This window comes from Panthera onca, chromosome A3, assembly GCF_046562875.1.
Source record: "Panthera onca isolate mPanOnc1 chromosome A3, mPanOnc1 haplotype 2, whole genome shotgun sequence".
Lineage (NCBI taxonomy): Eukaryota > Metazoa > Chordata > Mammalia > Carnivora > Felidae > Panthera > Panthera onca.
The window spans coordinates 62,492,880-62,564,968 of record NC_138341.1 but is presented as its reverse complement, the minus strand read 5'-3'; the positions used below and the strand labels follow the sequence as shown (position 1 = coordinate 62,564,968).

Here is a 72,089-nt window from a genome sequence, read left to right as displayed (position 1 = left end):
AAGTTCTTAACATATAAAAATCTGACATAAAATGGTACTTTTATTTTTTTCCAGTCATTTCAAGGACCTCACGACACTTTAATTCTATTTCCCAGTCTCATATCTTATAAGTTGCTATTGTTGTATATTTTCATTCTGTGTGTGTGTGTGTAAAACCCTAAAACATATTATGCATTTTATTTTTATAGTCAATATTCATTTAGATGTACCTTTTTGCACTTTCATCCCTTTTCTTCATATATTAAATTATGTTACTTCCTTCTGAAAAATACCCTTTGCAATTTCTTTTAGTGTGTTACTGTTATAGGTAAACTTTTTTAAAACTATTTTTTCTGAAAATGTCTTTATTTCAGAAGGATAATTTCCATAGTTATAAAACTGTAGTTTAACCTTTTTGTCTTTCAGTACTTTGCAGGTATCATTTCAATGTTTTCTGGCTTCCATTGTTTCTGTTGTAAGATCTGCTGTCAGGCCGTGGCTCCTTTGAAAGTAATGTGTCTTTTTGCTCAATTGCTTTTGAGATCTTATTCTTTGTCCTTAGTTTTCAGTAGTTTTATCACAGTAGGTGTAATTTTCTCTTAATTTGTTTTACTTGAAACTCCTGGGGAATCATTGGTAATTTGTTTTTATATTTCAGATATTGTCTCTTCGAATATTGTTCCTTTTCAAACTCTCTTTAATCTTCTCCTGGATATATCTTAACATATATGTTAGAACCTCTCTTTTTATGTATTTTTATCTCTTATATTTTCCTTCAATTTGTTTCTCTGTTCTGTATTTATGACTTTTTTCATCTGACCTATGTACGAGTTTCCTACTTTTGTTTTCAACTGTACCTAATATGCTATTAAATTGTACAATGAGCTTTCAACTGTGGTAACAATACTGTTCAATTCTAACATTTTTTGAAAGTTCTAAAGTAGTTATTTTTAGCTTCTAGTTATTTCTCATTGTTTGTTTTTGTCCCAGCTCAGTGAATCAAGTAACAGTAAATTTACTAGAACCAAAGTGGCCCTAGACACCAGGCTTACCTCTCTGTATTTCTGACTTCTCTTATGTTTTGGTCTGATAAGTTCTCAATGTCTTACCAGAACTCCAGTGCCTTCAAGCATTAAAAAAATATTTTATCTACATCATTCAGGGCTTTTTCCAACAGGATAGCTGGTTATACTAACTGTTCATCATTACCAAGACTGGAAATACAGAGTTGACTGACTTGCAATGTCCTCCTATGGTTATACGGTCAAGAATACACACACACACACACACACACACACACACACACACACAGACACATGCACACATTAAAATTTCCATATAAATAGAATAATTATTGCCTTAACTATGCTCATGGTATTCTCTTGCTATTACTTAAATAACCTTCACATCTGTAATTATATCCCTTTTCACAAATCAAATGTTAATGTAGTATTTTCTTCTTAATCAGACTTACCAAATTATGATATATAGATTACACAGATCTACATAGGTATTTTTATAGAAATAGTTATTAATATCATTGATAAATTCTACTGTTACTTTGTTTTGTACTACCTTGTCTGGTTTGGGTATCAGGCTGAGACTAGCTTATAAAATGAGCTGAGAAATGTTTCCTCCTCTTCTGCTTTCCAGAAGATATTGTGTAGAACATTTGATGATTCTTTTTTTTTTAATGTCTATTTGTTTTTGAGAGAGAGACAGAGTGCAAGTGGGGGAGGGGTAGAGAGAGAGGGAGACACACAATCCAAAGTAGGCTTCAGGCTCTGAACTGTCAGCACAGAGCCTGATGTGAGGCTTGAACCCACTAACTATGAGATCACGACCTAAGCTGATTGGACACTTAAATGACTGAGTCACCCAGGCACCCCAACATTTGATGACTATTATTTAAAGATTTAGTAGTGTCCTTCAGTGAAGCCATCTGGGCTTGGAGAAGGCTTTTTCAGAAGATTTTAAATAACAGACTCAATTTCCTCAATAGTTATAGGACTTTTCAAATTATCTACTGCATGTTGAATGACTTGTAGTAATTTGTACTCTTTGAGAAATTTATCTACTTTATCCAAATGGTCAAATTTATGTTATGTAGAGTTGCCCATATTATTCCCTTATTATCCTTTTAAATTTTATAGAGTCTGTTGTATCCTGTTTTCATCATTGATATTGGTAAATCGTGTCTTCATTCTTTTTTCCTGTTAGTATTGTTAAAGGGTTGCCAGTCTTATTGATCTTTTCCAAGAACCCAACTCTTTCATTTTGTCCACTGTTTTAGTATTTTCAGTTTATCTGATCTCTGTTCTTTTATTATTTCCTTCTTGCTTTCCATTTATTTTGATCTTTATTATTTTCTGTTTTCTTGAAGGTGGAAGCTTAGATTATTGATGTGAGCCTTTTTCTATTTTCTAATATAAAATCATTTTCTGCTATTTTAGTAAGGGACCATCTGATAGAAAGAAAGAGGAAAGCACTGTCTCCCATTCCCTTACTGCTAAGGATACTTAGTAGTCCCAAGATGTGTTAAGTCTCTATGCACCACCACTAACTCTTCTGGGTTAGTACTTCCTTGAGTGTCAGAGAAGTTCCTATTACTGTCCCATGTGAAGGCAATATTTAGGGATTCTATGGATCCAAACGAGGTACATGAGTGAAGCTGGTCATCTTAGCAGTGGCTGGAACAATAGTTGTGCACAAGAGATGTTCAACCTTGCCTCAGTATCTCAGATTTCTTCCATCTTTCTTTCCTCCACCTTGAGCACACAGCTCCGATTCCCTGTGGCTTCTTGTGGTCAGAAAGTCTGTACACTGATAGAAACAAGGAGCAGAAAGGGAGGCTGGGTCATGCAGTTTTTTATCTGGGAACATTACCACATCCAACAAAGCAGGGGATGTATTTATAAGGGAGAAAAAATGAAACCAGAAATTTCTGTCACAACTCTTAAGGAATGTGAAGTGGGAACAGGGTATCTTTGTGCCTTTAGCCTTCCTTTTTGAATGTTAAAATGTTCAATCTATGGTCATATCCCCCCAAGGCAGTTTTATTTCTTGCCTTCTAGTTTCCCATTCCCTCTCTTTTGTCCCTAGACCCTCAAATTCCTTTTTCTAAAAATACCTCAGAATTGATAACCTCCCAATGAATCATCCCTAGATGATTTTGCATTTTTTTTTTAAATTTATTTATTTATTTTTTTTTCTTTTTTTTCTTTTTTTATTTTTTAATATATGAAATTTACTGTCAAATTGGTTTCCATACAACACCCAGTGCTCATCCCAAAAGGTGCCCTCCTCAATACCCATCACCCACCCTGCCCTCCCTCCCACCCTGCCCTCCCTCCCACCCCCCATGGGGGAGGGGAAGGGAAAAAAAAAAAAAAAAAAAAAAAAAAGAGGCTAGAGTGGGAGAGAGCCAAAGCATAAGAGACTGTTAAAAACTGAGAACAAACTGAGGGTTGATGGGGGGTGATTTTGCATTTTTGCCAAAAATAAGACTTCAAGAGGGTATGAAGCTCTCAAGGTGGAAAATCAGGCCTTCATCAATGTTTAAACAGAGAAGATATACAGAAAGAATAGACAAGGTGATTCAACACTAAATGTTGTCTATTCTTTCTGTGTTAAGACTAGAGCTGCATTTTGATGGAGGCACAAAGCTATTATCTTATCCTAAACACTGTTTTGTGTTTCTGTTAACTCCTGTATAACATATTTCCAAATCTTTATGTCAGCTTCTAAGAAGAGGCCAACTATGCTCATTTGGATCCCAATTTCATTTTTTAATGAAATATCTTCAAACAAATAAAAAAGAAGTATACACTTCTTGTACTCTTAGAAGGTACAGAGCAGGATATTAAGTCCTTTTATTCCCACCGTCTCTGCTCTGAGTTCTTCTGTCTGCTCACTGAAAATGGACATGGGCAAAAGACAGGCAGTATACAAATAAAGAAGAATCGAAAGGCCTGAAGAAAGACTCATGGACCCCTGTCTCTTAGACCAGGAATGGTCAACATCTGTCTCAAGACTGTTGACCAGTCTGGTTCCTCCTTCCATCTTACCAAATGACATGTATTTTAATAACAAGTTAAACTCATTATGTGAATTGCACAATTCTATCAGAATATTGTTATCCCATGTAAATGCCATTAGTTCCACAAATGAACTACTCTATGTGAAATTGCTTAGAAAACTATAAAGCACTTTACAAATGGAAGAAAAATTCTAATGTCCAAGAGAGAAAAACATTATACTAAACTGAAACCATAAAATGCTAAAGTACTCACTGACACAGCTCCAATTCACAACTTCACCCTTTTTGTGTGAAAAGGTAAAGGGAAGCAAAGTGTTTTCTTTGTAAGTCCCATTTCCATGACTAACACGTAATTTTCTTTTTTCTCATTTCTTCTTTTTTGAATTGTTTTCCTATCTTACTTGACATTTTTTAATATCCTTTCTGTCTTCTTGGAAGTGCCATTTTGTTGAAGGGGGAGGTGGGGTTTTTTTGGGGGGAGGGGAGTTTTAAAATATGCTGTTAATGAATGAATGGACAACTAATTACTTACTAAATGCATTAATTCAAATCTGGATCTGAAAATGCTTCAGAATTAGTTTGGGATATATGTGCACATCCGTGCTTATATTTGCAGGGGGCACAATACATGATACACGGATTCCATTTGTTTATAAGAAAGTTTTTTTTTCCCTTTTTTATATAAACCTGTCCAAAAAAAACCCAAACAGACCCAAATAATCAAACAAAAAACAACAACATAAAATCTCATTGCAGGCTTATCTTACTTTACAAACTATATTATTAAAAAAGATAAATTTCTTAGTTATGCTACTCATACATTGATTTCATTCTCTTTCACTTGTCCTCCCTCACTCTCTCCCATCTCTCTCTCTCTCTCTCTCTCCCTCTCTCTCTCCCCCAAATGTGTTCTATGTACGTAGGTAGGAGGATTATAAATGAACTGTACATCAAGTGAACAAACACACAGCTTCCAGTCAATGTATCACAATAGTAATTATTCCCCAGACCTAGTTGACTTCTAAAAATGCTTTTATTTCTGTTTTCTCCAACCTCATTTCTTCTCATTAAAGAGGAAGCCTACCAGAGTATTTTTCTCTCAGTATGGAGACTGTATTTTTCACTTAGTTCAAATAAGAGCTCTGGTATAAACTGCCTTTTAATAGCAATGATAATTTTAGGGGTCCAATGATAGATATTTTGAATATATAACAGTTTCCTCTGATGTAAATTAGTCAGTCACAGGGTTCCATTAGCATTCATATTTGCAGATAAGTATTACATTCTCCTAGACATTTTTAAAAACTTTGTACTCAGATGATGGCACTGTCTAAAATATGGCCTCTCCCACTAAGGTTCTCCTCTTTGGGGAGACCTTCCAAGAACTTAACATCAGTCTTTCTGCTAAACAGAATTCCCAGTTTGTAATAGTCCCGTATCTTTTACCTGTTTGCTAGATCAGTGCTTCAGTGGCATTATGAGTCAAAACCACATCTTAATTGTCCTTAACCATTACACTGCAAATATTCCATATATTTGTTTCAGGTAGGTGCGCCCTTCCTGATTTACACATGCCCTCTAAGATTTAGGGGGAAAAAAATTGAACTCAAACACCATTCTTCAGCAGGACTCATTTCCTTAGTGAAACCTAGATTAGTCCATGTTATGGACTGAGTTGTGTCCCCTCAAAATCCTTATGTTAACACCACAATCCCCAATGGTACTATATTTGGAGATAAGGCATTTAAAGGGAGAATTAAGGTTAAATGAAGTCATAAGGATGAGACTTAAATCTAATATGGCTGAGGTTCCTAAAAAAAGAGAGAGACATTAGGGGTGTGTGCACACAATGGAAAGACCTTGGGAAGATGTAGTGAGAAGTAGGCCATTTGGAAGCCAAGAAGAGAGGCCTCAGGAGAAACCAACCCTGATGGTATCTTGATCTTGGACTTCCAGCCTCCAGAACTATAACAGAGTAAATTTCTGTGTTTCAGCCACCTCATCTGTGGTGTTTTGTTATGGAAGCCTTAGCAGACTAATGCAGTCCATTTCAAGATTTTGTAACTAGGTTGCAGGTTGTAAAAACTAAAACTAAAACAAAACAAAACAAACAAAAACAAAAACCACCAAGATCTTCACTCTCATAAGGAATGCAGGGACACTGTTGTCTAATGACTGGCCCACTCTTCCTTCCATAGGATTCATAATTTGTCCAACATCCTTTTCTCCTAGTGTGATAACATATCAGCCGCCTGGCCACGCGAGTAACATGGGATCCAGAATAAGCAAATTACAGCACCCTTTACCTTGGCAGGTGATCGTTCTGGGAATAAGCTGACACTGAACAGATCAGAGCCTCTCTCTGTTTTATATTTTTCCTAAAACTGAGCTAAAAAAAAAAAAAAACAAACTTTCTCATATGGGCATGAGGGTGTGAAGATGTAAGCCTACAATGTGGACAAAAAGCCCCTCCACAGTAGGAAAGAAGAAACCCAGAAGGCAAAAAGAAACACACATTAGAAATGGGGAAGGGGCAGAGGAGAGCAAGAGAAATAAAGAGATACCAGCACTAAAGTCTCAGGATCAAGGCATCCATGAGATTATCCTTCCCTTTCCACTCTTTGTTTATGGAAATAAATACGTTCTTTTTTTGTGCTTAATTTATTTTGTTTCTCTGTCATTAGAAGTCAAAGAGTCCTTCTAGTTTACAATTACAAAGAATATGAAAATTATTCTTCCTTATCTTTTTTTCCCATTTATGATCTGCTTCCTGACCTCCCATCCATTTGCTAATTCACCACTCTTCGGGGGCTTGGCCAGGAAAGCAGAGAGAACAAAATGGGGGAAATCAAAGAGAATAAAATAAAAAGAGAAAAAAGCAGAGAACTAAATGATATTTCCTCTTATAGTTTACAGCTCTGAAGTCATTTCAGTCCATTCAGAAGTGGGAAACAATAATTAAAAATCAAAGAACTAGGGCATCATGCCTAGACAGTCAATTCATAGTTCCTGAGTTCAGGCTCTATAGATATTTCCTCAGGGCCTCCCTCCATAGCATTTCAACCTAAGAGATTTATTAATATTCCTTCTTAGCATCCTCCCTGTAGTCATTCAGTTCCTGGTATCCACACAGCTGCCGAGGGGTCCACAGGCCCCTGTAAAGTTACTGTACTTGTTTCAAGCAGCTCGCTGCCTACCAAATCTTTACCCTTCCTGTTAACCCCCTTGCACCACAAACTTTGGAACTTTGTCTTTTTATATCCTTCTTGATTCTCCCCCAAATAAAACATATCAGTTTTGTAGCCTATTCCCTTAGGGGTCCACTCAGTGACCAACTGGTACTAATTTGGTCAAGTACAGTGAAGATGTTAGTGGTTGATGATGGATTGATATTTTATTCTTCCAGAGAACGTTTACATTTTTATGGCGGCCTCAAGCAAAAGATGTTAACCGCATGGGGATTTCTGACGTAGGTGTGCAACGAATATGTGGGAGCTGGTGGTATTTTAGCACCCCTCCATTCACATCATGGACACATTGGCATGTCTACACATCTGGTCAGTCCTGCCCTTGGGGTGATTTCACATGTACCAACAAAGAGCTTTCTTTTCTGTAGGAACCATTTGCCTTCCTCTCCCCCAAACGACCTTCTCTTTCCTCCCTCTGGCTGATACCATTGTTCACCTTCCTTTGCTCTATTATTGCCTTTGCCAGTGTCTATAGTTTTATTAACTCAGTAAATTTAGATTCTCTTAAAGAGCATATCAAAAGTTCAAGCCATGCCACACAGCCCTAGAAACAGTTCTTGAAACAGAAATGATGACTCCAAAGTTATTTCAGGTAAGAACTAGCAAATGTCATCAGAATGTTCCTGGTCATTTTATTGGCTTTAATTGAATAGTTCCCCTAGAAATCTATGGTTTACTGGGACCAAAGATAATATGGGAATGTTAAACGGCAGGAACGGGGCTCACAAGAAATGCAATGTGGGCAATTACATTAAAATTTTGGTGCTGCAATTTAAGCAGAGCCTTGAAAAATAAAAGGGCGTTTTTAGAAGGTGCTGAAAAGAGGTAAGGCAACCACGCTCCATGAGCCCTAGAGGAATGGCAGGGTAGAAGGCGGATGGAGACACGGAAGCTGTTCTCAAGTTCTGAGGGTATATTATCTAAAAGGCAGAGCAGAGTGATTCCGGACTGCTTCACAGGACAAAAGTACAATCAGTGGGGAATTACATTACAAAGAGGAAGATTTTTTTTTCTCATTTTAAGGGAGGCCCTCCAACAAACAGTGTTGTCCAGCAGTGGAATTGCGCTGCCCTCCAAAGTCATTACTGATAATATCTGAAAAGGGTCTAAACGGCATCACAGAACAGCTTCCTGCGCTTTTAGGCTAGACAACTTCTTAGAGTCCTGAACCACTTGATTCCACCAACTTGGAAAACCGTCAGCACTGGCTTAGCTGGCTCACCTACACGGGGCGGGGGGGGGGGGGGGGGGGGGGGGGGCTGGTTTTTGCGTGAGTTCTGGCAACAGGAAGAGGAGGTGAGAAACAGCACGAAGAGTCAGGAGAGGCAGAACTGCCGACTGTCACCTGTTGGCAGTTTTAGTCTTTTGACTGGCTTCAGCCTGTTGGCTACTCACCTGCCCATCTATTCTCTAAATGAAGTATTCCAGCAATTGAGTTCAATTCAACAAGCATGGATGCTGTGCTGCTATAAATCATCAGTCCCTTCCTCCCTGAGCCCTTCAGTGGAAGGAGTAATTGGTTAATTGCCAGAGTTGTTAACAAGAATTAAGAATGCAAGGGAATTGGCTAGGAATGCAGATCCGTTGCAATATGGTTAGAACAAACGTGTTTGTAAAGCGGCAGTCATTTAGAAATACGCACACCTAAGTCAAAACCAATGAGTCTCAAAGTCCTTTATAAAAGTGCCGAAAATCCCTGGGTCAGTGTTCCCTTCCTCAAGGGGCTAGCACTTCCTCCCTCGGTCCTTTCCATGTACCTTCCAGCTGCAGACTCTGCAGCAGTTTCCACGGTCCTCTCCCTCTGTACTCTCTTCTGACAGAGTCGTCTCCCCTACTCTACTTCTCTTTAGAGACAATCATCCCATCTTACGTATTTCAATTTTCTCTATCAAATGAATGGATGAAGAAGAATTTTCATAAAGGATGAGACAAGATGTAACATACCACTGCCCATAAGGTCCACATCCACAGATATGTGCCTTCTAGGGATACTCAGTCTGCCTTAGTTAAGTGGAGGTAATATACCAGTTCTGTGCTGACTGGGACTCCTGAGCATTGCTGGGTATCCTGCAGGTAATCTATGGGTATTTTTAAGAAGCAATAAATCTAATGCCACCCTTCCTTATGTTTGTACAGCATTTTATGTTTTTCAAAGTATTTCCTTTGTCTTATTTGCTTTGATAACAGTATAAAGTACAAAGAACAAGTGTTATGAGTCCTATTTCCAAGATGAGAAAGTTGGGACAGAGAGTGGTTAAGTTACAAAGCCAGTACTTAATCTCCAGATTTTCTATCTCCCACATCCTATCATACTTTCCATATCCTACCTTCACTAATGGGTTAACCTCTCTGCTCCAAATATCTGTAGCACCCATTGTTTTGTTACCATGAATTCTCTTCAGAATCGTGCACAGAGTAGGGAGTGTGTGTGTATGTGTGTGTGTGTGTGTGTTGGAGGAATTGTGGAGCATAGTGTTTGGGGCCAATCTGGAGCTAGTCCAGTGTATGCTTCTAGAGTAGATATGGAAACAAGTCCAAGAGAAGCAAAGGTCAAACACATGTTAGTGGATTTACAAAGAGGGTGGTTTCCATCTTCCCAAACGGTCAGAGGTGGGAGCCATATGTTGGAGTCATCATAAAACCAAGGCATCTTATCTAGAAAGGAGTTTTGAAGATGATCTGATAAAAGGGAAGTAATGTATCACCAAAGCTGTTGAAATGCAAATGAGTTGAAGCACATGCAAGGGTCATACCAGTGAAAACTGAGATGCCATGGCCCGTGCAAGCAGCAGGCCAGGAACAGAAAACAGTCACAGGAGAGATTATCATTACGTAATATAATTAAGTTGCAGGGTTCTCATAAATTGTCATATAGATCCCATATGTTATATAACATACAGGGGTGAAAACTCCCACAGAATGAACTGATTAATAAGAGAATTCCAAGTAGAGGTGACTAAGACAATGGTTTTCTCAGCTGCTGAAGATCATTACCATTGTTTAGACTGAAGCAGACATAATCATATGTCCAGATTTTCTAAGACTGTCCTGATTTGGTGTCATTTTTTAAAAAAGTTATTTGCTAAACAGAAAACTGATTGTGAAACATTTTACAGCTATGTTTCTTAGTCTGTTCCTTCCACTGTAACAAAATACCATAGACTAGATGGCTTAATCGACAGAAATGTATTTTCCACAGTGCTGGAGGCATTGAGGGTTCTGGCAAGAACCCTCTTCCTGCTTTGCAGATGGCCATCTTCTTGCCATGTCCTCACATGGCCAAGAGAGAGAAACAGGAAGCAAGCTCTTTAGTGTCTTTCCTTATAAGGGTGCTAATCCCATCATGACAGCTTCACCCTCTGGACCCAGTTAACTCCCAAAGGCCCCATCTCCAAATGCCATCACCACTTTGGGGACTGGGGTTTCACCATATGCATTCTGGGGAACCACAAATACTTAGTCCACAACACTATGTACGTCTTTTCAGATAATAACTTTTCCAATTAGAATGAAAAAAAAATCTTTGATCAGGCTTCATATCCTAATTTTAGAAAAGAATATTTTAATCTAAATAAGGAGACTAGTGGATCTCTTTTAAAAATGTCCAAGATCTGGAGTTAAGGAGACTTTCTGGAAGAAATGAGGGATCTATGTCCCCAGCAAGATTCAGTAAGAGAGAAGGACAACGTGGCACTGAGTATATAAGGTCTGAGCTGAGCAAGACGCATCAGGTTATACAGGGGAACACAGGTTCTGACACACAGCATGTCTAAGGTAGGAAGGCCCAGCCTGGAACTGGGTTGTCTGTGCCTTGGGTGTGGTGGCTCTGTGTCCCAGCCTAGCCTCCATGATACCTGTCTCTTAGTTTTGTGGAGAGCTCAGAGGATATAACTTATTACTGTAGAAGCCTTTTAGCGAAATACTCCTGAAGTCTTTGGACACAGACAACACTGACTGAAGCCCCTATTATAGTGGAAGGAACCAATGGAGAGGGAGGCCATCTTGGCCACTTCTTCAAAGATAAGCCTGGGGGCCCTCTGGGCTCCAGGGTCTCCCTCACTTCAGTGAGAAAAAGAACTCAAAGGCACAGCAATATCCAGGCAAAGTCCAGGTTGCAGCAAGAGATGTAGGCAGTAGCAACCCCCAGTAGAAATGGACTTCTTGATGGAAACTCCTACAAGTACTGGTAGTATGTGGGGCGGTATGCTTCCTGGGAGGCAGAGAGCCTGTGTACTGGAGTGAGAGAAATTGTGATGCTACATAGAGGCTCATGAGAAAAGGGGAAATTTAGAATATAACATGCAGGCCCAATAAAAGTTAGTGATTTAACTGATTCATTGATAGACTACTTCACATAATTTCAGCACTAAATATTGAAAAAAGCCATTAAAAGGAAGAAAGTAATAAATATGCACCCTTACGTTCATTGCAGCATTATTTACCATGGCCAAGATATGGAAGCAACCCAGGTGTACATCCATAGATGAATGGATAAAGAAGATGTGGTATACATACACAGTGGAATACGACTCAGCCATTAAAAAGAATGAAATCTTGCCATTTGCAACAACATGGATGGATCTACAGGTTATAATGCTAAGTGAAGTAAGTCAGTCAGAGAAAGACATACCATATGATCTCACTCATGTGGAATTTAAGGGAGAAATAAAAAAAGAGACAAACAAAAAAAGGCTCTTTTTAGAAAAAGATTTATTTTGAGAGACAGAGACAGAGACAGAGAGAGACACAGAGAGAGAATGAGCAGGGGAGGGGCAGAGGGAGAGGGAGACACAGAATCCGAAGTAGGCTCCAGGCTGTGAGCTGTCAGCACAGAGCCCGATGTGGGGCTCAAACCCATGAACTGTGAGATCATGACCTGAGCTGAAGTTGGGCGCTTAAATGACTGAGCCACCCAGGCACCCCAAAGATTCTTAAATATTGGTAGCAAACTGGTGGTTGCCAGAGGGGAAGTGGGCAGGGGGAGGGGTGAAAGAGATAAAGAGGATTAAGAGTGCACTTATTGTGATGAGCACTGGGAAATGTATACAATTGTGGGACACACCTGGAACTAATATAACACTGCATGTAAAAAAGATACTGGCGTTTGTATCAGTTTATCTAAAAAGAACTTTGAGAAATAGATCCCATGGTTAGAGATCTACCTCTGGCATACTGATCAGGACTGTTCTATATCAAGAAAATACTCAAATGTCCACTGGAAGGGAAGGAGAGGCATGAACAATAAACCATTTAAACGTGAGAAACATCGGAGAAGAAAACATTCATTTCAGAACCTCTCACTTTACTGGTTAGTAGTTAGTGGCCTGTTCTTGACGAAACTTCATGTATCAATTTGAGTTTTGTGTTTCTAAGAACCCCAGGTGCTGCTTGTCATTTCTTTGTAGCCTCTTTCTGCTGGAAGACCATGTTTGACTGAAGGATGCTTAGGGACTGACTGCATGCTACGTGCTGGGTCACCCTATTTACCATCTTCTCCCCCATAGTTATCCTGCTCCATCTAACAGAATAAGGTCACAGATCCCAGTCCCAGTAGGGTTTATACCCACTCTCTGTGTGTTCCTGAATTTGTGATCTCTTGATGCCTTGAAATTTCTTTTTTTTTTTTTTTAAGTCTCAAAGTTTCTAAAGGAATATTGTGTTACTTTCTAACTCCCATTCCTAGGTTCAAGCAGTTAGACTGGAAGCTATCTGGAGAGGGTGGGAGGGAAGGCGTCACTAAATTGGCTCTATTCCAGGTATTTCATCATGTCCAAGGACGTGCTTGGTCAGTGCCATTAGTAAGTCGCTGCTACGTCATGAAGTGAAAAATACATACTGTCACTATAGGAACGGCTATGCTAGCAATACAGAGTTTCTGTGGGCTAGACACGGGGCCAGCATCAATGCAAGAGCATCGCAGACTAAAGACTGGTTGCAGAAAGAGAGTTTCCATCACACTTTGTTGAGTTTCCATTCTCGCTCTGTAAGTAAAGAACCAAGTTTGCTCCCAGTGCTCAGATTCTTGGCCTCCCACATGGAAACGGAATCACAAAGACATGTGTGTGTGTATGCATGTAGACGTATGCTTGTATTCCAAACTCAAGAGAAAGAAAAAAACTTCCCCAGATTTTTCAATTCCTGTAAGGATTGTAGTTTACTATTTCTGGATTTGGATCATTGAGTTCCCTGGATTATTAAACATAGCAAAAAGCCATCTGCAATGAATCGGGCTTGCTCCTCTAATTGAGTCATGCTGTGAAGCCCTTTACTGTTTCCCTCACTTCATTGCCGAATATTTTTTTCAAGAATGATAGGAAATACATTTTTTACTACTAATGCCACCTGCAGGTTAAAGAGAAACTGTTGCGAGATACTTGAAATCCTCACAGCACACTGTAATGTGTACCTCCACAAGTCCGCAAACCTTGCCAATCAGCAGGAACACAGTCTCATTTCATTGACGACGTTCTTTATCAAAGATATGCCTTTGCAATCACCATTGCAGCCACGCTTCTCTCTTCACTCAACACTCAGGTGAGCTGATACTTACATCTAGGAACATGTATAGAGTCATTTCCTAGGAAATAATTGCTCTGGGCTACTTCATGCAACAGCATCCCAGTGCCGTTGTAATGTGTCTCATGTCACAGGTAAAGGTGCTATGAGAGTTATCCTCAATCAATTAGTTTCCATGTGAATTATTTCCTGGGTCAATCGATCATTCCATGCAATTGCTGTTACTTGCGTTCACTGTGCTAAGTGAATTAGCACACGCTGTGCCATCTACATGTCTTATTTTCTAAGCTAGGTGAGGATTCTTAAGCAGAGATATTGTTTCCCACTCTAATTAGCTCCTTCTTATTATGACTGACATTACCGTTACTACATTATGATTATTAGTCATAGTAGATAAACTTTGCTATCAGTTTATTATAAATTACGCTTCAGTTTCTGGCCCTAGTGATGGTATATTCCCAATTATCTGAGAAGCACAAATCTAAGAGGAAGGGAAGAATATACGCATCAACATTTTTACACATATTTTTGGCTAGTCAATGTTGCCAAACAGGATAGTAGCTCCCCGTTTTGTCACCAGCAGATGGAGGCAACTTCCAATGTGTGCACTTGTGGCGTGACGTCATACGGAATATGATGACGACATAACGTGGTGACAGGGACAGCAGGAGTAAGGTGGGGAAATACTTCTTGACCAGACAGGCAGCTGGGGAGAGCTCCGGTATCTACTCTGCTTCTTAATGAGATTATTATACCTGAGCGCAGAGATGAAGAAATAGAGCCGATTACCTTAGTGTCTCTGACAGGCCACCTTAAATGGACACTCAGATCCCAATTGTGGAGCCACTTTTATCCTGAGGAATAATAATATGAGGACATAGAAGAGATGGCTGAAAAAATCCCATCCTTTCTAGAAGGACTTGCATAATGTTAACGGGAAAATCTCCCCACACCTCTACCTCTACCTCTACCTCTGGTAGCACCTCTGGGTGCTACCAGATGACCACACGCTAAAGTGTGATTCAGACTTCACTGGGAGGAGGAAAAAGGTGTAAGATATACCAGAGAGTTTGACATTTACTGAAAGTTTCACCTTGCTCCTTCCTAGGAAATAATCGTCTCTCTAGATCTACTGACGCTATTGAGATTTGGGACTGGACAAGTCTTTGTTGTGGGCCACGGGCAGGGAAGCTGTCCTGTACACTGTAGTGTATTTAAACAGCACCTTCAGCCTCTACCCACCCTCCCCAGATGCCAGTAACATTCCCCTAGTTCGGACAACTAAAAATATCTCCAGACATTGCCATCTAAGGGTGGAGTCAAAATCCACCTCCCCCCACCACTTCATCTGAGAAACTCTACTATACCCTCTTTGAGCTCTTTGGACAGAGGGAGCATATCTGATTCATCTTTATAACCCAGCCTGGCACAGGGAAAATGCCGGACAAAGAGTAAATGTTCAATGAAGTTTGACCGCAATTATGTAAGAGAAGAAGTGAACATGACAAATGTTGGAAGTGACTTCTTTCACTCTTCACCTGAAAGAAGCAAAGGATGCCTTTCTCTTCAACCATTCTGGCCACTTTCACAGAGAGACCGACATGAAAGATCTCTCCTGTTTATTTAAATTAAAACACCACTGTCACTGTCACTGTCCCTGAAAAGTCAGCTCAATATAGACAGAGCAGGGGAGGGGGGTGCTTGGACAGAAGGAAGAAAAAGAAAGCACATAGACAATTTAATTGTGAGGAAGTTAAAAAAGTCTTTGCCAAGTAATGAAATTATTAATTGCAATTCATGTCAGTTTTTGCGACAGCCATGTGAATGGATGGACAGGCTGTTCAGCGGTATTTCTGGAAGAAATCGTACATTTTAAAAACGAGGCATTGCTGGAGGAATACTGTGTGTGTGAGGACTGGCAGAAGGGTACACCCCTATAACTTCACAGGGCAGTAACAGAGAGGCTGCTGTACCTTCCGACCAGATGTCACTTAGGGATCAAAAGGGCATCACATTCACCCAAGTCGTTGTCCTCTGCGAGATCAAACTCTCCTTCTGTGCCTGATGCAGGATCTTCTATTGGAGGCAGTTTACATATTTCTCTGTTTAAAAATATAGGCAGCTACTTCCTTCTTCCTACAAATGCTCTTATCGGTTTTGAATTACAGAGATCTATTTTGAGATGAACACATTGAACAAAACCTTCATCCGCGTGTGCGTGTCTGTGTGTGTGTGTTTTTATTTCCCAACATGGCGGTAGAAGCTTATGCCTGCTATCTGCATAAGTCTTTTGTGTATTGCTAATGGAGTGCTGGAATTGTAGCAGCCCTGAGCAGGGAATACATGTGAGCAACAATATGCTGAGAGACCCCTCGGTGGAATCTAATCTGTTCCAGCTCATGCACTCCTCAGAAACTATTTAACTTTCATTAAACTGTGTTTGATATCAGCTAAATAGGATGCATACGGCTCCAATATAGCTCATATGGTCGCATTCATTCGATCACAGCAGTGCTTTTTTCTTATATTTCCCCCCACTTGTGTCAGTACCCAGTATAGCTGGGTAAATAGGAGACCTTTGAAGATGTAGTTAGTACTCAGATTTCTTTATTCTTTTGTGCTGGTTTCTTAGTGTTGAAACAGTGATTCATGTATGTCGCAGACAGCCTCCATTAATTTCATGTAATGTAGCTTTTATCTCGTAGCTGGGACAACTATCTTCAGCATTCTGTCGCTTGAGCATCCCCGGCTCTGTCCCAAGTCCTCTCTGTGTTTCCCGTCTCCCTCCAGGTCCCCGATACTCTCCATGGCTCCTCTTTCTTCATGGAAAATTATATTCATTTAGAGCCACTGTTTGTTTGTTTTTTGTTTTTTGTTTTTTCCTGGTTGTTGTAGCATAAGGACAAGTGAATAAACAGGTTAAAATAAGTAGGAAAAAGGAATGCGGGGTGAGATGTTCAGTCTGGGTAACCTTTTCTGTCTGAAGGGAAGAAAGAAAAGCTACTGGAATGAAAACATCCATCCAAGCAGGAGAGCAGTTTATGCCCCCATCCCCGGCTACACACACACACACACACACACACTCTCTCTCTCTCTCTCTCTCTCTCTCTCTCTTTCTATTCAAAGGACACTAATTTGTTTATGAATACAGCACAGTAGGAGTACACAGTTTCCCAGTTTCTGGGAAGGAAAGGGCCAGAGGATTTACTAACTGGAGCTGTTGAAAAGTTTTAATGATCAAGTATACATAACACACACACACACACACACACACACACACACACACACAGGGGGCGGGGGAATTGGATATTTTATCAATATGCTATTGGCCACGTACACATCATCTTTTACTTGCACAACATATTTTCTCCTTAATAATGAGAAAGTGTTAAGCATTTCACCTTTAAAAATATTAAGGGGATACGGATATCTCTGTGTTATCCTCACTGATATTTTTTCAATTATGTTTTATTAAGTCCAAAGGAATAATCACAATTTTTTTAGATCACTTAAGAGAAACTACATGGGGTCTTTGGTACGGGGAACCCAATTATTTAGGATATTATTTTGTGAACCTTTTTCATTTTATTAGTATACCAGAGGGTTTTCACATTCTCAAGGAGAATCCAGCTATTATTGCTTTTTTGGAAGAAATGTCTCACTGGGGCAATTAATTCTATACATTAACACCAGTCACAGTTGTGCTGTATATTATTAAAATTATAAAGGCAAAACCCCACATTTTATCATTCAGTTCAGAAAGCGGTCATTTATGTGTGTGTGTGTGTGTGTGTGTGTGTGTGTGTGTGTGTGTGTGTGTGTTAGCACATAAGCTACTCCACATGTAGCCCTCACTGTGTAAGAACTTTGCAAAGCCCTGTGCTAATTTGGGTATGTTCTTTCTGCACATGCTGACCGTTCACAGCAAGTAAAAGGGGGGTAAACAAGGTGAATAGGCAGGCGGCTTTGGAGCCCGCCTCTGTCTGTCTCTGCCACAGTTGAGGGATGTTATCCACTTAACTTTGTTGATGAGCACATGTAATTAAGATGCTGTGCCTTAATGTTTGATGCTGAGACTTGAAAGGGTGATTTAAAAAATTTATTTAGATAAGCATATTGACGTTTTTAGTATATATTATTAATCTTATTAATAGTATTAACAAAGGCTAATTGAAAATGCATCATCTATAATTATATTAGTCTTCATTTTAGTACATTTTTGTCAGAGTAAACTAGAAAGGAGTAATTAATGTGCCACTGTTATTTACCCCTGTTTGTATTAAAGCTGGTGTTACACAATGTTAGAGATGAATATAGCCTGATTTCACTGAATGCCACGGAGCACACCATTCAGGAGTAGTAAAATAAGCAGCTGTGTTTTTCCTGTCCTCGGACCTAAAAATAAAATCAACTTCAGGATTGCAGGATAGGTGTGCGGGAGAGGGAGACAGGGAGTCTCCAGACTACACTCGCCCATGCTGTTACTCTAGGCTGCCCTTTTCCTCCCCTCAGTGGTAGGCTCAGGGATCCATGACTGCTCAGAATCTAGAGTCCTTGCACCTTATCAGTTGAAGAAATAAACACAGAAAAGCATGCCTCAATGCTTCTGATCCCAGGGGTCATCGATGCCGGTTCCATTGGGATAGGGCAAAGAAATGATTTTACATTCATCAAGGATAAATCCAGGACTAAAGTTGAACCATCATAATACACTGGCTCAGTCTTGACTATGAAAAGAGAAAACTATAACGATGGTCTAAAGAATATCATCCTTAAAAAATCAAATTCCCAAAGGTAGACTTGACACTTCCAAGCTCTGTACCCTGACCCCACTCCCCTCCCTGCACACATTCACACAACACAAACACACACAGAAGTTTCCCAACTTACACAAGAAAACAGCCCCTTCTGGCTACCGTGTGCAAAAAACAAATGAAAAACCCTAAAAGAAAGCAAGCAGGGGAGACTTAAGTTAATGTGGAATTAACCACTTTAAAATGTTCTCCCACCCTGACTTTTATGCTTGTCTCTCTGAGGTCAGCCATTTCCTGAGGCAGGCAGGGAGGGCACAGCACGGGAGGGGTGGAGCGGGTGTGTGAGATGGAGGTGCACAGGGATGGCGATGAATGGCACATATTTTAATCAGGTAGAGCCAAGACTGCGATGGCTGGGATTCCAAAGCTGGGCTCTGGGCTTTCTCCTGAGCTCTAATAAAAAGCGTGGCATATTGGTTGCAGTGGCTGCCAAGTGCTATGTCCGTGCCCTCTCCACAGTGGCCAACCACAAACATGCTAGCTAGAAGCTCTCAGGGGGCCCCGTGTGTGCTGTTCCTACACAGCTAACATATGTATCGACACCTGAAAGCTACAGCCTGCCACGTCGCCAGGACCCCACTTGCCTACCTTTGCTCCTTGGTCACCAAGGGTTAATTTTCTAATGGCTGCCTTGCTGCTGAAGCTGGCCAAGTTTTTCATCGCCTGCAGAGCACCACAAGCTGTGATTTGGAGCCAGAAAACACCATTAATTTTCTAAATAGGAAGGATCACATATGTAAACTGTCTGGTTCTGTAACGAGTCGGGCAGGTAGAAGATGAAGGAGGAGGAAGTGAATTTTTCCAGGCACATAGGCCAAATGGCCAGGCCAACGGGCAGCACCGTGCACAGGACATTGGGGGCCACGATGGGGTGAGCGGTGGGGGGGGCGGGGGGACAAGGAATTTCCCTCTCATCTTTAAATCGGTTTCACCACCAACCTTCAGTGTTTCTACAAAAGGTCAGGCTGGTGATTTACTGGGCAGTGTCGGGAGTTTTTACATTAGACTTCACAAGAAACTTATTTGTAAATGGAAGGAAAGATTAAGCAAAGTGCACCAGCTCAGAGACCACAGAGGGGCTCATGAGCACAAACTAGTGTGGTTAACACGTCCTAGGTCTTCAGAGGACAGAGAATAAAAAATTCCCCTGATGGTAATTATTTAGGTAGCAATTTACCTGGATGTTGTAGACATTTGAAAAATGCATTTTTTGCAGATTTTGCAAATCTACAAAAAAAATGCAAAATCCTCCATTTGGGATTTAACATGTATGCCTCTGTGTGTGTGTGTGTGTGTGTGTGTGTTTATGTCTTTGAGAGACAGAGAGAGAGAAAGAAAAGAGGGAGAGAGAGAAAGGGGATAAGCATAAAAAAGGCATGATAAAAATGCCTTCCTGAGTTTTAACAATCATTTTATTTGCCATAAATATACCTCTTTCCAGAGTAACTATTAGTGTTATCTGAGATACCAGAATAGTTCCAGACCTGAAACTACGTGGTGGGCCTGAATAGGACATAAGAATGTATTTCTGCCTCATGCTCTCCATAATACCAACACTGAACTGCCCTCTTTCTGGAACCTTCTCCCCAGACTTCTGGTCAAAGAAGAACCTCTTCTCTAACCTCTAACATTCTGGTCCCATTCCACAACTCTTTAAACAAACAAACAAAAGGCCCTCCCACTGCCGTTAATTTCTTCATTCTCTATCTTTTATTGCTCTTTGGGCTAAAATGAAAATTTGGGGATGTCAATAAATCTGGGGCAGCTTTTTTTGCTGCCTCATAGACTCCGAGCTGAATGCTGCCCCTTCATTCATGTCCCAGGAGAGCTCCTCACACAGCAATGACTCAGAAGAGTAGGGTGTTCCCTAAGAAAAGTAAAAGGAGACAGACAAAGAAATCAGGGTAGGTTTCTGGAGTCCCAAAGTGTAAGCGAAAGCTCAGGTTTGGAGAAGAGCGACTTAAAGGCCAGGTGAAGGAGACATGGCATAAAGGGCTATGTGATCTCATATTTATTTGTCTGAAAAGCAAGTAAGATATTTCAAAGTTTTCAGAGAAAAATGACCCTAAGGAAGACACGTTCACCTCCAGGGTATTCTTAGTTTGCTAAGACTGCCACACTAAAGTACCACAAACTGGTTGGCTTAGCCAACAGAAATTTACTGTCCTACACAGTTTTAGAGGCTACAAATTGGGTATCAAGGTGTCTGCAGGTCTGGTTCTTCCAGACGGTTCTGAGGGCGGGGTCTGCTCCAGGCCCCTGTCCTTGGCTTAGAGATGGCAGTCTTCTCCCTGTCTTTCCACATGCTCTTCCCTCTATGCCTATCTGTCTCTGTGCCCAAACTTCCCCTTTTTGTAAAGACACCAGTCATACTGGATTAGAAACACCCCCCCTCCACCTTAACTAATTACATCTGAAGTTGCCTCTTTCCAAGTAAGGTCACATTCTGAGGTTCTGGGGGTTGGGACTGCAACATATGAATGGACGGGGTGGGGAGGGGGGGAATAATTTACCCTGAGACAGAGGGTGAGAGAGAGAACTTCCTCAGGAGTTAACCAAAATTCCCATAATGTTTATCTAAGGCATATACAAAGCAATGATAATTTGTATTCGCTTACCCCTTTACAGACTCCTGAATATTTTTGTTTCCAATAATTTACTCCAGATAATTCTATCTTGATCTTGCTCAGGTTCTGCATTATTCTCCCTCTCCTTAGTGGGGAAACTAAGACTTTGAGAAGTTGAGTGGTCACTAAACTGTTATCAGGTTAAACTGTCACCCAGTTGCAGAGCTGAGGCTCAACTTCAAGGCTGCTGTTTCCTACTGCAGTGTTTTCCCACTAGTCTACACTGCCTGCTTTGTCTTAACACACTTCACCACCAACGATGTAGATGGAGTCCTACCACTAAATCACCAAAGCAAGTGCTCAGCTTAATTCTACAGTCTCTCTACCTTATTTCCTCCAAGCAGTTGGGGGAGGGGAGATTTATTTCCCTGTATTATTTTTTTATTCCACTGTTCCATTCTGTGAAGGACAAAAATAGGCCTGAATCCACAAAACTCCATCTTACAGTTTTACTTACAGATACACATGTCCCACTTTGGGAGCCACGCAGACACCAGGGCCAAGCAAATGACTCTAGAATTGGCCCAAAGTAGACCCAAGCTGGGCGTTGATGTTGGCAATAGCCAAGCTGGGTGTAGAACAGCCATCATTTTGCAGCTAATTTTCTTTTTGCCTCCTCCCCTGCTCCAGGTAGAACATTGTTCATTACGAGCGCTGCAGAGCTCAGTAGAGCTCATTCTCGCCGAGATCGTCTCTCTGATCTTCTGAAGCCTTTAAAAGGGAATGAGCCTTGGCCTCCTTTTTATGGGCTACATTATGACCTGGCTTCAAAGTGTGAAAAGAGGTTCCAAGATTCCCTTTGTGCGGTGGAGTCTCTTAATTGCACTTTTAAACACAGTGTAATTTTTGTAATTAACATTATGGTTTCAGAGGGCAGAGAAGCCTGCACCATGCTAATTACAAACCCGCGTCTTCAGAGTGGTGGAATTTCCAAGGCCTCTGATATTGGGGTGGAATACAGTTTTTATGAAGGATTTCAAAGATCCTCTGTGGGCTGTGTTCTGAGTCATCATTAGCATTTGATAACATAAAGAAATTTTACAACATGTGACAGATTTTCTATGTGAAGATTTTACCTGGTAACTGGAAAATTTGCATAAAGAGCTTCATTAGGTCTCCTCTCACATTACTGAGAGAGTAAGAAGTATAGTGCACTCTTTCCCTAAGATTGTTCTTAGGAGCCAAGGGATTGGTGCTTTATAATAAAATTTACAGTATATTATGAAGGGAAGTTGTAATAATCTTCAATGATGTTGAAAATCAGCATACGTGCCTTTTAAGGAGAGGGAGAGAATATGTATCAGAATTACCGTGTAACTGAAAACCTTGCAGTAAAGGTATATTGTACTGTTCTTTGCCATATAAAAGATCTAGTCCTGCTAGGCTGCCGAGTCAAGGCAAGAGCTTCACATATATAACACCCTGCAACAATAATGTGTAATTTTTTCACTCCGTGAAGTCTGTTCACTGAGAAAAAATTATTGTCCTCTTATTGCAGGGGCAAGTTTATCTTACCTTTATTTTTCAGCCCCAAGCTATCAATGGAACTGTGTGCGTACATGTTTGTGTAAAGATACGCGCACACACACACACACACACACACCTTCCAGAGAGGCGGTGTGCATTCCATGCAGAATAATCATAGCTTCTGCAAAGAGTAACTGGCCCTTCTGAGGCTGATACTGTCAGAAATTGTACTGTGGAGTAGGGACTGAGTCCCAAAGCCATCCATTTGCTGAAATCCTTTCACTGAGCATGGATCAATTAAGCCAGTAATAGTGATAATTTCAGGAAAGCTTTCTGTCATGATGGGAACAAGAATTCATCATTATTCCATGCTGTCTTATTATTTCAACACCATACATATGCCGCTGGATGTATAGCAGTAGCTCGCGGCATTATCTCAGTGGGACGCATTTTCCTTCATGAGAGTCTTTTCCTTGGCGATTATGCAGATAATGCATAGCTTTGTAATGACATCATAAATAGAACCCAAAGTCCTAAGAAACAATTAGGGAAGTATATCAATACTTCCCTTGTAATCATAACATCATCTGACTTCCAGTGGGATGCCAAGCTAGCTCCCCAAGTTCCGTAATCACGTATGAGCATTAACGCCTGCCTCACAATCTATCTTGGAGTCACAAATCCCGGCACTGGAGACAAATTAATATGCATTTTAGCCCACTGTCAAGAAGGGAAAGCACACTAGGGTTTTGATCACAGAGCCTAGGGTGAGATCCAGGCAAATAAAACCCAAGCTGGTACAAGCTGCACCCTCTGTATACTCACCTCGGGCAAAACCAAGAATAGACTAAAAAATAGAAAAGCCAGTATCTCTTGAAAGTGAAGGACCAAAGAATCCTTGCAGCAAATTGTTACACTCTCCTCTTAATAACACCATTTTGCAAGTAGACTTTTATATAATTTTTTTCTGTGAAATTATTTTTCCCATCCAGTGTTCCCTCTCAGCCTAGTTTAATCCCCTTTAAAAGTAAGCAAGTCTTTTTCATGGGAGGGAAGGGCCACTTTCTCTAATTGGTTTGGGGCCTGTCAGTCATTTCAGCCTGCAAGGGGTGCAAAACCACACTGCAAGTGGACCTTTAAAACCACATGGTAGATTTTACGAGTTCTGTTCACTCCTGCTGAGGGGAATGGGGTTTGAGGAAGGTTCAATTATAGTTTGGAATTCCTTTCCCCATTTTAGGAAAGGGACAAACCTTCTCCTCTCTTAACTCTTGTAGCTCCCGAAAAACAGAAATGGAAAATTTAGACAAATGATCAAACTTACATAGTGTATAGCTTTTATTTTTACAAAATATTTGCTTCCAGCAGAGTATATCTTAATTCACAAATGCAGAAATCTGTCATTAAGATCTGACCCAGCTGCATGGCATTGTCAAATGCAATAACGTATCTTTTAATAGTTTTATATCAAGTAAGGATATAACATATCATTAGTTTAAATGTATTTGCAAGCAATTACCCCCACCAGGATATTTGAGAATGCTCATGCAAAATTGATGAAATTCTGACATGCTTAAACATTGTTCATTTAGCTCAATTCCTTATGTATAGAAAAAATAGAATAAATAATTCCGCTGCCATTTGCAAACTACTGTTAGGCATTTTTATTCCACTCAGGACTTCAGTGCTGCCTTTAAACTATAGCCTTTGGTGATCATTTGGAAAAAAAAAACAGTTTCATATATGTTTAATTTTAAATAATGGACTAGATTTTTCATTCTCCTTATTATTGTTCAATGTGGTAATTTAAATATGGAGTAGATTTACTGCATGTCAGCTGCCTTTCTTTTACAAAAGGGGATAAATTATTAAATGAGCAGAGATTGTTTGACAACCAGTTTTCCAGTACTACACAAAAGAAGGGCCTGTGACATTCAGCTGTCTTTTGAAAAGAATAAAGTATAAATCAATTAAGCCACTATGCTGTGGATCAGAAATGCCAGTCTATGGCATGGTTCCTTTTTGCCTCTCAGGTGACTTTCAGGCAGCTCCACAACCATACGGGGGACAGAACGACAGCCATGCTGAGGTTCTCTGGGGTCTTTTCTGGGTTTCTAAAATCTTCTTTGGCTGAAGCATACCCCCAACGAAACATCAGACATACACCAGATCTGACAGGTTCCTTTTTGGTTTTTCTTGACTATGCTACTGAATATCATTTAATAATGACTGATTAAGAATTTTTTTTTCTGCTTTTGGATTTTTCCTGCAATTTTTAACCTGTTTACTGTGCCAGAGTAGAGAAATTTTGTAGTGAACATCTCATCACTGTCGATGCAAGCAGGTGAGAAATTGCATTTCAATGCCTTTCTAAGCTATCCCTCAATACCATATTAGCATCTGTGTAATTAATAATACTTTGAGCTCTGTCAAAATGAAATCACTTTTATTCTTCCCCCAAAGAGAATCATCTATTAACTATGTGTGATCCCCAAATACATTTTTCTTTACTAATGTCACTAGTAACTATACTTTCTGAAATATTAATCTATCTATCCAAGCCATAAAGACTGATCAAATTATTATTTTTTTAAATCTATCTACTCATTGTGAAAAGCAGTCAGACTGTTTACATGGAGGGTCATGTAATAGGTACTTTTAGAGTACTATTTAAGAGCATAGAGCTGCTATGGGATAGATTGAAACAAAGAAAAATAGGTAAAACAAACACATAAAAGGGAAGGTATGTTCTCTCCTCTGAAGAAAATAAAAGTCTAACTGAAGACACAAGACCAGTTGGTTCACACAGAACAATTAGCGAGGCACACAAACCATCCATAATTGGGCTAACTGACACAATACAATCGTGGTAGGAGGTTAGAGAAAGAAAACATCAGTAAGGACTGGAAATCTACATTTAGAAAAGCTTCATGGATGATGGGTCTCATACAATGGGAAGATTGAAATGGCTGGAAAGAGAGGAAGAGATTCCAGGTGAGGTGGTAAAAATTCTTTGAATATGCAAAGTGTACTTTAAAAAATCTGAAACAAAAGCGTTCCCGGAAAGTGGTGGGAAACTAAGATAAATATGTTGGATGATATCTACTTGGGAACAACCTGGAAGCCAGTACAAAAGAAGCATTTAGATGGGTTACATTAAGTGATACTGAGCCACTAACTCTTCTTGAGCAAGGGGTTGCCATGAATAACATATCCACCTTGAGTGTTAGTTCCATGGCCAAGAGTGTGAAAAGAGGAAAGCAGGCTAGTTATAGGGCTGTTGGAGTAATCCAAGAGTGGGTCAATAAATTCCCAAGATGTGATAGGAAAGTGAGATTGGAGATGCTTCCCGAGACTACTGGTAAGCCATCAGAATATAGGGGATGAAGGTGAGGGAGACACCAAAATGTATGGGATATAGTGAGTCAGACTAAGCGAGAAGTTAACTGATGATGCTCCCCATGGGTAGATCAATAAAAAGGCTGTTTTCTAAAAAAAAAAAAAAAATATATATATATATATATATATATATATATATATATATATATTATATATATATATATGTGTGTGTGTGTGTATATATGTATATATTTGTATGTATATATATGTATGTATATATATATATGTATATATATATGGAGAGGGAAGGGAAAAATATAATTACTTATTTTGTTATTTTCAGCCACTTATTTGGCACCTACAACCTGGCAATAATGCCGTCATAGCTGTAAACATGCATTTCAACATTATTCTTCCCTGCTTAACTACACAGAGCTTCAGCATCCTTCCCACCATTGAATTCTGGGTAGCTACTGCAAATAAATCAGAAATAGTTTACACGTACACATGTACACTTGCATGCTACACTCACATGTGCACATGCGTGTGCACACACCACACCACACACACACAACACATACACACACACAAATATTCTATGCCTAATTTAGGAGGAAATGTGGCTTGAAACCACACTTTAAATGGAAGCACACATTTTATCAAGATAATAATATTTAGGAAAAAGTGAATGAAAAACAGAGAAAAAAAATACATATTTGCATATATACACACTCACACACACACACTCAACTTTACTAACAAGTCCTCTGTAGACACAAAATACTTAAATATTGGGGGGATGCTTCAGTTAATTGAAGCCAACAAATGAGATTCTAGTATAATTAAAGACCAAGCCCACCAGAAAATGATGACTGAAAGAGAAACAAAATCCCCTGCCATCATTTCCTAGTAACAACACCATTAGGAAAATGTTCAGTTAGAATTCCAGGTGGCTTCAAGCAAGCAGCTGGAGAAGGACCTAAAGGCAGAAAGAAAAAGGTGAGTGGAGAAACTAAGTGGGAGAAAGCTCCAGTATCTGTCTAGAGAAGAGGAGACTCTGAGGGAACTTAATAATAGCTTTCAAGTGTCTGAAGAGTTACTCTGCAGGGACTGCTGACCAGCTGTTCTCAATCTTTATTCAGGGCAGAACAAAAGGAGATGCACTAAATGCAGGATGAAGGATTTAATTTAGACATAGAAAGAGTGCCTTGGTAATAAGTGTTATTAGGCGTTGCAATCAGTGCTGAGGCAGTCCTGCTCTTTGGAGGGTATGCAAACGGGGGGACTCAAGCACAGGGCCACGGGCCCAACCGAGGTGGGCACTGCTTGAAGGTGGCAGTTTAGGCCCCACTGTTCTATTCCAGCACCGGCATCTAAGATTGCACCCCATCCACTGGGGTCTCCCAGATCAGTCAGAGCCATTCCCAGGAACAAAGAGAAAGTGGGCTGCTCCCCAGCATGTAAACTTTCAACCATGTTTAACAAGGTGCCAGGAAAAACAAGCAGCCTGAGCATGGATTCCCAAGCCTCCTGCCTTGTTAAATGCAGTTTATGGTTTACACAAAAGTGCTCTGTCTTAATTTGCTTCTTTCCTATAAATGAAATGGGGTACATTTAGTATTCCTACGGGGCTGGAATATTGGCCAAGTTCATGCTGCCTATGGATTTTAAAAATGCCAAGCAGGGGTACCCACGTTGAGAATCCTTGGACAGAGAGAGTAAGGAGCCATGGGCCCTGGTAACTGAAATGTTCTACTGGCATATGTCCGGTCCTTTGTTTTCTTCCTCCTTTCTGTTTCTCTTGTTGCCCTTCCTTGTAAGATTAGGGCTAGCACTGCATTAATCAAACATGAAATTTGCAAATTTGCATTAATTTTTACACTTTTCCCCATGTAGTCCAAACTGAACTTTTATAGTTTTTACACTTAAAAGAAACCACTAGTATGTTCTAGTATTTCTTAATATCATGCCTTGCCCTTACTAGTGTTCAATAAATGTTTATTAAGTGAATGACTAGCAGTTCTATTTTTCACTCCCACACAACCCATATGAAAGGTCTCCTAATGGACAAGTCCTTCAACAACTTGGCTCTCCTTGTAAAATGAGACGTCAACCCTCCCAACAGAGGAGCTGTTCTCCTCTCATCAATGAAGAATCAGATGTCCTCGAGGCAGAAAAAACACCTCAATATGCTGTGCAGAGCTTGACATATTCTTCACCACCCCCCCCCCCCACATTGAGTGCTCATGTCCTTCATGGTAAACAGCTGGGTCCCCTCTTCTCTCTATTCCCACAGTTGTTTTACATAATGTTTGGGCATAAGGCATTTCATAAATATCTGTTAAACAAAAAGAAATAAAATACACAGAACACAAGGAATGAGGAGGCAAAGTGGCTGAAGGCATGGTCTCTGGAATTAGGTTTGCTTTGATTCACATCCCAGCTCTGCCATTTACTGACTATGTGACCTTAGGCAAAACAGTTGTAACTTCTCTGCGCTTCGGTTTCCTCATCTTTTGAATGGGGGTTATTATAGTACTTCCCTCATGGAGCTGTTATGAGAATTAACTATGTTGATATCTATAAAGCACTTTGAATAGTATCTGATAAGTGTTAGGCACCAAGTAAATGTCACATAAATAAAAAGTTGTTGGGGCTCAGAGATATGCTTCCTGGTATTATAGCCCAGATCTATCAGCTGGTTAAAGCACTTGGCAGCTCTGCTTGGTGTCATCTGCCTGACCTTTCCCCAAAACCACTAGAAGAACAATGTGCATGGTTATGGTAAGTCCCATGCAGAGTTATAAATGGTGGAAATGCTTTGAAGGTTCATATTGGAAGCAAGGACAGAAAGGAAAACAGTGATTTGGTTGAGTAAACTTAAAAAGAGAAATCAAAGTGATCAAATCTGTCATTGCTGAGTGTCTACAGACCTACTTGAAATTAGAATCTGTGTCTTCCATTTCCCTAGTGAAAGGGAAAGGCTATTATTCTTGGTAGACCAAAGAGGCAGATCCAGAAGTAACACCGACAGCAACCTGAGCATCAGCTCTCAGACCGGCTTTTGAGATATACACAGCAGCAATGGCAAATGAATGAAGCAGCACACGTGCTTCCATCCACTCTTTCTATGCAGACATGGTCCTCTTTCGCACTGAGCTTAAAACCTCTCCTTGTGCAACTCAAAGCTGCAGGCAGACCCTGTGCATTTACTAATATTGGAACACAGAGGAAATAGAACAGAGGGCTCAAAGTTTTCTGTCTAGACCCAAGACGTAACACGGTAGCCCTTTTCAGATACCAAATAGGCCCATTCCCAAGCAATAAATACCATGTAAACCTTCTGAACACCCACAGCAGGAAATTCTGGCCCATTCTTAATTATTGCCTGCTTATTAAGGACAAATTTTCCTCAGATGTAAACACTTATCTTTCATAAAACACTAGGCCAAATGTGTCCATGTAATCTATGGCATATTCCTACTAATGTGCTAGGCATAGTGGTAGGTTTGTATGGAGTTTCAGAAGTACAGCATACAATTCTAGTCCTTAGAACACTTTCAAGCAAGTTGAGAAAGCAACATTATACAAATCAAAATTTTAAAAAATATTCCAAGATAGTATATGGTAATAAAATGTTAAATTTTATGGTTCAGGTAGGAACAGATTTTTAGGGAATGGGGTTTCATGAGGGCCAGAACAGAAAGGGAAGAAATCACAGTTACAAGGCAAGAAGTGGTCCTTATGTTATGGCTGACATGTGGACTGGAAAAGGGGAAAAACATAAGCAAAATGCTCAGAGACAGAAGTGACAGGGGTATACATGAGGGACAGATCTGGTCACTTCTACCAATGACCAATTCTGAGTTTCCTATTATAAAATCTCTCATTGGGGCACCTGGGTGGCTCAGTCAGTTGAGCGTGCAACTTCAGCTCAGGTCACAATCTCATGGTTCATGGGTTCAAGCCCTGCATCGGGCTCTGTGCTGACAGCTCGGAGCCTGGAGCCTGCTTCAGATTCTGTGTCTCCCTCTATCTCTGCCCCTCCCTGGCTCATGCTCTGTCTCTCTCTCTCTGTCAAAAATAAATTTTTTTAAAAAAATGTTAGAATCTCTGTCAACCCCAAAGCCTCCAAGGACCAAGAGGCCTCTCAAGAACATATTCAGACAGAAGGGTAAGGCTCCTCAAGGTTACAGAAAACTTCTACTGACCACAAACATCCGCACCAAAGAGTTCTCAGGAACAGAAGCACACAAAAAGGTCAACAACCAGTCTTGGTTGTACAAACTCTTTCAACTCTGTTTTAAAGTATTGCTTCAAGAGAAAAGGTTAAATGAGGTTTGAGTGCAGTGTAATAAACCTTCACTGTTCATAAAGCTCCGAGTGATAAATGTATGTATGGTTACTGTATAAAAATATTGGGGTCAAATGCCAAAGCTCTCTGAGGTTAAGGTTTTTTTGCATGGGTAGGTGAAGGACCCCAAATTGTCAAATCTCAAGAAAATGGCAGCTTGTCAGTCAAAGACACAATCTGCTCCAGCTCACCGGAGAAGCCCATTCCCAAACTCCACTCAGCCAGACGTTCTAAACATTCCAGCTGTGATATACAGCACACGATGGCATGTAATTTGTTTGGTTCCAAGAGACTAAGACAAGGGTTTGGAAGGTTCACTGCATTGTAAAAGAGATATGCCTGGCTGCAGGGTTTCACATTTGTAAATAAAAAATACCCTATTCTTCAATAGCACGACATCCAATGAAAAGGCATGAGTTGGTATCCATGGAATAGCTAAGAAGGAAAGATTTCAACAGCTGCAATATACACTCGTGTCCACAGGTAAAACAAGGAGGACCTGCAACAGAGTCCCATAAAGAAAGGCAAGGTTCTGCTTATGAGGAACTTTGGCTTATGGCATAATTTGTGCCATATGTTTTTAAACAGTAAAACGTGGACTCCTGTAGCAGTGAGGGAGTCGTGTCAAAGTATCATGGGACTCATCACTCTGCACAATGGAGAGCCCACTTTTACTTTAGATCCAACGTAGGACTTGGCCTTCTCAATAAAAACAAAATGAAACGAAACAACACAACAACAACAACCAAAACAAAACAAACCCCTGGATCACATATAAACCCTCTTCTTTGTACCATGGAGCAGACATATTCCGGGGGGGGGGGGGGGGGGTCGCGGCGGGGGGGAAGAAACCAAAACCTATGCATACCAAGGGAAAGGGAAAGAAAGTACCTTCAAGAAAATGATAGCATGGTATTTGTAGAACATACTTAACAAGATCAAATGTCTCTTTAAAAATCTATGGATAAGGACTTTTATTTGAAATCTAAATGTTGAGCCCTTGCTGTTTCAAAGACTAAGGATTCCTTACAAAAGGCAGGCAAGTGTCTTGTTAACAATAAGTGAAAAATCACCATCTCTGCATTCAGTCTTCCTAACAGCCTTATGAACAGCTCACCTTTTTCCTCAACCGGGGAAACAGGCTCAGAGAGATAGAATGTTATCGCCCAAGCTTAGGTAGTTAGTAAGCCCATAGTGGGATTCCAGAGGAAGCTGACTCCACAGCCCATGTTCCTATCACTTTCTATCACTTTGTCAGAGTGGTTGTATCGGTAAGCATTACCAATCCCTTCAGCCTCGCGTGGCATCCAAAACATTAGCAGGATCTAAGCGATAAAAGAGGAGAAATCTGAACCAGAGTAACAAAGAAAAGTCCACAGCTTCAGCTGGCTGCAGTTTTCATTAAATCCTTGGAGATCGGCTTGGAAACAAATATCATAACCCTTGTATATTGTTTATAGTTTGTTGTATGCATTTATTCTTACATTTACTACATAGTAAAGCAAATACAGTTCAGGGTCTCCACACTCATTCTCAGTTTTTCCTTTTAGTGTCTTTATAAAGTCCCCCCAATATCTTAGATATTGTTAGAGAGACATTGTGGAGTCTCTACTATTACAGAGGCCACTATAAAAGTGGACTCCCACAGACTATTTAAAATCAAGATGCAGGGGCCTGAAGTGAGATGATCAGGTATCGCACTTTATAGCTGGTTTCACACTTTTGAGTTTGTTTCTGGTTGTGTAAAGCTCAGCCCCAAATACTTTTAATTAATTTTTGCCTACCCACCACAAGGTCATGAAGAAATTCCCCTATGTTCACTTTACCTTTCACATTTAAGTCCACAAGCCACCTGGAATTGATTTTTGCATATGGTGTGTTATAGGAACCAAGATTCTTTCCCCCCCCTCCCCGGATGGATGGATATCCAAGTGATTCAGTACCACTTATTGAAAAGACAGTTACTTTCCTCATTCCCCTTTGTTTTATAAGAAGTATAATGGTAAGCACACTAACTTTGATATCTGATCATATAAATCTTCCAAATTCATGATTTTCTTGGCTACTCGGTAACATTTTAGAGCATTCCTCATAGAGGTCTTGCAAATATTTAATCAGATTTACTGCTAAGTAATTGATCATTTGATGATGCTATGTTAAGTGGCATCACTCTTACATTTTAATTTCTAATGGTTTATTGCCATCTGCTTGCAATTTGATAATTTAAGGTCCCTCACAAATACATGCAAGAAAACTTTAACCTCAGAGATCACTGGCATCTGAATCCAACACTTCTGTACAGTAACCACACATACATTTATCATTCAGAACTTTATGAGCTGTGAAGGTTTATTATATTGCACGTAAAACTCAATTGATTTTTTCTATATTCACTTATTAATTCTAATAAGTTGTCTTTAGTTCTTTTAGATTTTTTACACGCAAAACCATGCTACCTGTGAATAATGGCAGTTTTACTTCTTACTTTCTAATTATTATGACTTTTATTTCTTTCTTGCCTTGTTGCACTGACTAGGTCCTCTAGCACAATGCTGAATAGAATTAGTGAGAGCGGACCTCTTTGTTTCATTCCCAATGTTGGTGGAAATCTTGTAATATTTCACCATTGCATATGAAGATTTATGTAGATGTTTTGTAGCGACTCTTTACTAGAGTAAGGAAATGTTCTTTTATTATCATGAAAGGCTGTTGGATTTTTTTCTAATGCTCTCTCTGCATCTATTAAAGTGATCATATGATTTTTCTCATTTGTTCTCTTAATGCGGTGACTTACATTGATTGATTTTTCAATTGTTAAACCAACATTGCTTTCTTGAGATAAACCCACGTTAGTTGTGATGTATTTTCCTTTTTATATATTATTCAATTCAACTTGCTAATAGTTTTTTTAGGAGTTTTGTGTCAAAGTCCAATAAAGAAACTGGTCTGCAATTTTGGCACCATATTTATGTTGGCCTCAGAATGCACAGAAAAATGTTCCATTTCCATTTGTTTTTCGATTGCTAAAGAATTGATGTAAGGTTGATTTTATTTCTTCTTTAAACAACTCGTAGACTTCACCCAGAAGTCATGTGAATGTGGATCTTTGGGTAAGACTAAGTCTCAACAGCAGGTTCGATTTCTACAATGGATCTAGTATTACTCATATTTTTTATTTCTTCTTGTGTCAGTTTTGGGAAGTTGGTAATTGTGTTGTTAAAAGAAACCACCTGCTTAGTCTAAATTTTAAAATTCCATGGCATAAAGCTGCTCTCCGCTCAACCTGAGCATATGGAGTTCAGAGCACTGGCAAACCTCATTCTGCATCTTGAACCAGATCACCCTCAGAGACTGCAACCCAAAGCAGAGACACCTCAGATGAGCTGCAGCCCGATGAACAAAATGAAGGTTTTACGTGACTGCGTTTTCTTGTTATGCACTACATAACCAATGTATACACTATGTTCCAGTTAATTAATCCTCTCTTTGATTTGTCTCCTCTTCTGTGAAGCCCGACTAATTTTAGAATTGTATTAATCTGTTTTTAGATTTCTATTCCGTACTTTTTAATATATTCCATTTATCCAATGCAAATCTCCATCATGTCATCTGTTTTCTTAAATACATTAATCAGATCTTTAAAATGACTTTGTCTAATCACTACAATAACTAGACTACTTGTAGGTATGTTTCTATTTTTATAATCATTTTATTGTGAGATAGAATTGATCTAAAATTAACTACACACTTTAAAAGTATAGTATTCAATAAGTTTTGACATCTATATTCTGGAAAACCATAGCCATGGTCAAAATAATGAACATAAACACTATTCTAAAAAGTGTCCTCATGGTCTTTCATAATCCTTTCCTGCTGCCCCTACCCACACCCACCCCAATCCCCCAGAAACCACGCATCTGATTTCTATCACTATAGACTAGTTTACATTAAAAAAAAATCACACAGTCTATACTCTTTTTGTCTGGCTTCTTTAACTTAGCACTCTTATTTTGAGATTCATCCATGTTGTAGCATGCATCAATAGTTCATTCCTTTTTATTGGTCCATTGTATGGTTATACCACATTGCTTATTTTTATCTACTGATATTCAATTCTAATAATACTGTCTTCTAGAGATCAAGAGTCTTTTGTTGCTATTGTTTTAATAAAGTCCAATTTATCCATTTTTTAATGTATCATACTTTTACTATTCTGTGAAGAAATCCTTTTCTAAACTAAGGTCACAAAATATTTTCTTCTACAAGTTTTATAGTTTTAGGTTTCACATTACTTATTTGGGGTTAATATTTGTATATGCGTGGGGTATGGATAAAGGTTCTTTCTGCATATGGATATTGAATCACCATTTGTGCTTTTCCCTATGTATCTTTGTCAAAAATTAGTTGCTCATATATACATAGGTCTTTCTTGACCATTTCATTCCTTTGATCTTTTTGTCTACTTTTCACTGGGGGCCAGCAAACAATGGCCCACAGGTCAGTTCTGGTCCACTACCTATTTATATACATCCACAAGCTATTAATGGCTCTTATATCTTAAAATGGTTGAAAAAATCAAATGGTTTTTAATAACATGTAACTTTTATATAAATTTAAATTTCAGGGTCTTTAACTAAAGGTTTGTTGAAACATAGCCACACTGATTCTTTATGTATTGTGTATGGCTGTATCCATACTACAACAGCAGAGCTGAGGAGCTGTGACAGATACAGGATAGCCCACAGAGCCTAAAATATTTACTATTTGACTTTTCACATAAAAGGTTTTCTTATTCCTGCTTTACACCAATATCATACTGCTTGAATTACTGTAGATGTTTTGAAATCAAATAGTGTTAGTTCTATAACTTGGTTCTTTTTTTTTTTTCCAAAGACATTGTGGATGTTCTGGAACCTATGAATTTCCATATCAAATTTAAAATCTCTACTTCAATTTCTATTAAAAAAAATGAACCCACTGTGATTTTAATCGTGATCATGATCTATGGATCAATCTGGGGAGAAGTGGCATCTGAATAACCTTGAGTTTTCTCAATCACTGTGACCTATGGACACAGTATGTCTCCCCTTTCACTGGGTCTTCTGTTCTTTTTCTCACCAATGCACGTAGATTTTAGTGCACAGGTGATCACTGGCATAAGTACCCCTATTTTTCCAAGTATTCTGGATCTCATGAAAACCAGTAACAGAATTTCCCTGACCTATGCCCCTAAATCTATCTCCATCTTTCCAAAAGTTAAAAAAAAAAAAATTGAGAATAGATTCATTCACATAGTTTGTTTGCAAAGTTTTAGGTTTTTTTCGTGGACTATAACCACAGAAGCCAAAACACACAAGAACTACAAAGTTCCTAGAATTAGATATAAAATGTCAAGGCATGAAATATAAACATTTAAACATACTGTTTAAAATGTAGCCTTCCTTTCCTAATGTGTCAAATTATTTTTTGTATGGCAAATTATGAACCTCACTCAACGTAAATCAGAGGGGACACCCATATCATGGTTAATGAAGACATTCCACCAGTCAGCCAGCCACTGCTTAGAATGAAGTTATGTCTTATATCAATAAATTATGATCATAATGTAAATAGTTTCTTTCAAGATAGGTTGTCATTACGATAAAGGGCTTGTTCCAGTGGGTGATCACTGGCCACTTTCTGTTCCACCTCTACTGTCAAACAACAGCAGAGGCATGAGAGGTGTCTTCACATTTCCGGGTGCTCTGTGCAATTCCTCTAGATGTCTTCTGAAATTCATGTCACACCAATTCATGGCAACTGAACAAAGATAGCCTTGGAGGCAAAGGACCTCCTCCCTGCATGGACCAGGGACTGGCAAGGTCAAAATCCGGCTGTCTTACAAGAGTGTGATGAACAAACCTGTTTGGAGAGACTCCAAGGTTTGGACTTTTACCACCAAATGACTCTTACTGAAGGAAATTTTCTTTGATGTTAACCTCAAATTTTCCCCTCGCTCAGTTTCCCCTACCATTCCTAATCAAACCTCCTAACACAATTCCTCTTCCTTATGGAGGGTTTTCAATCTTCCAAATCTTCTTGAAAACTCTATATTCCTCTTAGCTATGACTGGATCAGATTATACAGATTTATCTTCAGGTTAGTAATAAAAGAATTAATATCTGTTTTACAATCATCAGGAAATTCCTTTTAAAAGCACTTCCTGGTAGCTCAAATTTGCAACATTCACGTCAGATTTTAGTTTGTGGACTCCAGCCTCTTAACTTTTTTCTTTTTCAAGACTTTATTTTTAAGTAATCTCTACACCCATCGTGGGGCTCAAACTCACAACCCTGAGATCAGGAGTCACATGCTCTACCAACTGAGCCAGCCAGGAGAGTCTTAGCTTCTTAAGGAGATAAGAACCACCTTAAATAGAGAGCCCTGCACTTTGACCTGGATGCTTGCTGCAATTTTAGCAAGTAAAAAAATATAAAAAAATAAAAATATAATTTTTATATTTTTATATATAAAAATAAAAAATAATTAATATTAATAAGCAGGTTAATATATTGCTAACCTGCTTCGTGGAGACACTCCATCTAATGTAGCTATCTATCATCCATGATCAGAACTATGAAAACCACACTAGAATTTAAAAAAAGGTCAAGGACTACACCCTCACTTTTGGCATTTAATATCTTAGGCAATATTAGATGGCCAATTTGATAACTTAAGGCCTTCTGTGGTTTTCCTAGACATCTTCTTGGGAGTGGAACACTTATGGTAAGAGGGACAGTAAGATATGATAATATAGAATATCTGTATAATACCTGATATAATATCTGATAATATCTGTCTGATAATATAGAAAACAGTGCAGCGAAATGAAGTGAGCAACAACTTGTTTGCAGCTCCCCTCCTCCAGGGCATCTCATCTGCAGTGGTCGGCACTGGTGTAATGGCCCAGAATCCGCCGACCTCTCTCCAACCCTGAGGCCACACCCTGGTCCAGACGGCCTTCACCTCTCCTACCTCCCGCACAAATGATGTCACCTGTTGTCACTCTTGCCACCTTCCAATACAGAATTCAATCAGAAGTCTGAGTGTCTTTATGATTTTAAAACATAAGTCATGTCACTTTCATATTTAAATTGCTAAAAAGCTGGGGCGCCTGAGTGGCTCAGTTGGTTAAGCATCCAACTTCGGCTCAGGTCATGATCTTGCGGTTTGGGAGTTCGAGCCCCGCGTCGGGCTCTGCGCTGACAGCTCAGAGCCTGGAGCCTGCTTCGGATTCTGTGTCTCCCTCTCTCTCTCTGTCCCTCCCCTGCTCATGCTAGCTCTCTCTCTCTCTCTCAAATAAATAAACATTAAAAAAATTAAAATGCCAAAAAGCTGCTGCATTGGACCTCTGTCAGTGGTGGCTACCTCACTGAAAACCCTCGCTACATTTGTGTAGTAAGCCCTACCTTTCCAAGATAGAATTCAAAAACAAACAAACAAAACAAAACACAACATAAAACAAAACAAAACTTGTATTCCCAGACTCTCTTGCAGCTGTGGGAGTATCTTGGATTCTACCCATCAAAACACACCTGTTGGAGACATGGTTTGAGGGCTGAGAAACATGAGAAAGAGGTCCGCGCAGAACCGATCCCCTGACACGTAGAGCAGTGCCTGGCTCTCTGACAGTGAATGTGGCAAGACTTCTGGCATTTAAATCAAGCACTGTTGGTGCCAAGGGGAAAAGAAGTCTTTACGGGAGTGGTAAAACTGCTGCAGTGTATTTGGGTGCAGATCCTCACAGCATGGCTTCACACCCTGGCTCTGTAGCCTTCATAAAGTTCCAGAAGCAATGCCGCCTTTAGACCTGGGAGGATAAGGCCTCAGTCTCCAGCCCTGGATTTCAGGGACATCCATGTTTTAGAAGACTTTTTGCATCCTGACCACAAAAAATTAAGATTAAAATAAAATAGGAAAGAAACAAACACACACATACAGAAAATAAATGAGTGACATCACAATCAAGCATGTTACTTTGGACAAAATACAGAAAGGCCTGAATATACCTAGATAAGCCAGCCAGTTGTCCTGGATTAGACAAGACAGCTACCTATTTCCAAAGCCCCAGATCCTCACATATAGTTAAAAATCACAGAAAAAACAAAATTCACACATCTAACATGTCCCATTTACCCTGCACTATCATCTAATTGAATAAATGTTCTTAGATCATATTTATCACTTATTACTAACTGTCATGCATCACTTGAAACAAAATATTTGCCTAGGGCCCACACACCCTAGGGGTAACCCTGACTAGGAGCTACCTACCACCTTTTTAACACATTCCTTTTCTGCCTAAACTAGCATGAATGGACACTGCTGTTGGCAACACAGGATCTAGACAGATACACTACACTACAATAAAATCCAAACTGCCTAACGTAGCCCTCTGAGACCTCTAGTACATGCATAGGTTCCTACATTCCTTGAATCTCATCAATTCATCCAACCATTCATTCATTCACTCATCCAACAAGAATGTATTAAATGCCTGCTATATGCCAGGTGATGATTTTGAGGCTGGCAATACCAAATGAACAAAACAGACAACATTTATACCCTCACCCACTTTATGCTGTTGGAGGAAAGAAAGTGAACAGATGAAAGACTAAATGAAGCAGTAATATAATCAGAGCCAGAGGAAACTTCTGGGAAAATGATAAAAACAAGACCCATGTCAGGGAATACTTAGACGGGGTGGTAAGATATGAGAAAGGGGTGCTGAAGCAGAGAACTAAATGATGGGTAGGAACCAGTCCTGTGAAGAGCACAAGGAAGAGACTTCTTGGCAAAGGAACAGAACACACAAAGGTACAGAAGCAAGTGCAAGGCTGATGTGTCCATAGAATAGAAAGACAGTTGTGTTGCTGGAGTAGAGAGAATGATGTGAAGGTGGTGGGACATCAATCAGAGAAAGAAGCAAGGACACTCCTTCCGCCTATTTGCTCCTTAAACTAAATGGATCAATTCATGTTTTCATTATAATTAGAGCCATCGTTTAGAAGCAATTTCATCTTTTGTGCTCCAAAGGACCATGCCCTCCAAACATCTGGAAAATTCCAAGATTCAGATAATAATAATACATTTTTTTCTTTCATGTTGCCTGTGCTTCCTTGTGTCAAAAGCTGTTATGCTCAGTTTTCTGAAGGTCTTTTGCTTCTCTCAGCTTATTCTCATGTGACAAGTTTGGATCCTAGAACTTTTCACTTCTATCAACTTTCTTTCCCTCAAGCCAGCTCCATTGTAAAGTGAGAGGAGCCAGTTCTGGATCCAGCCATGGGATGTTGCCAGGGAAGCACATAGTGGGATACTCAGTATCAAGGTACAGGAAGCAGGGTCATGAATAAAAGGACGCTTGTCCATATCCCTCTCCATTCACCCTCTTTCCTCTTCATAGCCACATTCAAGAATCAAGTGGGAATAGTCTTCAAGGTAACTCTGGTTCATACCAAATTCAAAAGCTCTGCTCTGTCCTTTTAGATTAATTCACTTATTCTATTTTACTTTTTTAACAAATGGGAATTAGGCACCTGCTATGTGCCAGGGGCTGTATCAAATAAAGGTACAGAGTGGGGAACAAAACAGCGGGCTGATTCCTTCATGGAACTTATGATCTCTAGTCTGGAGAAAACATTAAACCAGTGATCATCAAATATAAATATCCAGTAATAACCAGAAATAAGGTAATGAAGCAAAAATAGACTATCTGGAGAGTATCTCGGTGGCAGTAGTTGCAGAGGAACAGTTCTTTACTCAGCCTTCCCAATAAGTCCAGGCTTCAGTTTCTAGTTACCGGCTCTGCGATGTGACCTTGACAGCCCCAATTAATCCTGTAGCCTTGAGGTGGTTTTACTCATCCCATTCTGAATATCATTCAGGTTCCCTTCAGTGGGGTTTTAGTGAGAATCCATGTGGAGCTCTGTGGAGAGAGCAAGTCCCCTGCCTTGTCAGAATGTGTCCTCGCTGGAGAAGCCTATCCCAGATACCATGTTTTCAAAATGGTTTACTAGGCACATCCAAACACATTCCCACTGGCCAACTTCCCCTCCACAAGCCCGCAGATATGAGCGATATAAGTGGGCCAAGAAACATCGATAATTAGAACAGTCTCTGGTTACCGTGAAAAGAATAAAGTAAAGAAATAGGCAACTCTGTCAAGGTACGAAAACGTCTTGCAGACCTGCAAAATAAAAATCTTCAAAGGGTCCCCATTGTTTGAAATGACAGAGTCCCACCCAACATATTTTCAGAGGTAACACATGGATGTTCAATTAGCACTAAGTGGTACAGGTTATTTTAACCTCACTACTTCGAGCCAATTGTTTTGACTCCTCCATTTTGAAAATGAGATTGTTTTGACTTCTTCTCCCACACCTCCTGTTTGCTTTCTCCTGTTTTCCTCCTCTTCCAATATCCTTTCCATTTATCCTTCTACTCCCCACTACCTTTCATTTTGTCTGGTTTTTTTCTTACCATCCCTCAGTCTCCTCATGGCCTGAGTTATTCTCCTGCCCTTTCCATCTCAACATTTCAAAATATATGCTATCTTTCTTGTGGGTTAGCTAGGAAATAAATACAAAATGTCATCACTTATAATGAATATCATGAGAAAAAAAACAGTATAAAATAAAACACAGCAGTCAAAAATGCACACATAAATCTTTTAAAAAAACAAAACAAAACAAATTTTGATAGAAAAATCAATACTTCATGAAATATGAAAAGTCAGACTTTGGAACGTTCATAACAGAAACAATACTCATAAAAGAAGATCCACTAAAATCTGTTAAATTATGGATCCAGATTTGATCAATAAATCAAATCTTCATTACGACATTTAAATGGAAAATGAATTGATTTTGATGAAAAGAATTTCAGTAACATGAACATTAGAATGGAAAGAATGGAAAATGGTTTGGCTGGGTCTTACAGAAAATGGATGAACAAATTAAATTTGCTGGATGCAATGGGTTCCCTAAAAGTTTGTCAACAAAATTTAATCAATGCTGACAAAATCCTGATTTGAATATTCTTCCTTAAAAGAGTAGTATCTCGATGTCCTTTGGATCAAAGTGGTAGAGTCAATGAGGTGTCAAACATCCTATATAAATCCCACCAGTTGACCTGGAGGTACGTTAACCAGTTTAGTCCACAGCAGCAAGACCTTTAACCCTAAGATCCTAAAGAGACCCAAAGGGTCTAGCAGAGAATATATTGTTACACAGAAGAAGGTTAAATCCTGGTCACTTGGTAGAAGACCTTTAGTTTTCTTGAGATAGAGACAGACTGGCTATAGAAGCAACTGAATAGTTCTACCTGCCAGCCTTCTCATGTGAGATGATTCCTATTTTCTGTTCACATACAAGATCATCTGCCTTGATCACCATTGTCTCTCTGATACCACCACTGTGCCTGGCATAGTAGGCGCTGGGCAAATAATGACTGAATGAATTATGAGCCTCCTGCTCGACAGTATTTTGAAGGTTATAAGCCAACCCGTCTCTGAAAAAAATCATAATAAATTATCTGAGTTCAGTTCCTGGTGCTACTGCTTGCTAGGTCTATGACCTAGTCATTTTACTTCTCTGTGTCTCAGTTTCCTTACCTATAAAATGAGAGTAGGAGACATAACAACTCCAAAGGCTTAACTGAAAGAATTAAATGGGAAATCTACACGAAGTACTAGGCAAAGAGCCTGACACTTACTGAGAACTTACCAAATGTTATCTATTAATATTATTATCACTACCCTCACTATCTTGGAGTAAAACTGACAATAAAAGTCACGTTGCCAGCCTTTTTAAACACTCTATGAGAATGCGATAATAACATCTAAGGGAATAAGTCTCATTTGGCATAATAAATAATTATTTATTCAATGGTAAGTGGCAATAGCTTGAGAATATTAAGGGGTCATGCAGATTCTGCCCAAACTCTTTAAACTTTTGAAAGCAATCTCTACATGACTGAATAGTGCTCACTATTTCTTAAAAAAAAAATTAATGTTTATTTATTTTTGAGAGAGAGACAGAGTGTGAGCAGGGGAGGTGCAGAGAGAGAAGGAGACAGAATCCTAAGCAGGCTCAAAGCTCCGAGCTGTCAGCACAGAGCCCGACGCAGGGCTCAAACTCATGGATTGTGAGATCATGACCTGAGCTGAAGTCGGACGTTCAACTGACTGAGTCACCTGGGTGCCCCAGTGCTCACTGTTTTTTAATAGTATCAAGTGCTATTATAATGATAATCATAAAGAACTATAAAATTCTGAAGTGCCTGTGAAACACCAGTATAAGAGTACAGTTAATAAGCTTTAATGTGTCTTAATTGTTTGAGACATTATCATCACTTTCATGTGATTGAAGACACAGGGAACAGGAACACTCTCCTTAGGCCCAGAAGTTCTTGGTTCAAATCCTAACCTTTCTACTTACTTAAAGTGACTTTGGACAAACCCTGTGACTTCTTCAAATATTTTTGCTGATCTGTAAAATGAGGGAAGTAATGCCTAATGTCAGAAACTCCCTGGGATTTTATGAAGCTCAAGGAGTCATGCATATGGATGAGAAATGAGAAGGTCCTCATGCATTATCTCATAAATGAAGAAAACTGAGGTCCAACAAAGAGATGTGACTTACTAAATGCCACACTGCTAGTTTTTGAGGGGCTGGGTTTTGTAAAAAAAAAAAAAAATACTCCTAAGGAAAACATCTACAAATCAAGCTGTTTTGAGTAACTCAACCAAATTAAGTATTTAATAAAGCAAAACATGATTTCTCTTGCCTATATGGAAAAAGTTTTAGTTCTAAAGAGGAAACACATTATTATTCATGCTTTGCAACTATGTCCATCAGTAACATATAGGGTGTTCTCAGTGATACTTAATTATAATAATAATAATGTTTTAAGACCATGTGACTACAGAACAAAATGAGTAATGATTGAGTAACGATGAAGATAATGGAATAAGGAGCATGGTGACAATGCCAAGGACTAAGTTGGGCACTCAAATATACATTATCTCGTTTGATTCTCATGACAACACTCTCAGGTATCTGTACCTCACAGATGAGAACACAGAGGTTCACAAAGGTTCGGCACCTTGTCCAAGGTGATACAGCTAGAAAGTGACAGAGCCGATGGTTTAAACTCCTATTTTGGTCTAATGTCTGAGCACCTCTTTCCTTAACACTAACTAGGCTGCTTGTGGAAGGCCCATACAGACCTGATTATCTGAAGCCTGCCTTTCCTTAGCCACTCTTCCTAAAGGTGCATTTTCTTATCCAATGTAGGCCAGGAAGACTCTGAGAAGCTTCCTGTCACATCTTTCTCTCTCATTTGATTTTCTCCAGGTTCTGGAGTTCAGTAACCAGTATAATTCACTGAACACCGATCCAGTGCAGAGGGCTGTGCTGGGACCACCTGTTGAGAGCTATGTAGTTGGTCTACAAAAGAGCCAGGTGCCCTAGATCCTTGACCTATCCTCTGCATGCACAAGACAGCCAGGGTGGAGGCAACTTGCTCATAGAGCAAAATAGACTGCATGTCGCATCCTGCCTCCTCCAAGCCATTTTCTGCTCTACAGCCTGGTACCCACATATATGTGAAAGGACATCAACTTCCACTCTTAGGGCTTGCCGGATGTAAGTATTTCAGGTGCCAATAGTTTCCACTTGGCAAGGGTTACATTATATGGTGTGGGTCTGTCACCATGATGCCTTGGAGACGGCGAGTTTCCCCTGAAGAACAGGCTGGTGTGGTGCTCCCCATAACACTCTCCTCACTGGAGGATGACCAAGCAAGGCTTCCCTTCTGATAACCCCAAGGGGACTTGTTGGACTTTACTGGCATCTGCTACACAGCCTTGCTGGTGAAGCAGCCACCAGTGTCTGTGCTCCCTAGTTCTCTCTCTCTCCCCTTTATTGTACAGGTTTTCTGTTTTGGGAGAGAAATGTCAACCAGCCCTTTAACAAACGCAAATTCTGAGGTTTAAAAAGAAAAAAGGAAGAAGAAAACCAACAAGAGTCCCCATTTCAATGGCCAAATGGCTGTTTTGGAAAAAATGGAAAATGCCATCATGCGAGCCTTGCCCGCTGCACTGTTTTGGTGTTTCACTGGCAAGGGTCAAAGTAGAGTCCAGACGACGGTGCTTTGTTTCCTGCTTTTCACACAGAGACTGCCTTTCCAAGTAAAGAAAATGTTGACCAAAGAAAATAAAGGAAAAGACTGCCTCATTCTTTACCAACATAAAATGTGTAGCATTGTTCTAATTGAAGCAATATGCTTCCGAGGGTGGAGCAGTGTGGAAATAAAGTAACCTATTTTTTGTGACTTGGCTTTACCTCTGGGCCTTCTCACATTACCTAGATGGACAGTTGCAACACAGCAAAGAATACTATAGCCTCATTGTTACGCACCCCCCCCCCCTTTACACTCTGAATTTAACCCACACAATGACACTGTGTCTTTCAGGCCACAGTATAATTATTGTTTGGTGGACATAAGGTTGATAAAGAGAAGAAAACTATGGCCTGGAAAAGTAAGGCTTAATATCGACTGAATATCATCAGGCATCTTAAGATTTGTTCCAGAAAATAAAAAAATGGGGGGACATTGGTCAGATGTTATTAATTAAAAAGAACCCAGAATGAGGGATTTGAAGAACCCAAGGGGATAAAATATGAGGACTGATCAGCTGCCCTGCATGGCAGGGAGGGGATAACGGTTGACAGTGATGGCTATTACCGTTTGCCTTGATCTCAGGTCTGCAATGAGGACCGCAGAAGTTACAGAGACGTTTTCTTCATGGCATCTAAACCCACAGCAGCCTCTCAGTTCTGAAGGATTAATATTTGCCTGGTGCTCAGTGATGCCCACCACTCCACTCAAGACAGGTGATGGAAGTGGTGCCAGATTGCACATCAGGTCCTTGTAAGAAAGTTTCACTTCTAGAGAACTTTGTTAAAGATGATTAAGAAGTCACAGATTGTTTCCCTTTTCTTTTTTACACACAGGCAAGGAATATTTAATGAGTACATACTATTTGCCAACACTGCTGACAACCAAGAATACAAACATGAAAGCAACCTATTCTCTTCTGAATTTCTCACTTGCTCACAGCCTCTGCTACATGCTCTCTTAGTCTAAAGTACACATCAGCCAGAACTGTTTTGTTCCTCCTGGTCCCCTTTATGAGGAACCTGGGAGAAATTACTGAACGGTATGGGATCGAAGGACAACTGTACTTCTAAACAGTTGGTGTGCATTCATATCACGGACACTTTGAACCATGTAACTGACCGGCTTCCCCTTTCCTGTGATGCTTAGGGACACGTGTTGGCCCACCAGAAGCCAGAATGAAAGTCACCATGGTTTGACTTTTCTGAATCTTATACCAGAACCACTTTATTGTCCTTTATTTTCCTTTGTCTGCTTCCTTCTTTTCCTTCTTTCTCTACTTTTAAAATTTATCTTTTTATTATATTTCATGTATCTGTATAAGCTGGTTTTAATTACTAGGACTTGGTGGGGTCTGAGAAAACAAACAAATAGCTGTTTTCCCCAAACTCTATTTCCAGAGGCTCTCATTGCAAAGGAATTATTTATCTTTGGAGGGTAACAGCAAAAATAACCAAGTGACAAAGAGAATAAACAGATCAGACTTTCAACAGCTGTCCGAGAAGACATGGAGCAACAGATGTCAGGAAACCATGAAGTAGCCGCATCGTCACTCATACACACACAATGGAGCCAGGGCCCATTTGGGGAAAACATTCTGATGTTTCCCAGATTTTAAAATAGAAGTGATTAAGTAATCTTTAAATTTAAACTCTAAACTTTTCAATGTGCACTCTATCTACTCAATCCAGCTTTTTTTGTTCATTGACTATTTCCAGCCTCTATGGCCAGGAAAATCATCAGCACAGAAGTCTTAAAAACATTAAAAAAAAAAAAAAAAAAAAAAAGATCTTGCATCTGCAGATTAAATTAAAATTTTGGAGCTTTTTTCATCTATAATTTTAATTGAGTATCTTATGAATTATAGAAGCCCAGATGAACAACACTGTAAAAATAATTTTTAAGCATTTATAATAAAGCAATAATTAGTATAAAAATTGAGCAGTAGAAACTTTTCAAAATATTTATTCATTTGCCAAATATTTTTTGAGCACCTATATGGACTAGACCCTGAGAATAAAGCATAAAACAAATTATGTTTTGATTTTACTTTAATAAAACCTACTCTTTTGGGGAAGACAAATATTAAGCAAATATCCATACTAACACATGCATCATTTTCCAGTATTATCTAAGTATTATAAATGGAAATTGCTATTATTCTAGATATCTATTAAGTTGTAATAATCTACCTCAAACTTAGTTATATAAAACAACAACCATTCTGTTATGCCAAAGATTTTATGTGTCAGAAAGGTGGGCAGAGCACAATATGGACAGCTCAACCCTGCTCCACTGTGACTTAAGCCTCAGCCAGTGTGTCTTTGGCAGCTGGAGAAGACTGGGAAAATGAGAAGAGGGCCTTATGTCTGTGGCCATGGATTTACTCTATATCACATTGGCAGGGAATTATAAATGTCCGAGATGGCTTTTTCACTCCCTTGTTTGTCACCTGGTCTGAGACGACTGGTTCTCTGAAACCTTTCTAAGTGATTCACACAGGCATCCTCACACCATGATAGTTCCAGGGCAATCAAACTTATTATATAGAAGCTGGCTTCCATGAGAATGAGAATTTCAAGAGGAAAGACAGGGGAACTGCCAATCTTTCAAGGCCTGGACCCACAAGTTGGCATGGTGTCACTTCCACCATATTCTATTGATCAGTCACAGTAACTATGAGGATTCAAGGGGAAGGGGCATAGACTACCTCTTATTGGGTAGTGATAAAAATTTCTCCCTGCCACAAAAAGCTTGAAATAATGGATTAGTAATTTCAAAGTGCTGAAAGAGAAAAGTTGTCAAATTATAATTCTATACCCAGTTAAACTATCATTCTACAGTAGGGGCAAAATAAATCCATCTCAGGCAGATACTGAGGGCATATAGAGAGAATTACTAAAAAAAATATTCAACAGGAAGAAGATATTGAACACAGAATTAAGGTATACAGTGTAAAAAAAGAGAAAGAAAATATGAGTAATCAATAAGCATTGACAATATAAATCAATATTTATAAAAATGATTACTTGGAATGCTATAAAAAGAAGGCGGAACTAAAGTTAAGACATAATGTATAAGATAAAAGGGCATAATCAGATCTTCAAATTGCTTAGATCCTCGTATTTTTTAGGAGTATACAAATATTGATTAATTTTAAAGTTTGTTAAATAAAAGATACCTGTTAAAGTTTAAAAGTAGCTACCAAAAGAATGAAATCTTACTATATAACTCTTTAACTAATAGAGATGAAAAATGGGAGATAGGGGACAACTTGATCAAAGACATGAGGCAGGAAAGCTTTTTAAAAAATAAAAAGGCATTGGGGTTCATGGGTGGCTCTGCTGGTTACTTGTACAACTTCGGCTCAGGTCATGATCTCACAGCTGATGAGTTGGATCCCTGTATAGGGCTCTCTGCTATCAGCACAGAGCTTGCTTCAGATCATCTGTCCCCCTCTCTCTGCCCCTTCCCCACTGGGTCTCTCTCTCTCTCTCTCTCAAAAGAAAAAAAAAATTAAAATTAAATAATTAATTAATTAAAAAGCATGATAAATACCATAATAGAAAAAAATCAAAGTAAATCAATAGTCACAGTAAATGTAACAGATAAAACTCACCATTAATATTTTTTTTAATTTAAAAAGTTTTTTTTTTTTGTTTTTGTTTTTGTTTTTGAGACAGAGACACAACGTGAGCAGGAGAGGGGCAGAGAGAGAGGAAGACACAGAATCCAAAGCAGGATCAAGGCTCAGAGCAGTCAGCACTGAGCTCAACGCGGGGCCCCACCCATGAACTGCAAGATCATGACGTGAGCCAAAGTTGGATGCTTAACAGACTGAGCAACCCAGGCACCCTTAAACTCAACATTTATATTTAAACAGTCTTAAAGTAGGTTTTAAAAATTCAGCTATATGCTGTTTACTAAAGACAAATCTAAAAACATAAAACAAGAAAAGATTGAAAATACAGGGATTAAACAATAAATAACCAAGAAAACAGTATGCAAAAGATATATGGTATAAGTATTTTAATACCAGGAAAAATAAGTTTGCAAGAAATATAACTAATAATAGTCACTACACTATAATAAAAGATAAATCAATTGAGAATAAGTATCTCTTTTGAATTTATATAGACCAAGTATCATGGCCTTAAATTAGAAAAAGTAAAAATTGGGCAGAATTACTACCAGAAATCAACAAGCATAAGCAGAGTTGTGATATCTTGACACATATTTCTTAACAATTGATAGATTAAATACAAAAATATAGGATAACTGTTTTCTTGCTGTGTTTGCCATGTGATTGCCATAAATTCAGGCACTTAAAATAGCAGCCATTTATTATCTCCCCATTTCTGTAGGTGTGAAGTCTGTATTCTCTGCTCAGGGCCTCACAAGACTGAAATCAACTTGTCATCTGGGCTGAATTCTCATGTGGAGCTGAGAGGCCTCTCAAGCTCATTTAATTAGTTGGCAGAATTCAGATCCTTATGTCTATGAGACTCAAGTCCTTGTTTTCTTGCCCTCTGTTAGGAAGGGGTTGCTCCCAGCTCTTAGAGATTACTCAGGTACTAGCCACTTCCCTTATGATTACTCAGAGTCAGCTCATTAGTAACCTAATCAAGGGAGTAAAATCTGATAGTCACAAGTTCTACTCACACTCAAGGGGAAGTCTGATTGAATGGACATTAATAGAACAATGTGTACAACAGTTATAGATATGCTAAATTTAGCATGCATAAAAGCACAAAGCAAGTCCCAATAAATACCAAAGAATCTTGGTGTGTAAGTGATCTCACCACCTGTATTGTGTCTTAGGTATGCTACTGTAACAAACATATTGATTACATAGTGCTCACACACACACAATACCTAAAGAATCTAATAATTACAAAAGAATGGTATATAGCCATATTTAATTAAGATATCAAAATCAAAAAGATAAAAAAAAATATTTAAAATTACATAAGTGAATGTTCCAAGATAATTCATGGTTAAAAAAGAAAATCATGCTTAAAGTTAAAAAATACTTGAGATAACACAAATCAAAAAATTACGTAATAAAAGTGACGAAATGCAGCTAAAACTGCTTTAAAGGTAAACTTATAGCCTTATGTATTTATGATAGAAAAGAACAAACCAAGACTTCAACTTAAAAAAAAGAGAAAGAACAGCAGAACAATCTCAAAAAAAGTAGAAATAAAATAATGATAACTGAAAATAATGAAAGAGGAAAAAAATGATAGAGATCAACAAAGTCAAATCAAATTAAAAGCTAAATATAATATTACGTTCATAATCATAGATTAGATTAATAATTATATAAAATATAAATATTATTAAAATAATTTGAAATTTACATTAATTACTTGAAAATTGAGATAAAATTTTAGAAAAGTAGAACTAATCAAAACTGGCTCAAGAAATAAAAACCTTAACATATTCATATTTAAAAAAAATTGAATCAGTAATTTAAAATATCTACACACACACACACACACACACACACACACACCTGCTAGGCCCAGATATTTTACAGATCCATTATACCTATTCTTTGACTAGGTACACATTTCAAAAACATAAAATGCCATTTATTTTTACAAATTAATCCAAAAAGTCAATATAGTTGTAATGAAAATCCTAATAGGTTACTTTTTGGAATATGATAAGTTGACCCTAAAACTTATATGCAAGAGCAAAAAGACAAAAATTAGCTAAGACAATTTTTGAGGAAAAAGAACAAGTATCAAAATATCAAGACTTATTTTAATGTAGTATTATTGGTAACACAATTACACAATTTTAAGTGCTTTTATGTGTCAGATACTGGCCCAAGGATTTTATAAGTATATGGCAACTTAACTGCCATAACAACTGTTGAGTAGTTACCATTACTTACTTTATTTTACAGAAGAAACTGAGGTACAGAGAAGCTAAATGGCATGCACAATATCAACCACAAGAATATAGTGGAGATAAGGTTCAAACACAGGTGCCTCACCTGTGGACATACCATGCCATACTCCACAAATCAATATAATAATTGACAGTGTGGTTTTGGTGCATAGATATATAAAAACACAGAGAACCAAACTGAGTGATCAGAAATGGAACAGAAGTGTTACGAAAAATTTAAATATGACATATGTGTCATTACAAATCAATGGGGAGAGAATGCGTTATTCAATAGATGATAGGAAAAATTATATATCTGCATGGGAACAAACAAAATTAGATCCCAGCTTAATATCATATGTGAATAGATAGCCACATACCTTGAAAGTTTTAATATGTAAATCAAAATGTTAAAACTTTTAGAAGAATATGTAAGATAAAGTCATTATGGTCTCAGGGTAAGGAATAATTTCTTAACAAGATATTATATACATAAATTATAAAGAACTGAAATTTGAATACTAAATTAAAATGAAGTATTTCTGTGCAGCACAATATGTCATAAATAAGGAAAACTATAAATCACAGAATGGATAATGGTATTTTTAACTCAAGTAACCGATAATTTTTGATAGTCAGAGTTCAAAGAACTTTAATAAATCAATTTTAAGAAGTTAAATAACCTAAAGAAAAATGGGCAAAGGATATGAACAAGTAATTGAAGGAGAACAAATCTAAAAGTCCACTAAATGTAAGAAATGATGTTCTTACTGTACTATTAATTACAGATATGCATGGCAAAATAACAATAAATAGAAATTTATCATCAGAAGGGCAAAGAGGAAAATAAATCCAGTAACACCAAATATTGATGAAAATGTGAACAAATTACAACTTTCATATACTATAGATGGCAATATAAACTGGCATGCCTACCCAGGATGCCATGGGTGAACTGGAAAGCATAGTAGCCTATGATAAGCCTTAGCTATATATTTCAAAATGAATAAATACTAAATAGCCATGTTGAGTAAAAAAAAAAAAACACAAGTTGCAGAATGATACATGTAGTATCATTTATATTTATATATATTTATATAATAATACACACATCTTTATCCAGTTTATGGAATCATATATATGCACAAAATTATAAAAACAAGGGTAGAGAGGTTTAAAATCCAATCAAGATAATTACGACCCCTGGGAAGGGGAGAATGGAATGGGAAAACGGGCAATTATACAGGGCCTTTCAACCATGTTTGGAATTTTTATTTATCTAAAATAAAGACATGAAACAAATTGAGAAAATGTTAAAATTTGACAAAGCTGGTTGGTGAGCTCATAGATGCTTATATTATTCTGTATATTTTTCCATTTGCTTGAATTAATTCATAATATAGGAAAAATTGTTTCAAATGATATACATAAAATTAGGTTATTTGAAGGGAAACATCATAGGCAAGGTAAATGCATTTTATGCATTTTATTAAGTGAAAAAAGATGCAGACACATTACTTTTCAGGAGAATGAGGAATTTTTCTTTAATTGCAGCTTTTTCTACAATGTGCTCACAAAATAAAAGTATATCTATCTATCTGGAAACTAACTGGGGAATTTGAAAATTTCACTAATAAGAACTGCTCTATTTTGGATTGCTCCAAATTGGTGAATTATTACAATTACAATAAGTTTGTTTATTCTTTTTAAAAAAGTGGACTAGAATCTTAAATTAGGTTGAAATAACTTTTTAAGGGCAAAGTGGTTGGAAAGACTTTTCTCTCTGCCTTGCATATGGTTGGACATAGCTAAGCCTTGGCAATCTTCTTTCATTCAACAAATATGTTTTGAGAACTTACTATATGCAAGAGCCAAAACAAACAAGCTCCCCACTTTCTTGGGGCTTTCTTTGTAGTAGGGAAGATAGCAATTATCAAGTATATAAATAAATACCAGTTAGTGGTAAGTGCTATGAAAAAAAATTAAGTGAAGTAAGGTAATGGGGTGGTGGCCGGCGGTGGGGGGGGGGGGGGGTGGTGGTAGTGGTGGTGGTGGTAGTGGTGACTTAGATGGGTGGTCAGGGCAGACCTCCCTTAGGAACTGCGATCAGAAAGATAAAGAGCAAAACATGCAAAAATTTGGCCAGAAAAGCCTCCAGACACCTCCCCCAGAGGCTGAGATATGTACTTAGACTTTCATAAATTCTCTAACATTTTCATGTCACTGAATTACACCTTTTCCTTTAAGACTATGTTTTATAAAGAAATAAGGATTTTTATCACTTAATTAGAATTTCTGCCCACTTGAGAATTCCAGAGTAATATGCAGCCTTGAGATTCTAGGCATGAGGCCTCAGAGGCTAGGATTTAGGCAAGGGTTTCAACGCTCAGGAAATCCAAATTCTTGAGACTTTAGGTAACTTACAAGAAATGTCATCAAAACCACCACCCCTTCCCCAATCCCTAAACACACACTCTCTGATGTTCCTTTTGTTTTATTGGTGCTCTCCTCAGTGTTTATAACTCACATACTATTGTTTATTGTCTGTCTTCTCCACTAGAATAAGCTCCCTTAGGGCAAAGGTTTTTGTCTCTCTTGTTCACTACCAGTATAGTACCAATGCAGAGTAGGCAACCAATAGTAACTTATTGACTGAATGGATAAATGTTAAAACATTGAACACCAAGGGTTTAACTCTACTGACCTGAATTATGCCCCAATTGTAAGTCACCTGATTATTTTTCTCTTTAATCACATTATAAGCAATTCTAGGACAGAAACTACACTTTACGGCACTTCTGTAGCCCCCCACCACACCTAAACCAATACTGGGTATACTCAGCCCTTTCCACACAGCCCCTCCGCCCCAAATAGTAACTGTTCAAATCACTGCTTTCTAAAACTGTGCTGAGTACAGGCAGGGCAATGGAGAAAATGACATAGTAACCTGAGAGCTTGTAGTCCTTACAAATCTATAAAAGCTGTTAAAGACTTGTTCGTGAGTTAGAGAAGAAACCATTTCACTTAATAGATGCAGTCAATGCAGAGGTAGAACCCTCAAACAAGAAACTTATTTAGACTTCTGATAAAAAAAAAAAAAAAAAAAGTTATCCCACTCCTAACCTAAATAATGCCATTATAACTACAAATCAATGTTCACACTGACATAGAGTCTGTACTGTGTCCAAAGAGGTTTTGGAAGCTGTCAGGGTTGATAAACAGAAGCTAATGGATGAAATGAGAGAAAATATGAACCACAGGAACTAAGATGACAATGAACTACTTCTGACCAGTGAAGACTGTCCCTATGTGTCAACCTACTGCTTGGTTTTGTTTGCTTAGTGACTAGGATAGCTCACAAATTTAGATAGTGCCTATTAAACAGTGTTCAACAGAGCTGATCCAAGTACAGATTTCACAGTCTACTTTAAAGAGAATGAAGACCTAAAGACTCACTCATCTAAACATCTCCTGTCCTGACATGCTCCTGATTTGAAATTTCCGGAAGAACCACTTCTACAGGTTAAGATTTTGTCTCCTAGAAGTCCTAATGGAATAAAAGCACACTCCTTAGACACTGCATGTTAATCTTCCAGCTCCCAAAGGATTTTTCAATTCCTAGCCAAGAGCAAAGCCCTAAGTAGAGTTGGAAGGGAGAGCAGGTAGTAAGTTTGGTAGGGCAGGTGGAAAGAAGAGAGAGGGCCTCAGGCAATCCTTACAAAATGAGGTTGTCTAAAACAACCACATCATTATCATTGAGGAATGCTTGTCTAAAATACAGATCCTCGGCCCCATCCCAGACCCACTGACTCAGAATCTGTTGAGGTGCATATTAAGGCACACAGAAGTTTGATAACTGGTGTTCTAGATAAAAGAGAAGGCAGGTTCTGTTGGGGAACACAGGGAGCTGCAAGCCTCAGGAAAGTGAGGTAAAAATGGGTGAAGAAATGAAGTATCACTCTAAAATAGATATGTAATAGAGATGAGCTGGGTCAAACAAAACCACAACTAAGACACAGCATGTAAGTGCTTCCCACTAAGAAATTGGTAACACAAGCACTGAAATGAGATTGCTAACCACATTAGCAACAAGGTACCTGGTTGTCAGAGCAAGATGTGTGGCAAAATGTTGCTATAGGAAGTCAGGGTCAATAGGCCTTTTACTATAAAAGGCCAATAGTATATATTTTAGGCTTTGCAGGTCATATGGCCTCTATTGTAACTATTCAACTCCACTCACTGTTGTACCATGAAAGCTGTAGTTTGCTAACTCCTGCTGTAGTTTATCTTAGGAAAAGAAAAAGGCAACTAGTCTTTTGCTTATATCCCAATCTGAAACTGTGAGAGTGTGTGTTTGTGCTTTATGCATTCTCTTTATTTACATATAAACTGGAAGAAAGTACATCAAACACATATGAATGATTACGAATATTTTTGTTTTTCCCTATATTTTCTAAATTTTTCACTCTTTCTATATGTAATTATTTTTAATCTTCCTTTTGCAATTCTTTTATAATCAGAAAAAAATACTATTTGAAGAAGAAAGAAGAAAACCAGCTAGTTTAGATGTTCCTTGAGCCTCAGCAGAAAAGCTCTGCTTGGAGTTTACAAATCTTTTGTGTTGAAAACAATCCAGCCCCCACCATGCTTGCAGATAACGTGAAAACTCACTCAAGTCCTGCTCATTGGTGCAAGCAAAGAGAGGAGCAGAAAGGATAGGGGCAATTCAGCAGTTAACTGCACAAGCTTTGCCCAACGATCCTAATTTCCATGATTTTAATAATAATGAGTGAAACCAAAAGTGTTAAGTTGCACTTTCTACCTCAGCAAAACGGAGTGATAATTGTGCAGAGAATAATTTTATGGGTGAAGTGTGCCCTGTATTGTAAAAGATTAGAATAAAGTGCTCTAATACACAATGTCTTAGCAGGTGCAGGCACTTACCTGAGCAATTAAAATCTTCTTAATATACAAATCACAGCCAATGAGACTGCTGGCATGACAGAATAGATCTTTCAGGACACAATGTGTTTGTCTCAAATAGGTCCCCCCTCCCCACCCTGGCTTTATTTATTTATTTTTGCTAGCAATCATTTGTAGATCTTTTATTTGAAAAAGAAAATTGACCAAACATAGATAATTTGCTCCAAATATACCCAAGCACATTCATTCTCTTACAAATCCATTCAGACCACAAAAAAGCTATTAAATACTTACTATGTATGAGGCACTGTGCTGGGTGCCGAATAGGCTATTTTGGGACCAATTATAATCATCTTCCCCACAAACAGAGAAAAGCACTTCTCGATGATGGCCACAAGTTACCATGCTGGTGAAAACCGGCCATTTGAATCCTCTGCAGGTCGCTGGCATCCTATTTAACTAAATTCATGGTCGAGGACCATGTGCCAATGGTGCTGGACTAGCATAACAGAAGGGCAGTCCGCTGGAGGTAATGGTGCAGGTGAGATGTTCAGTAGGAACCAAGTTAACACAGGGACCAGTTTTTCTCCTCCCTCATCCCTTCAGCATATCCCAAACTGGCCTTTGCCTCTCTCTTCCACAGAAAGGACTACCCTTCTAAAGATGACCAGTGAGTTCCATGTTACTAAATCTGTGGTCAATTATCAGCAGACCTTGATAGAAATTTGACATGGCCATTGCTTCTGCCTCGATATCCATTATTTCCTTCACATTCAAGATACCACATATCTTACTTGTTCCTTCCCAGTCAACTTGGGTGATTCTTCTTCCTCTTCCTAGTCTATATTAAGTGCCCCAGGGCTCAGTCCTTGTTCCTCTTCTCAAATCTACAACTCACTGTCTCAGTGAGTTATAGTCCCATAGCTTTACATTTGAATTATATGCTGATGACTCCCAAATTTATATCTTCAGTCCAGACTTGTCTCCCAAAGTCCAGACTCATGCATCTAAAAGCTTACCTTACATCTCCCCCTGCATGTTGAATAGCTGTCTCAAATATCCATGTCCCAAGCTGATCTTACTCACAGAATCTGCACCATCCACAGCCTCCTCCATCTCAATTTATTGCGACTTCACCATTCTAGGGGCTCAGGGAGAAAACTTAGGAGTCATCCTTGACCCCTCTCTTGCTCTTATACCTCACACTCGATCCATCAGGAAATCCTGTTGGCTCTACTTCCAAATATAAACAGAATTGAATTCTTTTTGACCACCCCCACTGCCACATCAATGCCTAAACTCCTATCATCTTTCAACTGGACAATTGCCACAGCCTCTGGCAAAAATCCTGGAAATCAAGGGAATACTATGAGCAGCTCATCTCTGGTTCATTGTGATGGCACAGCAATCAGTTCAGGCTGCCCCAAAAGGTTTTAGAGAACACATTAACCACAGTGCCATTTTGATAGGCAGAGAAAATAAAAACTGAAGTTTGGCTCTTAAAACACTAGAAGATTTACAGGAAGTGTTTAAAACTCGCTTAAGTGACACTTCATCAATGCCACAATAAGTCACTCTTTATATTGCAGACATGCTCTTGGGATTCGTTTGTTAATTTTTTAAAGAGAGGGAGGAAAAAAAAAAGTAGTAGAAGATTATCCAGATTGCATGAATCAGCCTGTCTGTATGTCTGGGGGTAAATCTGTTTTGTTTAAAGATATCATTGGCAAGGAAAGGATGACCACAAATATGTTCTTTCTCCCGGAACAATTTTGCTTTCTTCACATCGACACAATGATGACCACTATGGGTGGGCACAAAAACATTCTGCTGTGAAAAGCAGGGCTGCCTGGTTGTGTGAAGACACTGCCTGAGTATGGTGGCTTGCCTGCCCCTCAACCATCTCCAGGGGTAGTGAGAATATCGTGACCATCATGACATACAAGTGTCAACACATTCCCATCGAAATGTCTTGCACCTTTGCATAAGGGTATACAGGCAATTTTATCAGATGCCTATCCCCTGAGGTAAGGCCTAGGACTTGGCCATTTAGAAGTAAACCGAGCAATTTTGATGCAGGTTGTCTGCAAACCATGTATTTAAAAAACTCTGATGGAATGGGGCGCCTGGGGGGTGCAGTCAGTTGAACATCTGACTTCAGATCAGGTCACAATCACGGTTCGTGGGTTCGAGCCCCACATCAGGCTCTGTGCTGACAGCTCAGAGCCTGGATCCTGCTTTGGATTCTGTGTCTCCCTCTTTCTCTGCCCCTCCCCCATTCGTGCTCTGTCTCTCTCCCTCTCTCAAAAATAAATAAAAAATATTAAAAAAAAAAAAAAAGAAACACTCTGATGGAGCTGACAAAGCATAGGATTGGGTTTCAGCAGTCCAGAGTCCAAGTTCAACCAATTCACTGGGTAAACTTTTTTACCATTCTGAGCCTTTGTTTTCACATCTATGAAAGGGAATGATGAGGTTCTAGTACCCATTACTTTCTTGTTAGGCAGTTCTGGTAAAATAACATGAAAATGCTTCAAAAACCCAAAGTACTATACAAATCTACATGTTATTATTTCTGTTAGACACATTGCCTTGTTTTTATTGTTGCCAGTATGATTTCTGGTAAAATTCTTACTTAGGGGCTAGTTTTATATCCATGACCCTACTGAAGCATTTTTAGAGTGAAAAATGCATCTTTATAAACATAAAACCACTTCAAAATTAGAGATGAGCTTTATTTTATATATTTCAAGAGAAAGGAGTGAGAAAATTGACGTTTTCCCCACTTTATCAAAAATATGTGATGAGCCTTGTTATCACATACAAAGCAACAAAAAAAACCAAGAAAGAATAAATGTGCCCCCCAAATCCATCACACTGCAAGGTGGACAATTTTGGTAAGTGCAGTGCTGTGTGCCAACATCTATAAGCGAAGTCTTATCAGTTATAAATCAGCCCCACTGGGGAGAGATTAAAATGCAGTTGCTTCTCCCTAGGTTATGAGAGGGAGAAGCCAATGTAGAGATTTCTCCTGCTTCAGCAGATGGCAGTACAGCTGGAGGTGGTGGGTGCTGATGCCACTCCCCACATATGTGCCCACCTCTACGCTCCCTGCAGCTTGCTGGAGGGAGAGGACCAACATATCTCTTCTTCTCTGGCCTGGGGAACTTGGTTAGTCCCCATGCAGAGCAGCCCAGAAGCCAACCAATAAGGAATGGAAATCAGAGGATAAATACCCCTAGGTTCCCCATAACTAGGTGAGATAATTCCAAGGCACCAACCCTCAGAGAAGCCCCAGAAATATGGAGCCCCAGTTCCCCGCAGTGGATATCTGCTCATTAATACATCTTGTACGGACTCCTCTAACCCTGTCCGACTCTCCCCAGAATCTCATGTATGCTTCCTGGGATCAACTCCCAAATAAACTACCTGCACCCAAGTCCCTTATCTCATGGTCTGCTTTTGAGGAAGCCCAAACTAATGCAACAGGCTTTGGAATCATTCTAATACATTCTAATCCTGGTTTAATCACTTGCTAGTTGTCTAGCCTTAAGCAAGTTATTTAATCTTTCTAAACTTCAATTTCCTTATCTGTAAAATACAGGTGATAGTAACTATGCCAACTTTGTATGACTATTGTAAAGATTAAGTAAGATGTAAAACAAATAGTACAGAACCATGCACTTGATAAGGGCTCAACAAATACTGACATTGCAAGCAACTGTGGTTGTTAAGAAAACACTCCCAACTTTAAGCTTCTGACTCTTGATTTTAGCTCAGGTCATGATCTCACAGTTCCTGAGACTGAGCCCTCCATGCTATCAGCATGGAGCCTGCTTGAGATTCTCTCTCTCCCTCTCTCTCTTCCTCTCCCCACCCCTCTCTCTCTCAAAATAAATAAATTAAAAAAAAAAAAAACTTAAAAAAAAAAAACACTCCCAAAAACCATGAGATGCTATTCACTCCCATCAGACTAGAAAAACATTACACATCTGAACAATAATAAGTATTAGTAAGATTACAGAAAAATAGCAATGTTTCTATTCTGCTTCTGGGAGGAGAGGCCTATATAACTATTTAGGCTGGTAATTTGATAATATATAGTTAGGTTGAAAAAACAAATATATATATATACATATATATATATATATATATATATATATGTATATGTATATATATATATATGCTATAATCCAGTTAATTCCTATTCTGAGAATATGGCCTAGTGAAGTCTCATTCTCTGCTCCAGAAAACAATGTTCATGGAAGACACTGTTCATTATCATAAAAAGATAGAGATGATCTGGATTCCTTCCATTAGGGAAAGGATAAATGAATGGTGGTACATTTATACACTGAAGTACTATATAGCTGTTAAAATAAATTATTTCTACATTTATCAAAACATGTTAAAACTAGAATGCAGAGCAAGATAAAGGTACAAAACATCACAGCAAGATGAAACTTTATGTGTGTGAATGTTTCAAATATATGACTTAATTCTACCTCTTATCTATGGACCTCTAACTTACAACTAAAAATCAAAAACAGGGATGCGGAGAAGGCACTCATTTCATTGAGATGCTGATCACTGGGGACATATGATGGGGGTAGGTGACTTAAAACAACACAGATTTATTTTCTCACCATTCTGGAGGCTAGAAGTCTGAGATTAAGATGTAGGTGGGGTTGAAAATTAAAAAAAAAAAAAGCGTGGGGTGCCTCGTGCCTGGGTGGCTCGGTTGGGTGACCGACTTCAGCTCAGGTCGTGATCTCACAGTTTGGGAGCTCAAGCCCCGCATCGGGCTCTGTGCTGATGGCTCAGAGCCTGGAACCTGCTTTGGATTCTGTGTCTCCCCCTCTCTCTACTCCTCCCCTGCTCACACTCTGTGCCTCTCTGTCTCTCAATAATAAATAAACATAAAAAAAAAAAGATGTCAGTGGGGTTGGTTTCTTCTGAGGCCTCTCTCCTTGACTCATAGATGGCCATCTCTTCCCTATGTCTTCATAGGACCTTCAGTCTGTACTTATCTATATCCTTATTTCCTTTTCTTACAAGAACACTGGTCATATTGGAATAGGGCTTCCCAAATGACCCATTTTTATCTTAATTAACTCTTAAATTTTTTTTAACATTTATTTATTTTTGAGAGACAGAGAGAGACAGAGCATGAGCAGGGCAGGGGCAGGGAGAGAGGGAGACAGAGCACAGAGCCAGACACGGGGCTCGAACTCACAAACCATGAGATCATGGCCTGAGCGGAAGTTGGAAGCTCAACTGACTGAGCCACCCAGGCATCCCTATCTTAATTACCTCTTTAAAGACCCTGTCCTCCTGTGCAGTCACATTCTGAGGTAGGAGGGGTTAGGACTTTAACATATGAATGTGGGAAGAGGCACAATTCAGCCCATAACATTTACCAAAAAAGAGAGAATAATAGCTACATGTAAATAATTGGTAAAGACCAGTAAGAAAAACAAAACAAAACCCACTAAAATACAATTGTGTAATTGACAAAGCAATGGAGGCTGCCCAGAATAAAATACCATAGTTCAGGCCAGCTCAGTCTTCAATTAGACAAGAACTTCTGCTCTGGCTTTCTGGAGTAAACAAAGATGGAAGAGTATTACCACATTCTGTGATGGAACCACAGAAAAATAAAGGTTGGTCCTTTCTGCTACGCCGCTTCTAGCCAAACAGTCACCTGTACATCCAGACTACAATTATGCATTTAATTGTGGGTTGGTAGGTTTTTGTTTGTTTATATTCTAGTACAGACTCCTTCACAAAGGATTTGAGTCAGTTCTTACAACACATGGTGGCAATTTGAGGCTACGTCCCACCACCCAAGTTGTATGGGGAGAAGCCGTAGAGAATCAGGGCCATCCCGTTTTTCATTCCTGCCTGCCTTGCCTCTGACCGTGTTGATATTCTGATGTTCTGCCAGCTGAAGCCAAGCACCTCAAAAGACAGATCAGTTCCCTGGTGAAGCCTGCTGAAATTCAAATATATGTCTTTATCAAGTGATTTATCCCGTTTCCTCCTCCAAAGTTTGGTTCTCATGCCACCAAAGGTGTAAGAGCTCCTGTTAATGTGGCTTGCTTTGCCACCCCAAACCACATCAGAACAGGCCCCGGGGAAGCTCTGAACTCTCGCTTCATTGCATGTCTCTCCTTTGCTGGACCTACCTCAAAGGAGGCACTCAGCAGCATCAGAGAAACGTGTGCACCTCCCACTCCGGCTGTGCTAAAGCCCCCTCTCACCAATGCCAAAGACGTGTCTTTCCACTGTGTACCCCTTCGTATCCATTCAGACGGAGTGGGAGGTCCCCTCGAGGATCAGAATGGAGCCTGCGCCCATCGAGGCACTTAGAAGCTGAAAAAAACTTCAGCCTCTAGAAGCCAGACAATCACGTCAGCCCAGCCTGGCCAGATCAGCACGTGGTTCTCAACATGGCCAACGGAAGTGTCCTGTTAATGCAACCTGTCTTCGTGATTCACCTGCAGGGAGCTTTCCTTTCCCAGTTGCTTTCCTGTCTGAACTTCACAGAGACGTCTTTATGCTCCTTGGAGATTTTTGCCTGGGCTTCCAAATAAAGGCAAGAGAGTGGCAGGGCCAGGGGACCTGCACCGTCTTAGCTGCAGGGCCCAGCTCCTACCACCCTCTCTGCTCTATGACCCAGCCAGCACTTATGATGCATTGTCCCATCACCTTCACCATTTATAGCACAAAAGCTATTTAGCCAGTGCCTGCAACCCTTCAGCCTGCAGTGCCTTGACAGCAGAGGTTATAGGAAAAAAGAGAGAGAGAGAGGGAGAGGGGAAGAGAGAGAGAAAGAGAGAACAATGTGCAATTGGCACTGCATTAGAGATGGAAAAAGTACTTAAAGCCTGCAACATTCATCAAGACTGAATACATAAATGCCACATTTTGAATAAGCGAAGCAAAAGACAATGACAAAGGAAAGGCGCATTGCTTCAGGAATCTCTATCATTTTCATTTGCTGCTGTCAGGAACCTGTTTTTTGCCTCTCACTCTATCAGCCATTATAGCATTAATGAAGTAACCTCACATAGTTATTGACTGGCTTGTCAGAGGCCCTGCCTGATCCCTTAATAGAAACCATTGGTCTTCAGTTAAAAATGGGGTGAGCTGGGAGGTGCTGTGGGCATGTGCTGAATTTCAAGTGCACTCCTGAGGTTATCAAAAGCCATGAAATGCAAATTATTATATTTTTTAAACACACAGATTTCATGCAACTGAGCATATAAAATTGACTAATATTGTACTTTATGCATGCCTTATAATGTTTTCAAATATGCTCTGCATATGTTCTTTTCCCAGAAAGTTGTGGGTGGTATTTGAATAAGCAGAGGTAGGCCTAGTTTTATTTTCTTCTTGAGTCCTCTTCTGCTTGCTGTAAGCTGGCACTTTTAGCTAATATAGAGCCATGTTGATGCACTGTCTACTCAAACACCACCAACAATCCTTTGTCTGAATTTCAGTCTCAGATCAAAAATCCTTTTCTTTCATGATTTTATTTCCCCGCCTAAAAGTATCCAGATCTTCAAACCAGTATATCATTTGCTAGCAACTGCAGATTGGCAAGAGGTCTAAAGAATAAATCCCTGCCCTAGAAGGCAGTAAATTGGAAAAATAATCCTAGAGGTAGAGCTTTTAATTCCAGTACCACAATACCATGGAGCAGATATGTTAAAACCTAACCACCACAAGGCAGAGAAGGGTAAAATATGAAAAGTCAAGGACAAAACGCTTGGAAAGTTGGTTATATTTCTGAGTGGGGAAGAGCAAATACAATAATTATGGGGTCAAGATTCAGGGGGTCTACAAAGAGGCACTGATAAGAATGCATACCTAGCTTTGTTTTTTGGGCACATAGCATGCTGGCTTCATATTGGTATTTAATTGGATCATTCTCCTGGTATAAAGCTCTGACCTTCTCTCAGCTTCTCTGGGGAGGGAATGTGGTGTCTATGTCTGTTGATTTGCATTATGGCTCCCCCAAACTGGCTCTCTTTGACAGTAGATTATGTGCATTTCTTACCTTTGAGGTCATCCAAAAACTAAGAACAAGAAGCTCAAAAATTTCTTCCCTGCATATTTTACACTCAAATGTCTTGTGGCTTCTCTTTGCCATCAGTACTATCTCACCTCACTTGCTTCCTCACGGGGATAATCTGTAGATTCACTGACATACACTACATTTTCTCATTTAACAATGAAATTAAAGACCTAAGACTTGGCCACCAAATAAATGTCGATGGTTTGACTTCCAAAAGTTCAACTTAGTTGAGAGACATATTGACTAGCTCCCATATTTAGTCCATAACATTCAAGTAACTATTTCATTAAAGAAACAATGAAAGTGCATTTCCTTCTGAACCATTTTCTCTCTTTTAGATTGGACCCAAATTCTTTCAGAAAAACATTATTTCTTACAATTTCTTTCACATGTCCTGAAAGCCCAAAAAACGCCAAACTGTAAGGGTATATACACTTTTCTTGATCTCTGATATTAATTGACCAATATTGGCTGCATTAGGAAGATATTAATCACGAGGTAGACAGTACTGATCTAGTTTTACAAACTTTCTAAATGTATAAGCTCAAATCAAACATAGTTATGTATCACTGACTCATAGATATTTTGAAATTTCTAGCATATTTCTTATATGTCAATAAATATATCATTATAAATTCAAGTGGCTTTAAAACTGGAAGCTACCTTCATGCAATTTTAGTTCAATGTTCTCATGCTAGTCACAAAGAAAATAGAGCCCCAAATAAGGTAAGTGACTTGTTCAAGGTCACAAATAAGTCACTGCCATTTACGCATTCATTTATTCAACATACATTATTTGAATGCAGCCTATGTATGGGGCACTGGAGTAAAACCTAGAGATATAAAAATTATATATGCTTGGTCCCTTATCTCATGGAGTTAATGGTGGTGGGGGTGGGGGGAACCACAGGCTGTTTAATGATTTGTGATAAATGCTCTAACAGGACAGAGAAATTAGCAACCTGAGAGAGGAGCAATCAGGAGAGGCTTCCAGACAAAGGTATGTTTAAGCAGAGACTTGAAAGATAAGATGGATTTAACCATATGAAAATAACAGAGCTGGAAAAGAGAGCTTTTAAAGAGCTTACGTTTAGGTATTCAGCCAAGGACATGGCATGTGAAAGCTCAGAGGTGAGAGGTAAGATGGTACACTGAAGAAACAAAAAAAGATCCCGAAGACTGGGGTGTGGGCTGTGAAGTAAGAGGAGCCTGGTAAGATGGCAGAGGCCAGGTCACAAAAGGCTCCTGGATGGAGGTAACAACTGTGAACTTCCTCCACAGAGCATTCTGACATCATTAAGGGTATTAAACAGGGGAGTGAGCTGACCAAATGTGGAATTTATAGCATCAATCTGGCCAGCACTTGAAGGAGAAAGCAGCAAGGCTGGAGAAAGGGAGGCCAGTTAGAATTAAAACAAGGTGAGACAAAGATGTGGACAACAGCAGCTAGGATAGTTGAAGAGATATTTAGGGGCAAATGTGACAGGTCCTGGTGACGAGGGGAGTAAGCCTCCCACACTTCTGGTTGGGGCAACTGGACACTTGGGGCCATGCACTGCAAAAGGTGAGACTCACTTTTGGATGAGAGAAAATTAGGTGTCCCACTTAGACAGCTTAAATAATTAGCAGTCATTTAGGACACCAAGTAAATAAACATGGCAAAATCTCAAGCAAGAATGGGGTCTGAGGCTGCAGATCTACCAGTCCAGTGCTCTTTCTCTGTACCTCTACGAACGATCCCTTTTCCTCTAAAGGGCTGAACGGGGGCGCCTGGGTGGCGCAGTCGGTTAAGCGTCCGACTTCAGCCAGGTCGCGATCTCGCGGTCCGTGAGTTCGAGCCCCGCGTCGGGCTCTGGGCTGATGGCTCAGAGCCTGGAGCCTGCTTCTGATTCTGTGTCTCCCTCTCTCTCTGACCCTCCCCCGTTCATGCTCTGTCTCTCTCTGTCCCAAAAATAAATAAAAAACGTTGAAAAAAAATTAAAAAAAAAAAAAAATAAATAAAGGGCTGAACGTTCAAAGCAGCTTTCCAGAAACTCAGCAGTAAAGAATTTTGAGACACAGTAGAGGGCTTCTTTGAAATATGCACTTAAAGACTTTTCAGTTTTCACCAGGTTTTATGGTTTCAAAAGTTACGTTACAACTTTCACCCAGTATATTATTAATTATGAAAGGAAAAATGAGAATCATCTTACATTTCATGTAGTTACCACGCCGTAACTCAGAAAGCACTTTCACGAATGTAAGTTTCCACATTTAATCTCCTAAAGGAAATGCTCTCTGCACCGTTTCCAGTCACTGCCATGACACAGATCACCACAACTTCTAGTGAAATGTCCACATCAACCCTATGACATTGCTTGGGTATTCAGATCCTCAGCTGGCTGCCCCCACTCCCACCCCCTGGAATCTGCTCTAAACATGCTCATCTGCAAATGAAGGAACTGAATTAGGACATCCTGGAGGCTTTAAGTTTCAGCTTTAAGTTTCTGTGATGCCAAGCCTGAGATCTGGGGTTCTGCAATGCTGAATTTCTAGTATATATTTTGTAAAGTAGAGACACACATAAGGAGGAAAAAGAAATATGGACCATGTTAGAAAGCTCCAAGAGGAAAATGGGAGCAGGAGGAAAGAGCTTCGATGCAGAATGAATCACTGGGTTGGTGAGACCTTGAAGCCGGCAGAGGAATGAGGAAGTCAGGGAAATAGGGGGAGTGGGGCACATTATTTAAACATCACGTTGACTCAGACCCACTCAATAAATGCTCTCCGTCTTTCTCCAACTTAATGTACACCTATGTTCCTAGGCCAGAGTGTGCTCTGCCTCATGATGCCCCCATCAAAACTATGAAGGGAGTAATTGTATTTTCATCCTACTGCCGCTAAGAAGCAATAGCTCTTCTTTTCCTTGTTTTTCATCATGACAGACTATAATAACTAAGAGTATAATCATGATTAAGGTGGTGATATACAATTTTTTAAATGGACACGCATACACACACACACATACACACACTACAGTCTACACGCCCATCATGCATACTTGCCTATACGTATGCATGCTCTCCACACAAATGCACGTGCACACACTCTCACACATGTATGCACACTCAATACCCCCACAACCATACAATTGTGCGTACAATTGTCCACACGCCCACTGGCACATTTTCTCTTTGCTTGGGCTGCACACCTGGTTCCTTCCACTGGACAGGCCACAAGAAGGGCCCTGAGGTTTGATCTGGGAAACAGAGAGTGCTTCGAGCCCTACTTCTCTTGTTTGTTTTTCTTAATGTGCTGTCAACACCATACTGCCAAGTGCTCTCTCCCTGTAATGACAATATTGCCCACAGGTCTTTTCTTCAAAGGAGCGGAGAAATCAGTGGGCCATACAGTGTTCTGCTGGAGCCCATGGTCTCTGTTTTTGAAAATGTGTTTAGTGAGAAGACTTGTCATTTGCAAAAAGGAACAAAGAAGTCAAGGGCACATTTAGATTACCCATACTAATTAGATGCTTGTTCCCACAGAAGCGTTCGGGTTTTTAATCAAATCTCCAAAGTTTGTTGGTCTCCTAGATTAAACAACTCTCCCTCTCTCTGACCTGGCCCTGCTTTTGTTTCATTATGTAGATCTGACCTTTACCTCACAAAGGTGTTGGCACTGAGAAGACACAATGCAAAGTTTCTCCGCTACCAAAGTGCTGAATTCAAGATAGCTCCCATGAAGAGACACCACTATTTCTAGTCCCAGCTCTGGGTCCCGCATGTTCTTTCCTGGCCGTCCCGGAACCGGGATGGGATTAGAGGGCCTCTCTAATCCCATGCTCATGAATGCTATCTCAGGTAAGCCTTGGAGATTTTTCTAACCAAAACTGCCCAGGCCAAACGAGAATATCTGCCAGCAAAATAGAAAAGTAAGTCAAATCCCCAATGGCATCCTGAAACCTCAGACTGTCATAATGTCTCAAGCTTCCATTTCATACAATCTTTGGCATATTTTAAGCATGCAAATGGGCCATCTTTTCTTCTCTGTCTTTCTTTTATTTTATTTTTAAGGATTCAGGAGCAGCAAAATAATTAGCATTCAAGCAGCCCAGTAGGGCATCCATTTATACTCTTACACGGGGGTCAAAGTGCATGATGCTGCCCGCCAGAGAGTTTTTTTACACAGAGGGGATACAGTCTGGAATATCCAAATGTAGCAAGACTTTGAATCCCTATGCGGGGCTATTTGAAACTCCAATAGACACACCACTATGGGGAAATTACTTAATCTGCTTCAAGATTTATCGCTATTGTGCTCTATGCACCGGGTTAAAATAGAATACCTCAGAGAGGCCTCAGAGGGTCAGGAGTCCAATTCGCACGGCAAGTATTTCACAGCGCATTACAAAGTTTCGGACAGAGCCTTTAATCCTCAAAATCATTAAATCCTACCTTTGCACTGATATGCATATAAAAACACTCTGCCAAATGAATCTGCGTTACATTGCTCTCAAAATATTGCTGCAACGCAGAATAGGGTAGGAATCTGAAACATTCTACAGCTCACAGGGGTACAGTTTATCAAAAGGTGAAAGAGAGTTTGTGTAAAGCAAAAAAAGGAACTATTGTGTTGGACTGATTTAAGACTAAATGTACGTTGTCAAAAAAAATAGATTTTTCACCTGTCAGGCAGTCATTTTTACAAATGTATGATATGGGTACTGATTAGTGAAAATGCTCTTTTCTAGATGAATTAGAATATAACCCTCTGCTTCCTTGCCGTTCATCTAAGAGTTCCCCCTTTTGTGGAACTCACTTGTATATTGTTTCAGTTTCTAGGGAAAAGGTTAAGAGATACATTCACTGCAAAGTAGAATTGATCTTTCGAAACCATCAAGTGGGCTTGCAATGAAGGAGGAAGCTGGTGCCCGGCAAAAACAAAGAAACTTCTGCTCTGTGCGCAGGTCGTCAGCATAAGGCACCGAATCCCATTTTCATAGAAGAAACACACGAGAACTGGCTCTCCTGACACCAGCGCTGACATTTCCCTGAAATTCTTATGACTTTGTCATCAACCCACATATTTTCAAAACAAATTGTCTCGTGTTTGTTTGCTTTAAAAACAAGATGCCATTGTCCTAGATGAAAATGTGACTTTATAGTAAAAATGTCAGCATGAAAACACAAGGAAGGGGGGAAAAAAGCTGAGAGGAAAATAAAAAATAGAGCTTAAGTAGCCTTTTCTAAGGGCCTGAATATATGTGATTAAAAGTGATTTCAAAAACTATGGCAAATATATTCTTATATCTCATAAGAATACTGGGTGAATAATGATAGGATGTTTAAAAGCAATTTGTTTTTATGACACTTTTTTGTGAACTTGCAGAAATTAGTGACAACAGCAACAAAATCAAGGGCTATTGACATCTCATAGCTGAAAAGCATAAGCTGGCATCATTTTGCAACCTTATTTTCTTTGGTTACATGCAGAGTAAAAATAAAATATATCTGGCAGTTGAGAAATGGCAGGATAATCTCTGGAAATTATATTATAGATTCTTTACCAAATGAATTGTTTCTCTTTATTAAGACGTGAAAAAGTAGAGTACAGGAAAAGCGATGTAGATGTGATCAAACACCAGAAGGCAATTCCACCTTCAAAGCCACCACTTTTGCAAGTAGGCTGTGCTAGGCTGCAATTTTGGCACTATCCCTAGGTCTGTTTGGACAGAATCAATGACTCATGTCAAAAGCTGCCCTTCTACTCTTCTCAGAAAGTCAGACTTGAGAAGTGACTGAGTTAAGACCACACAATCTGTTTTATCTTTCTTAAAATATGTACACATGCAAGTTTTGAAAGTGAAAAATCAGGTCACCGCATCTCGCTCATTTACTAAATGATGAATGGTGAGTTGTCAGGGACAAGTATGAGACAACTTTTATTGGGTATTTTTCAGCCCCAAACAATGCATCCTAGAATTCAGCTCCTAAAGAGAAGCTTCCTGAAAAGAGACTCTGTGAGGGAATGGAAAGAGAGCTTATGAGGGCCAAGGGAAACAAGTGCTAGACCCAGATCTCCTTCAAGGAATTGCTGAGACTGGTTATTTCCCCCATGTTTCTTCCACCCTTTTGGAAAGTTAGGGACATCTGTGATCCCCCCCTCCAGCTGGAACAGTCTAATTTGTATAAAAAAGTCGTAACAACTGTAACAGACTTAATTAAGCTCACCTGTCAAATTTTATTTTGGTTATCTTCAAAACTAATTTCTGAACAGTCAATGATCCAATTAAGTATAGTGCTGGTCAGAGATTTTCAGATGGCCAAGAACAATCAAGATCTATATGCTACTGTCCCTGCTCATTTCTATATGAGTATGGCTTCCTACTAAAACCTCCGTGTGTTCTGAGGAATGGAGATGATGTCGCCCACGCTCCATCTTTCTGCACTGTTAAACACCCTCATGCTACTTGTTTTGCAGGAAAACTTGGGAAGTTTAAAAGGTTACGAGTTAGGAAAACAGGTCACCAAAACAGGCAGTGCTAAAAAATACAATAAGACATTTAAGGAATTAGGAAGAGAAAACAAAAGAAGATGAAAGAACTCTGAAGAATCAGGGAGTGGACTATATAGGTAAAAGGAAGGGATTTAAGACAAAAGCAGGGGTCCCTGAAGGGTTCAGTCAGTTAAGCGGCTGACTCTTGATTTTGGCTCAAGTCATGATCTCACAGGTCACAGGTTCAAGCCCCACGTTGGGCTCTGCACTGACAGCACGGAGCCTGCATGAGACTCTCTCCCCCTCTCTCTGCCCCTTCCCCACCTCTCTCTCTCTTTCTCAAAACAAATAAATAGACTTTAAAACAAAAGCAAAAAGTGTTCAGGATGAAATATGTGGGGATAACAACAGGAAGACAGTGACTTTCAAAAATAATAAGCACACTTGGCCAAGGGCAACATATCAAAAGTGATGACTGCCACATGTGAGAACATGAATTCACCTAATGTCTGTCCTCCCAGGTACCTATTTCCTACAGATGGCCCATCCATGCCGCCTGCAGGGAAAAAAAAAGGGGGGGAGGGGAAAGAGGCTCCATTTGTGTAGAGGATTATTAAACAGCCTTTGAATCCAGGGGCCGATAAAGCCTTTCTAAGTCATATTTTTCCTTTTTTTTTTAATTAAAAAAGCTTTAACTCTCCCCTCATCACTTGTGGGCTGAATTGGTTTGATCCAGAGAGGCAGTTATACATAAGAGCAACCACTCTCTATTGAATTAGGGGATCTCTCATGCAACACATCTCACCAATTACAAGGTAGGGATGCAATTCTATGATTTATCATACATTATACTGTTAAGTAATATAACATTATAGACACAATTTGTACCTATCTCTCTGCAGATTAGAGAGGTAGCACATGAAGAGAGGATCATTAAACACAGAGCAAGGGCAAGGGCCAAGCTCTTCTCTTTAACAAGCCGCTCCAAGTACCGCCTCTCTAATCCATGGAGAGGAAACAATAAATTATTCTAGGAGCTTATTCCAAATTGTGCTCTTTAGGGTTTGGGTTTTTATTAAAACAAAGAGACGCAGGAAAACATCATTTCTATGTGTGAAAGCAACTTTGGTTGTATTGGGATGATTTCTCTCCTTCCAAAGGTGATAGAATTCCTCACCGTGCATGAATATGGATGTGTGTGTAGGTGCACATCACACTCGTGGGCGCAAACCCATATCCCATGCCGGCAGAATACACATTGACATTCCTAATTATTGGAACTTGACTCACAGATGATACCATGTAGGCATTGCATTAGATGACTGCTGTATGCTAAAAATACAGTGCAAGCCACATATGTAATTTGACATAGCAGCTACATTTTAAAGAGTATAAAGAAACAGGTGAAATTGTTTGAATGTTTTATTTATCCCTATTCATCCAAAATATTATCAGTTCAAAATGTAAACAATATGAAAACCATTAGTGAGATTTTTGATTATTTTCTTCATCCCAAGTCTGTGAAAGTCAGGGTGTATTTTATAACTAAAGCACATATTGCAAACTATGCATTGATTCAAGAGCTCTGTGGCCACGTGTGGCTGGCGGCTACTGTACCTGAGAGAACAACACTAGAACTACGTATATCTCCTGCAACTCCACACGGTCTCCATATGGCTTTGCTGCTTTGTTTGGAGAAGGCTGTATTTTTCAGCCACTTTATCCAAATAAGCAGAAGTCCTCAATAAATACAAAATGGATGAAATGGCATTTCACCACATCGAGTATAACTCTTTTCAATTCCACTGAAGTCTAGGCTTCTGTTGCTGAAAAGGTGAGTTCCTTGACCTCTATCTGCTCTGCCTATACCCCCTTTGTAAGGTCAATAAATGTGGACATAAATATCAACCTTAACAGACAACCCAGACCACTCTTATTGGAATATCCTATTTATAATATTCTTTTCTCTTCTGTACTACTGCTTCCAGCTTTATTAAACTCAATTAGACTCTCTTTTGCCCTGACTACACCCCCTTTATAACAGGAAAATTGTATAATCCGCTTGAATGGCAGTACAATGAGGTAGGCAAAGATATAAGGACACT

At 39.3% G+C, this 72,089-nt stretch overlaps 2 long non-coding RNA genes across 2 annotated transcripts; one reads left to right on the top strand and one right to left on the bottom strand.

Annotated features, from left to right (window-relative positions):
* Positions 1-19,196: 19,196 nt before the first annotated feature.
* LOC132687806 (uncharacterized) lies at positions 19,197-64,728 on the bottom strand. The gene is made up of 3 exons (XR_009614266.1): positions 64,599-64,728; positions 22,300-22,496; positions 19,197-19,276 (listed from the first exon to the last, which is right to left on the bottom strand). It is a non-coding gene; the product is annotated as an uncharacterized LOC132687806 (long non-coding RNA).
* A 112-nt stretch (positions 64,729-64,840) lies between these two features.
* On the top strand, positions 64,841-68,587 carry LOC132687801 (uncharacterized). Its single transcript, XR_009614265.1, has 3 exons — positions 64,841-65,074; positions 67,137-67,349; positions 68,324-68,587. It is a non-coding gene; the product is annotated as an uncharacterized LOC132687801 (long non-coding RNA).
* The last annotated feature ends 3,502 nt before the right edge of the window (positions 68,588-72,089 follow it).